Source organism: Trichomycterus rosablanca, chromosome 18 (assembly GCF_030014385.1).
Source record: "Trichomycterus rosablanca isolate fTriRos1 chromosome 18, fTriRos1.hap1, whole genome shotgun sequence".
NCBI lineage: Eukaryota > Metazoa > Chordata > Actinopteri > Siluriformes > Trichomycteridae > Trichomycterus > Trichomycterus rosablanca.
The window spans coordinates 29,217,077-29,286,065 of NC_086005.1; the positions used below are offsets into that span (position 1 = coordinate 29,217,077).

General features: G+C 41.1%; 7 protein-coding genes and 1 long non-coding RNA gene across 9 annotated transcripts; 5 read left to right on the forward strand and 3 right to left on the reverse strand.

The window, feature by feature from the left end:
* The first annotated feature begins 216 nt into the window (after positions 1-216).
* On the forward strand, positions 217-1,823 carry mrpl49 (mitochondrial ribosomal protein L49). Its single transcript, XM_063014327.1, has 4 exons — positions 217-336; positions 954-1,128; positions 1,394-1,518; positions 1,602-1,823. Exons 1-4 carry the CDS (start codon positions 226-228, stop codon positions 1,746-1,748), a joined length of 558 nt encoding a protein of 185 aa, XP_062870397.1. The 5' UTR covers positions 217-225; the 3' UTR covers positions 1,749-1,823.
* A 630-nt stretch (positions 1,824-2,453) lies between these two features.
* Positions 2,454-4,741, forward strand: znhit2 (zinc finger, HIT-type containing 2). Its single transcript, XM_063014028.1, has 2 exons — positions 2,454-2,522; positions 3,107-4,741. The coding sequence occupies exon 2, from the start codon at positions 3,110-3,112 to the stop codon at positions 4,661-4,663; it is 1,554 nt and encodes a 517-aa protein (XP_062870098.1). The 5' UTR covers positions 2,454-2,522; positions 3,107-3,109; the 3' UTR covers positions 4,664-4,741.
* Positions 4,684-11,110, reverse strand: tm7sf2 (transmembrane 7 superfamily member 2). The gene is made up of 11 exons (XM_063014029.1): positions 11,005-11,110; positions 10,427-10,488; positions 10,147-10,343; positions 9,512-9,566; positions 8,760-8,954; positions 8,373-8,476; positions 8,083-8,202; positions 7,497-7,665; positions 7,334-7,414; positions 6,601-6,723; positions 4,684-5,587 (listed from the first exon to the last, which is right to left on the reverse strand). The coding sequence occupies exons 2-11, from the start codon at positions 10,485-10,487 to the stop codon at positions 5,427-5,429; spliced, it is 1,266 nt and encodes a 421-aa protein (XP_062870099.1). The 5' UTR covers position 10,488; positions 11,005-11,110; the 3' UTR covers positions 4,684-5,426.
* Positions 11,111-16,716: 5,606 nt separating this feature from the next.
* On the reverse strand, positions 16,717-20,549 carry cnih2 (cornichon family AMPA receptor auxiliary protein 2). Its single transcript, XM_063013919.1, has 6 exons — positions 20,149-20,549; positions 18,509-18,577; positions 18,377-18,424; positions 18,116-18,228; positions 17,380-17,523; positions 16,717-17,072 (listed from the first exon to the last, which is right to left on the reverse strand). Exons 1-6 carry the CDS (start codon positions 20,227-20,229, stop codon positions 17,045-17,047), a joined length of 483 nt encoding a protein of 160 aa, XP_062869989.1. The 5' UTR covers positions 20,230-20,549; the 3' UTR covers positions 16,717-17,044.
* Positions 20,550-21,757: 1,208 nt separating this feature from the next.
* wdr74 (WD repeat domain 74) lies at positions 21,758-25,903 on the forward strand. Its single transcript, XM_063014006.1, has 10 exons — positions 21,758-21,874; positions 22,447-22,553; positions 23,048-23,175; positions 23,628-23,691; positions 24,161-24,304; positions 24,589-24,690; positions 24,781-24,934; positions 25,029-25,171; positions 25,328-25,381; positions 25,648-25,903. Exons 1-10 carry the CDS (start codon positions 21,814-21,816, stop codon positions 25,813-25,815), a joined length of 1,125 nt encoding a protein of 374 aa, XP_062870076.1. The 5' UTR covers positions 21,758-21,813; the 3' UTR covers positions 25,816-25,903.
* An 8,139-nt stretch (positions 25,904-34,042) lies between these two features.
* On the forward strand, positions 34,043-46,740 carry ehd1b (EH-domain containing 1b). Of its 2 annotated transcripts, XM_063014600.1 has the most exons (6): positions 34,425-34,461; positions 34,556-35,154; positions 40,113-40,210; positions 42,843-43,255; positions 44,168-44,329; positions 44,486-46,740. In XM_063014600.1, exons 2-6 carry the CDS (start codon positions 34,754-34,756, stop codon positions 45,002-45,004), a joined length of 1,593 nt encoding a protein of 530 aa, XP_062870670.1. In that variant the 5' UTR covers positions 34,425-34,461; positions 34,556-34,753; the 3' UTR covers positions 45,005-46,740. The 2 variants fall into 2 exon arrangements, with proteins under 2 accessions (XP_062870669.1, XP_062870670.1); XM_063014599.1 differs by having other exon boundaries at positions 34,043-35,154.
* Positions 46,741-46,898: 158 nt separating this feature from the next.
* LOC134332794 (uncharacterized) lies at positions 46,899-48,257 on the reverse strand. The gene is made up of 2 exons (XR_010015313.1): positions 48,063-48,257; positions 46,899-47,031 (listed from the first exon to the last, which is right to left on the reverse strand). It is a non-coding gene; the product is annotated as an uncharacterized LOC134332794 (long non-coding RNA).
* On the forward strand, positions 47,174-59,162 carry cxadr (CXADR Ig-like cell adhesion molecule). Its single transcript, XM_063014601.1, has 7 exons — positions 47,174-47,625; positions 54,504-54,673; positions 55,816-56,020; positions 56,233-56,388; positions 56,803-56,925; positions 57,100-57,238; positions 58,242-59,162. The coding sequence occupies exons 1-7, from the start codon at positions 47,568-47,570 to the stop codon at positions 58,534-58,536; spliced, it is 1,146 nt and encodes a 381-aa protein (XP_062870671.1). The 5' UTR covers positions 47,174-47,567; the 3' UTR covers positions 58,537-59,162.
* Positions 59,163-68,989: the final 9,827 nt, after the last annotated feature.

Here is a 68,989-nt window from a genome sequence, read left to right on the forward strand (position 1 = left end):
CTGGGGATTAAACGTTAACCAAAGTACCGATGTTATTACGAGTAAATGTTAACAGGTTACATTTAGTCAGATGTTCATGGCAAAACAAAACCTTCTTAAACTGTCCTTTAGTGAATATCTAACATTAAACATTAAAGTCCTTACAGGTCTGATTACAGTCAGGCTGTATTAAACTACATTACCCAGAGTGCATTGCCTCACCGTGCGCATGTGCAGTATAAGATAATGGCGGCTTCCATCAGAGGCAGGACAGTGACACTGAGCAGATATTTGTTAAATAAATGCAGATTAACAGAGAAAAGTAGAAACATAATCACAGTTACACCGTGTTTACAGGTGAGTTCCGATTCATCCTCATTACTATCATCAATATTATTATATTCATGTGTATTTAGCTCTGTTAGCTACATGCTACACGACTGCAGTGATATTAAACATCTTTATTCTTCACATTTATATTCAAAATCATTATTAAAACATTATAATCATTCATATTTGCATGATATTAAAATTATATTTTGCGTTATATAGTTTTTATAAGTATATATGCTGATAGGGTTTTTATAAGGTAATAAACTTCAGATTCTGATTTCTATTAATCATTAAACTGCTTCTAAACACCACCGTGTTTTATATTATTATATTTATTATTAATATACTACAGTAATGCTGTGTGTTGTTGATTTGATGTATCATATTTATATTTAATTCTATTGTTATTGTAATTAGTTCATCTATTTTTGCATTAATAAAATAAAAGAGTTTAATATCAGTGAAACGTTATTGATGATTAAATATTAAGAGTTTATTATAGTAAATGTAACAAGACTTCTCTGTGTTTATAAAGTCTCCCATCATGCTTCAGGGTTACAGGTGTATTAAGCTGCTGTGTGAGAGGAGATTTTACACCTTTATTATGAAACACGCTCAGTGTTCAGGTTTGTTTGGTTTAGGTGGAAGGCAGTGCAGCAGGTGGAGTTGGTGGAGTTGGTGCAGCAGGTGGAGTTGGTGCAGTGATTGAGAGTAAAGAAGAGTTTCAGTATGTAGAGAGACTCATTCCTCCATCATCCATCCCACCTCCACCCAAACACACCTGTACTACACCATCAGGATGGACTCCGCCCTCAGGTACACACACACACACACACACACACACACACACCTGTACTACACCATCAGGATGGACTCCGCCCTCAGGTACACACACACACACACACACCTACACCTGTACTACACCATCAGGATGGACAGTTAGTATAAATACTAACAATTTAAATGTTGTCACAGAAAATCATTGTGATTTTAATTATGTTACAGATTTGGGGGGATTTTTTCTGGGTGTTTTTCTCTGTGTGATTTACACCCCATATCTGTGTGTGATGTTTGATTGTAGTGACGCCTCCGTCCCTGCCGTACATGATCCGTCGATCCAGGATGCACAACATCCCAGTTTATTCTGACATGAAACACGGGAACCAGAAGAGCACCATCATCCGAAAAGTGGAGGGAGATATCTGGGTACAGATCACATCACACAGCATGATTCCTCCTTCTGTCCCTGATATCAGTAAATGATTATGAATGATCTGTTTGTCTTTCAGGCCCTAAATAAAGATGTAAAGAATCACCTGCAGCAGGTGACCGGGAGGGACACGCCCACACAGGTCAACGAGGTCACCATGAGCATCCGGGTTAAAGGAGAGTTTAATAAAGAGCTGAAGGACTGGATCCTCCAACACGGATTCTAATAAACACCGTCACTCATTAATGTAACAGATTCTGAATTATTCATGTTTAATATTAATAAAAACCTGAATTTAAAATCTGTGTTTTTGTTTTTATTTTTAGTTTTGAATCAGCAAAAATAACATTAAATATTTTACATATAATATCTCTGCCACATGATCAAAACATTCACTGATTTTAACAAAAAGATTTAAGGTACGATAACTGTAAATACAAAATAAATGTATGTAGTTAAATATATATTTACATACTTTTTTTTAAATGAACTTTATTGAACAACGAATATTACAAAAGAATACATCAATCACAGCCAAGTTATAACATACACAATAAAAATTAGACAATTATTAACTAAAAATTGCTCGAGGTTATAGAAGTAGAAATAAAATATAAATAAAATTAGCTAATGCAGGATTTTATAGGTAATACCATTTAATTATTTTTTAAAAGACCTTAAGGGACAGAGAAGTTTTCTATATAATATAAAAAATTCTATATAAAGGATGCCTTAAAAGTGTTGAAATTTGGTCTATTATTCATACATTTACAACAACGAATGTGATATTTGGATAATATTAAGAGAAGGTTGACAATATAAGTTTCATCTGAATTCAATATGTCACTTTTAATTATTCCAAATAGAATAAATTTAGTTTTCAATTTAAAGTTCTATATTTATTTATATACAGTAAGCTATAGGCGTTGATGTGTGACGTCATCACTCGGCGACTGGCTGTGAGTTCTGCGAAGTTAAATCAGCGTTTATTGAGTAAACAGTAAGTACAAAATAATCATTATAATCATTCAGAATTAAAGGTGATTAATGTTCCAGCCACATATTTATTTATTTTACTGTCAAACTACAGTTAATCCGATCAGAGAGAGAATGTGAGTGTTATAAACTCCGCTAAGCTAACGGCTAAAGCTAATATCGCTTCTGTGTGTAAATGATCAGAATTTTTATGTTTATAATTTAACTCACTCACCTTTTATTATTATTATTAGTATTATATTAGTATTATTATAACCTAAACTCTACTTTCCTAAGTGTTCAGCAGTAAGAATATAAGTATTTAGTATCGATAATAAAGATTTGATTTTAAGAATTAAACATTTTCTATTTAATTTATTTTACTGTTTCATATCGTACAGGCAATTCTTTTATAATAAAATGTTACAAATAATCTTCCAAAATTTAAATGTTCGAATTTCTCAACAGTGTAGAAAGTATTTTCACATCTTTCAGGGTTTGAATGAATTAAAACTTTATAAATAAACTGAAACTCTGTTTGTAATCGTATGATTTATATATTTATTAATATTTCTTGGTATTGTGTGTGTTTGTGATGTTTCTCCTCAGCTGATGATGCAGTTCGGGTTCAGACGGAACCTTCCAGCCTGTTTCCACTCGTTTCTCACCAACATCTGGACTGAAGAGCCTCTCAGTGATCCTCACACAGATGTGAAACCCGAAGAGCGTACTAAAGACGGGATTTCACTTCCTGTGAACGCCGTGTGTGATCTAACTCCGGCCGGAGACGATGAGCACCGAGGATCTTCCTCCTCCTCGCCGCGCCCGTGTGGACTGTGTGTGGTGCAGCCGGCGCGGTACACCTGTCCCAGGTGTAATGTTCCGTACTGCTCACTGAGCTGTTACCGTGGTGATGCCCATACATCCTGTTCGGAGGACTTTTACAGGGAGTGTGTAAGTCAGGAGCTGAAACTCCGGGGAGGATCAGACCAGGAGGTGCAGAGGAACATGAGGGAGATTCTACTCAGGCTGAGGAGCGACCATGGAACGGCGAGGGAACTGACAGAAGAGGAGAGACTGGGCACAGAGAAGCTAACGCTGCTGTCCAGACTGGCACAGATTCAGGAGACTGGACTGGAGGGGCATGAAGATGAAGTGGAGAAGATTCTGCACCAGCTCGGACAGATCGGTAACGAGGGTGAGGACACGGAGGAGGACGAGGAGGATTTAGCAACAAGACTGTCGGGAGTAAATATTGATGCTCTAACGGGAGACGAGCTGTGGAAGCTTCTGCCTGAAAAGGAAAAGCAGAAGTTCCAGAGGCTGCTGAAGGGGGGAGAGATCGGAGCAGTTGTGCCAGTCTGGCGTCCCTGGTGGGAGGAACACGAGCAAGATGCTTCAGCATTAATCGAGGAGATCCAGTCGAATGAGCAGGAGGAAACAAGCTCAGAAGATGCAAACGAAGACAATCAGAGAGCAACACAGGACGTTAAAAAAACATCCAGTAAAAGAAAATCAAGCCGCCCTCCCCAGATCAGTGCCGGAATCCCGCCTCTGTCCTCTCTCTGCACCACGCCCTCTCCTGCAGTGAAGTTCAGCCTGGTGAACGCCCTGTACGGGTACACCTTCTGCCTTCACCTGTTTAACGGCGACGTCTCAGAGCCGCAGCAGCAGGCCGAGTTCTCTCGGCTGCTTCTCTCAGTGTCCGAGTGTTTGGGACGCGGCCGAAACTTCCACTCGTTCTCCGAGGCTCTGTGCTCGGCCACGGCGGCCGTGACCGCCGGACGATACGATTCCGACTCCGCGCTCGGCGCCCTTCGATCTGTGGCTCACATCCTGACCGGGCGGAGTCGCTCGGACCCCGCAGGTTACGCCCTCTCGGCCCTCAGCCACCTGAGCTCCGTGTTCAGCGGGGTCCGAGCCAACACGTCGAAACAGGACGGCGAGTTCAGACGGGCGTGTTTCCTGGCGGGGAGGAAGTGCACGTTTTTACAGGCCTGGGTGACGGAGAGCGGAGAGGAGCTGAGGAGGTTAGCGAGAGAGGCGTGGAGGGAGAGTGGACGAGCGAGAGAGGAGAGAGAGAGGATGGAGAGAGAGAAGGAAGGACTGAAGGACGAGTGGAGGAAGAAACGAACAGAGAGAAAACTTATCCAGGAGATTCAATAAATAATAATAAATATAAAACATTTAAAGTTCTGAGATTTTTTATTTATATTCAATAAACACAAAAATATTTCCCCCTCATACAGTCTAGAATTATGATTGTTTTTTACACAGCACAAACTCAGTCTCTTGTTATTACAGTAATAATTATCCCTTCATTTACATTTAGATTCGATTCAACTTTATTGTTATTACAAGGCAACGAAATGCAGTAAATAATCCCTTATATAACAATTACAGATTTAACATCCACTAAAAACTGAAACTAAAAATCATTTTTAAAGTTGAATCTCGATTAAAAAATAAACACCTGAGTTCATATTGTTAAATTCATTTTCACTAACTGCTTCTTTCTGGTCATGGTCTCGGTGGGTCTGACACCTGGAAACACAAGGCAGAAGTACATGCTGAACATGCCAAACTTCACAGTGATCAGAGGTGAGGATGGTACCCAGGTCTCCGGGTCACATGTTGTGGTGCAGCACCCACATTACCAGCTGCACCTCGGTGCCATATTAAGACACGGTGATGTCACTGGTCTGATTTTCTCAGGAACGTCCTGTAGTTCAGAACCACTTCTTTTTACCCGAGAGGACATCACAATAATCTGAGTGGCACAGCAACATGGGTACTTCTCCCACCTGCAGAAGGTGGATTGGCTGCTCTAATATGACTGAATATATGAATATGAGTGTTTTCGGGTGGTGCTGGAGCCACAGCAACCCTGACCAGGATGAAGTGGCTGAGTAACGAATGTAACAGCAGGTCAGTAAACGTAGGGAACGATCCTGTACGGCACTCGGCTGCAGTACTTCTGCCAGGCTGCACCGTACTTCATCCTGCACTGGTGCTCGTCTCTCGCCTCCCGGTGCACCAGCAACACGCCGAAATACAGCACGTAAAAATAGGGCAGGATGTGAGAGAACCCTGCAGAGGAGCAGTGATATTATTATTATTATTATAGTTATTATTATTATATTATCATAATTATATTAATACTGTTACCATTATTATTTATTATTATTATCTTTATTGTTATATTTCTATATATATATATATATATATATATACATACACACTGATCAGCCATAACATTAAAACCACCTCCTTGTTTCTACACTCGCTGTCCATTTTATCAGCTCCACTTGTGTAGTTCTACAATTACTGACTGTAGTCCATCTGTTTCTCTACATGCTTTGTTACCCCCTTTCACCCTGTTCTTCAATGGTCAGGACCCCCACAGAGCAGGTATTATTTAGGTGGTGGATGATTCTCAGCACTGCAGTGACACTGACATGGTGGTGGTGTGTTAGTGTGTGTTGTGCTGGTATGAGTGGATGTTTGTAAACACCGTGTCCACTCACTGTCCACTCTATTAGACACTCCTACCTAGTCGTTCCACCTTGTAGATGTAAAGTCAGAGACGATCGCTCATCTATTGCTGCTGTTTGAGTCGCTCATCTTCTAGACCTTCATCAGTGGTCACAGGACGCTGCCCACGGGGCGCTGTTGGCTGGATATTTTTCATTGGTGGACGATTCTCAGTCCAGCAGTGACAGTGAGGTGTTTAAAAACTCCAGCAGCGCTGCTGTGTCTGATCCACTCATACCAGCACAACACACACTAACACACCACCACCATGTCAGTGTCACTGCAGTGCTGAGAATCATCCACCACCTAAATAATACCTGCTCTGTGGTGGTCCTGTGGGGGTCCTGACCATTGAAGAACAGCATGAAAGGGGGTAACAAAGCATGTAGAGAAACAGATGGACTACAGTCAGTAATTGTAGAACTACAAAGTGCTTCTATATGGTAAGTGGAGCTGATAAAATGGACAGTGAGTGTAGAAACAAGGAGGTGGTTTTAATGTTATGGCTGATCGGTGTATGTTGTGGCTGTATAGTGTATTACTGAAAGCATGAGTAAAGCCTGACTGACCGCAGGGTAGAGACCACGCTAGCGCCATCAGCAGGTCTCCCAGGTAATTGGGGTGTCTGACGAAACCCCACCATCCCGACACTAACAGTTTCTTCCCTGTTGCCGTGGGGATGGTCTCCAAATCTGCAGGTAACAGAGAGAAACAAGAACAGGTAAAATTATTTAGGTTCCTGTTTGAACCAGTCTGACCGGGCTACACAGCACCACCAGGGGGCGACGAGCGAAAATTCTAATCTTCAATTGATCCTGCCATGTTTTTGTACAGGCCGTAGCAGGACAGAACGGTTCCTCAGAGTGGGACTCCGGTGTGGAGGTGTGGAGCAGAACACGGCTCTCACTCTCCGGGCTACGACTAGTTGGTCAGACAGGAACCTGAAACAGTCAGTCAGACCTACGGAGGCTTCAGAACATAAAATGGCAGCACCAGACATCTCCAGTCTTAGAGTCTATCCAGCTGTTTTGGGATGAACTGGACTGAGTGTGGAAGGAAAACCACCTACAAGTGCAACACATTTATGGAATCTTCTGTTGGAAGAACCTGCTGAAGAACCTTGTGTTGAGTTTTATCTGTAAACAGAGCTTTAATGAGTCCAGAATTTACTAACAGAACAATGTCCTGATTTGTGTGTGTGTGTGTGTGTGTGTGTGTGTTTGTGTTCTATAGTGAGAGAGCCGGAACCCTCTGAGCAGTAGTGCATGTACACCAGCGTGAGAATCCCTCTCTGGTACTCACGTGCCACACTGTGGTGTGTCGGATCCCTCCTGAACGTGTTCTTCTGAGAGTTGGACTGTCTGAAGATGTAATATCCGGTTCCTGAACACAGATCACATGTTCCTCACACGCCTGATTCAGCACTGCTGAAGGTTCTGATGTGAGGTGCAGTGTCGCTCGTTACCGTTCAGCAGGACGATCCCGAGTGCGCCGACAGGGCTGAGGGAGTGCGGGTGAGACACCAGAAACGCCGCCTGCAGGCCGTATGTAAACGGAACCCACACCAGATCACCGAACGCCAGCATGAACCCGAATCCATCGTGCACGATGTCCATAGTGCTCAACACGGCCTCCTACCACACACATGATCAACCGGGTCAGTACCGTGTTCAGTATCGTGTTCAGTATCGTGTTCAGAGACCAAAGCACCGAGAGAACCCACCTCATTCCACATAGCAGTACAGAACCCACCTCATTCCACAGAGCAGTACAGAACCCACCTCATTCCACATAGCAGTACAGAACCCACCTCATTCCACAGAACCCACCTCATTCCACATAGCAGTACAGAACCCACCTCATTCCACAGAGCAGTACAGAACCCACCTCATTCCACATAGCAGTACAGAACCCACCTCATTCCACATAGCAGTACAGAACCCACCTCATTCCACAGAACCCACCTCATTCCACAGAGCAGTACAGAACCCACCTCATTCCACAGAGCAGTACAGAACCCACCTCATTCCACAGAGCAGTACAGAACCCACCTCATTCCACAGAGCATCAGTTACGTAGAGCAGCTGGAAGCAGTTCACCAGCAGCATGGATAATGATGGAGCTCCTCTCAACTCCACCTCCTTCATCAGCATCGATGCATTCAACACCACCTGAACACACACACACACACACACACACACACACACAAGCCATTAAACATTAAATATCATACTAACCTGTGCTTCCTGTTTTCATCTGTGTTTTGTTTACTGTCCCAACTTTTTTGGATTTGTAGTGTGTGTGTGTGTGTGTGTGTGTGTGTGTAGATGAATAAACTCACCCAGCCAATCAGTCCTGGTCTGAGCTCACAGAAATATTTCAGATCAAACGAGCCGATACGTGGATTTAACTCCCGTCCCATAAAGAAATCATAGACTGGATTACCTACACACACACACACACACACACACACACACACACACACACACACAGTATAACAATTTATTCTCAGTTTTTAAATCTGCATGTTCAGCAGCAACAGAGTTTTATTAAAGGTTAGTAATGAATGATCCTGTGGGGACTGAAGTCTCTTCTTTTGTCAATTGTTCTGCGGTTTCTCTCAGGCTTGATCTTCTCCTAAAGGTTCCATCTGCACTCGTTCTACTGAGGTTCTAACAGTGAGACTGAATGAAAGAGCAGGAGAACGTTCCTCTGATAGAAGGTGTACCTGTGTTTCCTCCCGGAGCGAGGGCATGTGCAGGAACGCTGAAGGAACGGACGTACAGGTAGAACGAGAGCAGGTACGCCAGTACGATAGCGCACACGGCTAACGGCACCATCAGCTCATACAGGAGCGCCAGGTTCAGCCCCACACACAAACCCACAGCCAGCAGCACCGCCGTCACACACAGCGCATGGAAACCTGCAACACACACACACACACACACACCAATGATATCTGTGTTTAAATATAATAATATCATTAAGATATGACTAAAATATACTATATTTCCATTTATTCATTATTTTTACTGACCACTCCAACCTGGTCAGGGTTGCAGGGAATGCACTCTCATAATATAATGTATTATATGATGTGTGTGATAATTACTAGATTATTAATATACAATAACAGTGTGTAAGATTACAGGTGAAGTTCAGGTTAGTTCTCTCAGTGGAGTTTGGACTGAACAGGGTTATAAATGATTGCTGCACTCAGATCAGCACAGAGATAAAGAGCAGAACAAACACACACCGGCCTTGTTCCAATCCACTGTTGAGCAGTTCTGTTCTGATTATGCAGTGTTTTACTGGCCTGTGTTCTCTGTACGCTGCTCGGTGCACTGATACAGAGAACATTAGAGCACTGAGGGTTCCTTCTGATCGACAGGGTTCTCCAGTTTAAACTGCTGATTATTTATACTGATCAGGACTGAGATGAAATGCAGAAGGTGGATCTGCAGAGAAGATTGACATTACCATTGATTGGATATTTCAGTCTGCTTCCATCTCTGAGAACTAACCCCTGTGATACCTGGAAAGAGAAATAAAACAGAATTAAACACACACTGATAGGGGTGCTCAGGTGGTGCAGCGGTCTAACACGCTCACCCACCACTGCTGAGATCAAATCATCGTTATCTCACATGATTATTATATATACTATATATTATTACATAGAGGGGTTTCTGTCTGAGCTCATTTTTAATGTGCTACTGGAATCTGATATCTAGACGTCTAGAGTCAGAGTTTTTCATTCAGTTGGAATGTTTACATATTAATATTATTTATGTCTGTTTGATTTTATGCTCCTGCAGCAATTTGTGTGGCTTAAAATGTTAAACCAATCAATCACACGATGAAGTGTGTGTGTGTGTGTGAGGGGGGGGCCAGTGATAGCTCAGTGGTTAAAGTACTGGACTAGTAAACAGAAGGTTGCCGGTTCAAGCCCCGCCACCACCAAGTTGCCACTGTTGGGTCCCTGAGCAAGGCCCTTAACCCTCAATTGCTCATCGTGTTCAGCTCATTGCTTTGGATAAAAGCGTCTGCTAAATGCTGTAAATGTAAATGTGTGTGTGAGTGTGTGTGAGTGTGTGTGAGTGTGTGTAAGACACCTTGCCGAGTGGGAGCAGGTAGAGCAGAACGTGGGTGATGATCCACAGGACGATGATGGGTGGAGCTCGGGGGTCAGACAGGTGAGAGGTGGAGGGCAGGTGAGGTGGCCACCGCAGCACAGCAGCATCCTCAGACAAACACACACTCAGCAGGACGAGTACCGTGAGGGGTAGAAACACGAGGATACACGCCGCACCTACACACGGGGGGTCGTTTTTACTGCACGTGTTTATTATGTGTAAAATGAAACTTTATTTAACTGATCTGATGTAATTTTACCTGCAGCTCCTCCAAACTCCCTCTCAGTGCTGTGTGAGGGTTTAGATTTATTCTGCTTCATCCTGCAGAAATCAGAGGACAGAAATCACTTCACACTTTTATCAATAAACACATCAGAGACGCAGTGACAGTTTTACTGACTGAAACATTCATTTTAATAGTATTACATTCACACTGAATATCTGAGTTATATTTTACTTACTATATTTTACCATGTTTACAGCAGACGCTTTTATCCAAAGTGACTTACAGTACCATGACTGCATATTTTATAAACAATTAAGGGTTAAGGGCCTTGCTCAAGGGCCCAACAGTGGCAACCTGGCAGTGGTGGGGCTTGAACCAGTGACCTTTTGATTACTAGTCCAGTACATTAACCACTAGGCTACAGCTGCCACCACATCAAGTCAAAAATACAAAAAATTAACACTTTATATTTCGCTGTTAAGCCCAAATATTATTAAATAAAATTAAAAATTCAGAAGCATTTATACAGAATTACTCAGGATCAGCAGCTGTATTATATAGAATATATAATAATAATAATAATATATATAATATATAGTTAATGATCTCACCTGTTTCTCCTCAGCTCTCGGTGAGAGTTTCAGTATAAAGCACTATATTATATTCTATATAATTAATGATGTATACTGTTATATATAAGTGTATATATGTAGATGTATGTATATGTATAGATGTATATGTATTAAACTCCTCAGCTCTCTCACAGAACCACTAACAGCTGCATTTTCAGAAGGAGGCGGGAACTTTAGTACGAAGCCCCACCCCAAAAAAGCGCTTTCCAAACAGCTCCGACCAATAGGAGCTCTAGGCGTGCATCACATCAGCGTGGAGCGGGGAGAGGCGAGCCAATGAGAAACAGGGTTCACACAGAGAGGTTTACGCCCCACGTGTCTCTGTCCAATTAGAAAGAGGCTGGAGGCGCCGCATGCTCATACATGTAGTGGCTGGAGGCTTGTGAACCTAGCGGCACCGTCTGGACCAATCAAATACCCCGGCTTCATCCGGGCTTTCCTCCTGTGTCCTGAGGTAAAGGTTTAGTAAAGTTTCTTTCAGCTACTTCATTTTCCACATACATTCTAAATCATGCCAGTAGGTGGTTTGGCTGCTCTGGTTACGTTTCCGTATGAGTGTGTGTGTGTATTTTCACTTGTTCCAGATGTTATAAACCCTAACCGAGCAGGATGAAGCGCTTACACAAGTGAACCAGCAGAGGGCGCCACTGCGTTACTTTTTTTTATATATACAGTATATACAGGTATATACTGTATATATATATAATAAATATAAACAACCTCATCTCTACTGTGTGTGTGTGTGTCTGTGCGGCTCTGTGTGTGTGTGTGTGTCTATCTCTGTGTGTGTCTCTTACTTGTATTTTGCACCTTATTTACTTTTTAGGCACCTTATCTGCATTGCCAATTTTACGCTGCTAATGTACAACATGTCACTACCTCATGAACCATTGTACCATCTATTCACCATCATGTACTAACACTTGTCTTTAGTCCTGTCTTCTAATTACTTGTTTAGATTAGGGATAATTAGGAATATCTTTTGTAGTTATTTATTATAGGATTTTTTGTATTATTGTTGTATTTGCACTGTTTTGTATTGTCTTGCACTTTTTGTACCGTGTTACACCGTGATCCTAGAGGAACGCTGTTTCGTTTCAATATGTACTTGTATGTAGCTGAAATGACAATAAAACCTCTCTGACTCTCTCTGACTCTCTGTGTGTGTGTGTGTGTGTGTGTGTGTGTGTGTCTATCTCTCTGTGTGTGTGTGTGTGTGTGTCTATCTGTGTGTGTGTGTTTGTGTCTATCTCTGTGTGTGTGTGTGTGTGTGTCTATCTGTGTGTGTGTGTTTGAGTGTGTGTCTGTGTGTGTGTGTGTGTGTGTCTATGTGTGTGTGTGTGTGTGTTTGAGTGTGTCTGTGTGTGAATGTGTGTTTGAGGGTGTGTGTGTGTGTGTTTGAGTGATTGAGTCAGATCCAGGCTGTGTGGGTGTGTGTCTCTCTCTGTGTGTGTGTGTGTGTGTGTGTGTGTGTGTTTGAATGTGTCTGTGTGTGAATGTGTGTTTGAGTGTGTGTGTGTGTGTGTGTTTGAGTGATTGAGTCAGATCCAGGCTGTGTGGGTGTACAGAGTTCCAGAGGACTAAATGTGTGAGGTGTTGTATGTATGAATGTGTGTGTGTGTGTGTGTGTGTACTCTTTATACCAGACTATTAGTGCCACCCACCGTCTAGTAAACCTGCAAGTCTGATCACTGACATTGATCGATTCATCTAATAATTCTGTGTGTAAATAGTGTCTGTGTGTTATTGTGTGTGTGTGTGTGTGTGTGTGTGTGTGTGTGCATGTGTGTGTGTGTGTGTGTTATTGTGTGTGTGTGTGCATGTGTGTGTGTGTTATTGTGTGTGTGTGTGTGTGTGTGAAGCTGGACCTGATCATTTGTACCCACTCACTCTGTCTCTATATTAAACACCTGATGTTCTGTATTATTACTGCAGGGAGAAGCTGAAGACTACAGAGTAAGCAGGAACCAGTGGAGATGTTCCACCTTTTAACCCAGAGAAAATCACACGCACAGACAGGAAACCAGTACCAGCATTAATCCACTTTCATTTATTCTCATTACAAACAGAGACAAACATGCAGGTATTAAGACTTTTACATTAGTATTAAACATACAGTTGTGATGGGAAATATTCACCCCTCCCCGTCTTAACAGTTATAATGGTGATGTGTATAGAACTGTTTTCTTCCCCACCTTGACAGAGGGACCACTGCTCCATGTGTACTTATGGACAGTTGTTTATATGGATGATCTTTGGACATGAAGTCTATAAATGTCTATAAATATCTGAGATCAGTACAGAGCTTCCTAGACTTTCCTATTAAAGTGCTTTAGTAGCCGGATCCATTTTGCTCATTGTAATGAACCTGGTGACCTCACCTGCAAATCCGTCTTCTGTTTTACAGAAATCACTGTCTCATCATTATTGTTTCAATTCTTACTCGGTCGATCGTGTTTCATGTGGTGTCCCGTCTCTGATGTTCTGATCTGGAGAACATCACTGGTCTGGTGAATAATTCATGTTTCATTTCCTCTGTGCTCAGAAGGATTTGAATTCTTTGGTGGAGGGCACAAGCAGCGCGGTCACATTTAGGTAATGAGTGCATGCCCTCACCATGGGGGGTGTGTTTATTATTAAACATGGTACTGAGAGGATTCAGGGTGCCGTGAACAGTCAACTACGAGCAATCACACACACACACACACACACAGCCCATACTCATGAACATTCTTCACTCACTCACACTTTCTATCCATGGTTGAGTGTGTGTGTGTGTGTGTGATGGGCTTTGTTGTATTATACCTGCCATTGTGTGCTTATACGTTCATGTGTTCACCGTGTTTAGTTCGACGCCCATGCATGCTCTGAACTTCAATCAATTGTTGGCAGTTTCCATGGCAACCTGGTTTAAAGGGACCTAGACAGAATACCAATCAGAAATACACGGTGCACCAGAGAGAGAGTCACTAGGCATGTAACGCAATTCAGTTTCCATGGAGACAGCAGAAGAGATGCCCTCATGCCAGTTTTTCTAACAACACACACACACACACACACACATTTTCATTTTTCAGTTCCAGACTGCATTTCCTGAGTCATCCTCTTATTTCTGACTCTTTCACCTTCCGTCTGTCTCATCACTTCCCTTTAATTGTTCTTTTTTTATTTCCTCTCCGAGTTCACGTTCTCTGAGTGAAATGTGGAGAACACGCTGTAGGTGGTAACCAAGTTCATGCTGATGTTCATGTTGGTAACCAAGTTCATGCTGATGTATCAGAGAACACGTGTATCAGCTGCAATGTTTCCTGACCAGTGCTGGTGTGTTGCATGTTGCAGAAGAGCAGAGAATTAAAAATAATTGAAAGAAGGTCTAAACATTCTGTAACCCTGGAATTGTTATTTACAGGTTTAATCAAGAGTTCTGGGGGTTCAAATTCCAGGCTGGGCTCACAGATACAGAAGGTGGATAGTGGTACGTGAATCCTGGCGTTATGGGGACCCACATCAGTGCACTCTCAGTGAAGGTCCCAAGCTCAGATAAATAGGAGGGTTGTGTCAGGAGGAGTATCCGCTGTAAATAACTGATCCAAATCAAATCTGCAGATGAACGATCCGCTGTGGGGACGTGTGAGGGGTGCAGCAGAAAGGAATTGTTCATTCATTCAGTTAAAGGTTTAATCAGCAGCTCTGTTGGATTTGGATTAAGTCGTCAGGTTTAATTCTGATCTGTTTAATTAAACTAAATTTATTATAGAAAAATATAAAACCGGTTAAATTTGATGTATTTACAATATTAGTTTAAATAAGCAGTGCAGGACGTCACTCTGATTGTTGTTCATGATTTTATTAGAATATTCAAAATTGTTTTCAGTCTATAATATAATCTAGTAAACTACAGCAGCGTCCACATAAATAACGAGTATAAAATACATGAATATAGAATTATTATTAAATATAATACTGCATGTTTAAATAAAACATCCCGATAAAACATGATCCTAAAATGTCTTTGATCCCTCCAGTTGTGCTTGATTGTCCAGGTTCATATTATAAGGGACACGACAAGAACAAAAACGTTCAGCTAAGTGTCACTAATGTAAAAACATTCTGTTATTTCTCCTCAACCAGCAGCAAAACAACTTTTGTACAAGATTTTGAAGCTGTAACACAAATTATTGTTAAAATATGAGCAAAATAATAATAATCATCATCATCATCATCACTGTCATCAACTCTGCATGACATCATTATTAATAACAGCATCATCAGTGTCTCTGCAAACATTATTGGGTGAGTAGGAACTGTAAGGATGAGGAGGGAATCATCATTAAAGTGTCTGTAAGTCCCCCCCACCCCCTTAATAAAACATTTAGTTATTGCCCACATGTACGCTAACACTACAGTTTATAATAGTTGATTATTTGGCAGTAGGTGGTGCATCCAGCAGTGTTGGCGTTGCTCTGGGTCCTGGGTTTAAAACTGTGGGGAGTCCAACATGTTTTGAGAATTTGTAATTTAGTCACAGCTAAAATATTAGTTTATGGCTGAAAATCTCCAGTAGAAGAACATTTCTGTCCTTATTCTGCAAACATGACTGCCCATTTTACAAGCCGACTCAACGTTTTTTGTCCAGCAGCCCATTTTGGAGAGGTGTCTGTGTTCCTTTTTGCTTGGGTACTGGACTCGTAGTGGCTCCGTTTAACAACCTGAATATTTCTCAACATCAGTAATGAAATCTTCGGATATTTTTCAGCAGGTTTAAATTGCCTGTGATCAGTCATGTTGTTAGATCGCTAAAGCGAGGTTACTGTATTGAACACAATATGTAATAAGCATTATGTGGTTTAAAACGCAGCCCTTCAGTTCACAGCAGTGCCTTTTTGCAGCCTAGATATTATAGATATTCATACCTAATATTTTAGCTGTGACATGAAACCTGATTTTGAGGATTTTGCAGAGATTGATAAATCACTCGTACTGAAATAACGGTGCAGCTTTGATCATTTACTATTTAACATAATCAAGTTCTCACTGCTCCTCCATTGAGTCTCCACATCCCGACCTGCAAGTACAGAAGAAGTTCTTACATTTAGTTCTGATGAGAAATAATGTAGTGTGAGACTGGTGACTGTTGGTGGATGATTATGTAGTGTGCACTGGGTATCGGTGTTTAGTGGGACCACAGCTTTAGACCAATGTCAGCTATTTTCTTTCACCCAATACTCAAAACTAAACAAAAGTGTAAATGAAGTTTATCTCAGACCTGCTGCATCTCCACAGTGATACGTTAACTCTTCTAAATAAGGCTGATGTTCTTCCCAAACCACAAGACTCCTGTTATCAGAATAAAACTCCAGTTTCTGCTTCTACACTCGTTCTAGAGAAGAATAAATAATAAAGTCCCACACAGACGGTGTCAACAGTTTTTTCCGGCCTGGATTTCTCATTTCATTGGTTGGTTTGTGTGTAAACATCACTGTTGCTGCTCTGTAATAAATAAATAGAAGAGTTTGTGCGGTTATTATAAGGACACTAGAAGTTTCTACCCTGAATTAAAATACAACAACTAAACAGCTGAATAAAATCCATAAACTTTAGAATAATCTACCACCACGACTCTACTGAAATACCTTTAAAGATCAATTTACACAAACTTTAGAGTTTTATAAATGAAAAGTTACATCATGGTGAAGGTATAGTGGTGGCTTGTAGATTAGAATGATGATGGACGTGTCTCCGTGTGGCTCTGAGCAGCAGAAATATTCATCAGCCCTTAAACTAATAAAACTCTGTTATGGAACATCCGTGCTGCTCGAGCTCCTCTCCCGTTCCTCCTGATCCCCTCACTCTCGTTTTGAGTCGCAGCGCTTTACTGATGGACGTCTCTCCAGCCGTTTCCATGGTTACTGAGGATCAGAAACTGTAGAAATGGCTGAGCGAGGACGAGGAGGGTGGAACATCACGCTGCTTTCTCCTTCTTTCTTGCTATGATTCTTTCTTCTCAGTTCTTCAGCGATTAGAAGCTGACCAGAGCGTACACCATACTGATAAAATACAACCGAGATAAACTGCTCACCACACACGGCTGTAAGAACCACATTTTATTGCTGTCTTGAGATTATAAGGACGTCTGCAACTGCTTTTTTTCTGTAAATTCAAAACATCTAGTTTGAGTTCCTCTGTGTTTATTGTGGATATTATTAAAACCTGCAAGCCAATAAATCTGTGTTTCAGTTATTTATTAACAGAAAAAAAGCAGCTGCAGTGAAATCCCAAACATGTTCTTAAGTAAATGTTGGACCATATATTTTAATACTTCGATGTGGTCCATTAGTGATCAGCAGGTTTTACCTGTACAGGTAGTAAAAGAAGGAGAGAAGGTAGAAGCCCAGTTTGCACCACGACTCTTTCTGGCAGTAATTGAGTATATCAGCATTCATCACACTGACCGGGTCGTACATCACCTCCGAACCATCGGCCGGCCGGTGGAAAAACCTGCGTAATAATCAGTAACAGTGACACAGGGGAGATTCTATTTTGTTTATACATTTACCCCCAATTATCTTCCAATCTAGTCATATCCAGTTACCTGATTCACTTTTAACCTTCACTGCTGCCGACCTTCCTTCACTGGACACATGTGAGGAGCTGACCACTTCTTTTTACCCACAGAGGTGGGTTCATATGTGGATTCATCACACACAAAGAGTCACACACTGATCTCTATTATCCCCCGTCTCATTGTGCAGAGGTCAGAATCGCAGCAGTTATGAGGAACCCCCCTCTGGCACTCCCACCCTCAGACGAGCCAACACTTGTCTGTATAGATGCCCGGCCTGTCGGTTGCAGAGCCGAGACGTCAACTCTGGGGTGCTAGTGTATTGTACTGCTGCGTTACCTGCACACCTGACACAGGTGAGATTCTACCTACAGGACTTTAACCAGCAGCTGTCCTTATTAAAGATATCTAAACTACAGCATGCTGGTCAAATAAGGACACTCGGCATGACCAGACAGATGACTTGTGTACCACCAGACCACTGGTGTGTGTGTGTGTGTGTGTGTTTGTGTGTGTGTGTGTGTTTACCTCCACATGTGATAGAAGAGCAGGGGGATGTTGAGGCCGAGTGTGACCCACTCACCAGCACACAGGAACATCAAACAGAACAAACCATGGATAGAATACTCCGGTACCACCAACTACACACCAGCACACACACACACACGTTTTTTTACATCATTCTTATTATTATTACATGTGTGTAGAGAAAGTATGATGTCGAAACAATCACATCTAATCAATATAATCAATACGACATGATGAATAATGAGTGTGTGTCGGACTCACCCTCCTCAGTAAATTACAGATTCTCTCTATGTTCAGGATTCTCTCTCTCTGTAACAAACACACACAATCATCAGCAACACACACTCAGTCATACAGATGTGTGTGTGTGTGAGTGTGTGTGTGTGTGTGTACCGCTCTGGTCGGGTTGCTCTGGTCGATGGGGTTTTTAAAGTCGGTACGCAGCTCATCAAACGCGATGATCTGAACACACAAACAGAATGAGGTGAGAATCACGGTGAGAGTTAAAGGTGCGTTTGGTGAAATGTGGTGATGAGAACTAAACTTTGTCCACCGACTCAAACCCCCCCCCCCCCCCCAAACCCCCCATTCATTTACATGAAGTAAATCACTTGACATCACACACACACACATACACACACACACACACACACACACAGTACAATCACACTATACATACACACTCTGTACACCCCCCCCCCCGACCTTTTACACGCTGTTAGATTCACCCCATTTTATTCTACATTACTCTCTGGTAAACAGATGCAGTTTCCATGGTGACTGAATGAGCCCCTAAACCTCACCATGGTTACTAAAGGAGCAATCTGATTGGCTGGGAGGGGGGGGGGGGGGGGGGTGAAAGGCAAATTATAGTTTAATAAGCATCCTCAGTAACATGCTGTGTGTGTGTGTGTGTGTGTGCGTGTGTGTGTGTTTATGTGTGTGCGTGTGTGTGTGTGCGTGTATGTGTGTGTGTGTGTTTATGTGTGTGTATGGTGTGTGTGTGTGTGTATGTGTGTGTGTGTGTGTTAAATTTTATGTATAGAGACCAAATTGAAAAAATCTGCATAAAAATATAAATTAAAGCAGAAAAGATTTAATGTTTTAACTTCGACTTTATTGTTTGTAGTAAATTTATACTCATTTTATACTCAATTTAGGTTTCAAATAAAGTTGGGACGAGTGCATGTTTACTGAGTTTCATCATTTTTTTATTAATTTGGGAACTGCTGAGTGTTGTAGGTTCATAATTCCTTAATAAAACACTTCAGCTACTCAACAGTCTGTTTCTGCTGTGCTTTAGTCCATCTCAGCTCAGTTTAAGCCCAGAGGAGTCGGTGGCGTTTCTGGATGTTGTTGATATTTGGCGTCTGCTGTGTGTGCTGGAGTCTGAACTTGTGTTTGTAGGTGCGGTGATGAACCGTGTTAACTGAACAGGGTTTTCTGAAGCGTTTCGTCCAGTTCTGTTCAGTACAGAGGCATGTGGGGTTTTAATGTAATGCTGTCTGAGGGGTCAAAGGTCACTGCATTCAGTATTGGTTGTTAGCCTCGCCCATTCTGCACTAAGACAATTCTGGATTCTCAGAATATTTCAATTATGTTGTGAAATGTAGGTGGTAAATCTCTAAATTCACTAAAATGACGCATCAAGAAACCTCAAACATCCACGTTCAGAAACTACTGAGTCCTTTTATAACCAATCATGACAAAATCACACATGGAAGCTTCTCAGTCTTACACTCCTCCTGTCCCAGCGTGTGTGTGTGTGTGTGTGTGTGTGTGTTGTTCTTTGTTACAGTCTCTGTAGTGTGTGTAGTTGTGTTAATGCTGCTGTGTTAAAGTACCTGCGTGTGTGTCTGTATTGTTTTACATCATCATCATCATCATCCTCACACTAACGTCTTTAATTTGGATCCACAGGTTCCACCAGCGTTTGTGTGTGTAGTAGTGAGTTGTGTGTTAGTGTTTAATAGTGTGATGTGGTACAGTGTGTGTGTGTGTATTATTGTGTTGTTGTGTGTGTTGTTGTGTACCTGCCAGATGACAAAGAAGATAAGTGCAGCACACAGGACCAGGGTGAGCATGTAGCAGAAGGCGGCGAAGGTGAAGGCCATGGCTGTTCCGGCCAGTGTGTCGATATGTCAGGTCGAGAGAGAGAGAGACAGATCCACCTGTCTCACTCCCTCTCTCACTCTGTCTCACTCTCCTGTACACCGTATCTTTACTCCACCTTCATCTCACCATACATCTCTCTATCCGCCTGTCACTGCATCTCAGTTCCTCGGTTCTCCTCAGTGTTCCTCGGTTCTCCAGGTGAGGGACAGACAGGGTGGAGCTGGAAGCTGTTGTTCCTCTGGATCATGAGTGTGAGAGTCAGTAGATGTTCACCATGGAGTGTGTGAGGGCTGTCTGGGCTCCTCCTCATGTAAAACTCCTGAAGCTGATTGGTCAATCCCACACAGTGTGTGTGTGTGTGTGTGTGTGTGTGTGTGTGTGTGTGTGTGTGTGTGTGTGTGTGAGAGTGTGTGATTAAAGTTTATGAGTGTGTGCTGTTTTCTCTCTACACCGTTATTCTGGAATAGAGGAACATTATGATAAAAAAGGTTTGTACCATAAGGTTCTCCTGCTTTGTTCTGTAAAGTGTTTAATATTGTTTAATAAAGCAGCTGCTGCCATTCAAGCCTTTTATTATTATTTATTATTATTTATTATCTTTTATTATTATTTATTATCTTTTATTATTATTTCAGTCCTGAGCGCTGGAATTATTGCAGAATAAAACGAGAAGCAATGAAACAGTTAATATAATAATAATAATAATAATAATATAATTAATATAATATAATATAATATAATATAATATAATATAATATAATATAATATAATATAACATAATATAATAATAACATAATAATAATAATAATAGTAATAATAATAAATAATAGTAATAATAATAATTATTATTAATATAATAATAATAATATAATAATAATAATAAATAATAGTAATAATAATAATAATAATAATAATGTAGGTGATTTACTGCAGGTTGGTTTGTATGTAAGTGCTTGTGTGCTGCGCCACCTGCTGGAGAAAATTCATTATTACTTCATTCATTTTACGGCTTCTGTGTTTCAGTAATAAAGGAGTTTATTAGCTGCTAGTTCATGATTAAACTGCCCTGTTTTACATTTATTAAAGTAATAAAGCACAAGTAAGCGATGTAGAAAAACCAAAGCCAGTCTGATCTAAGATGAACTTTCTTAATTGAGTGAGAATTCCAACAGGCACTATTTAAATCTCATGATTAAATAGAATTATAAAATCATCTATACTTAGATCCATAGTTACTGTTTGGTCACGTGATGCTTTTTTCATTTAAACCTGCTGGTTAGCATAACTAGTGTCTAATTTACACAAGATAACTAGAACCCTGAGCTGCGAGTCCCTGTAGTGCAGAATCCCACCATCACTCCATCAGATCTGTTCAGTCAGTCATCAGAGTTCCATTGTTTGTGATAAACAGCCTTCATTCATTCATTCATTCATTCATTCATTCACTGTAAATCAGAGCGGAACTAAAGTGAAGGCGGAACTGATGTGTAGGTGAGTGTTGTTGCCGGAGTGGATGTGATGCGGATCACAACACGTGTGGCAGTAGCAGCAGCAGTAGTGTTAGCATTAGCATTAGCATCAGCATGGCGGACAGGAGTCAGCAGTGCTCGGTTTGGGTCGGAACCGAGACCGGGATACTGAAAGGTCAGAACCGTGTATTTAATCTTATTCATTACTGTGTGTTCATCAGAACAAAGTGAGAATTTTACAGCGTTAGCTGGAGAGCTAGCAACACGTGATCACAGCAGCGATCAGATGAGTGTGATGTAGATCATCAGTGTAGATCTGATGATTTTACTGTTTTCCTCACATGTATTACAATGTTTTTATTATAAATCAGAAAACAATTTGAGGAAATAGTTACATTTTTAAAATTTTATAATTTCTTCATGTTTATTGCTACTGAAACTTGTGGGTTTGAGCTCTTCAGTTCTGTACAGAAGATCAGATCTTCAGCATTGTGGTGGAACATCAGAACTACACGAATGTGGTTCTTCTAAGCTAAGAAGAACTTTTAGAGCAGAGTGGCTGAATTGAGGCTCTAATGAAGCAGAACATCGTACAAGAAAACTGAACCATTTTTTTCCTCATCACCATCAGATCAAAAGTGAGCAGATCATCGAAAATAACCAAATCCAGGTGAACTAATGTAGTGTGTGTGTGTGTGTGTGTGTGTGTGTGTGTGTGTGTGTGTGTGTGTGTGTGTGTGTGTGCAGGTGTGAGTGTAAGCAGGAAACAGGTGTATAATTTCTGTCAGATGAGCTGTTTGAGTAGAGATGAGGAGATCTGCACCCTCACCTGGGGGGATCAACATGAATCTGAGGTAGGAGACAGAAGCTGAGCTTCATTCTGAAGGTGCTGAAATGCTTCATCAGAACAGTTAGATGCTCTTGTAGTCCATTAAACAAGGGGATGAGTTTAAAATAATTAGTATTATAATTATACAATAGTATAATAACATTAATATAATGTAGTAATCAGTATTCATATACAGCAATACTATAACACCCATGTAATAATGTTATAATAACACACTGATGATGTTTTGATCTGTTAAGCTCTGTTTAGTTTTATTATAAACATCAAAACATTAACATTTGTTACTGAATTATTATTTTGATGATCATTATTATTGCTACTGTGGTTTTCAAACTCACCCCCTTGTGTAAAAATCTCCTACTATTCTGATGAGCCATAAAAGTTCCGGGACTTTTGACAGTCACTTCAGGCAGCTTTTAGGTGTCTGTTGGACAGGTTTTGGTTGATAGTGAGTGTGTGTATACAGGTTGCGATAACTGTGTGTGTGTGTGTGTGTAGGTGCTGGTCGGTAGTGTTAATGGCAGAGTAAAAACGTTCAGCACAGAGAAAGGAATTTTCACAGAGAGTCGAGAATGTGCAGATCCAACAACACACGGCAGATTCACCGGTATTGCGGTCATGGACAGGTACGTTTGTGTGTCCACTGTTCTTACGCTGTGTGTAACATCAATTTAGTTTAGCAGCTTGTCTTGAGTATTTAAATGCATTTGCAACTTCACAGAGAATTAAAGTTCAGCAGAATGAGCAGTGTAAACTTCATCCTGACTTTTAATGTAGTGATCCATCCATCTGCTGCAGAATTCTGTTAGTGTAGCAGTTTCAGGCCATTTACTCACATCATGCTTTAATGATCAAGTTAAACGTTAGTACCTGATGGTCAGGGACCAGGATCACAGCTTATCACTTTATTTATTTATTCTTGTTTTTATCTTAGTAACTTAAGGAGGCCGCATGTGTTAGATTAGCTGTGTTTATTTACGGGGGTATTGAATGGATTTAAAGACATGAATCATTTGTTTAATATGAATAATGGGTTTTTATGGAACTTTGTTTATTTTACTTTAATATTTTTATTTAGATCATTAATAACTTGTGTGGAGTCGGGGGTGCTGAAGGTTTGGTCTGAAGCTGCTACTGATGCTGTAAGTTTGTTTGCTTTGCTCGAATTCTGTTCTCCAGATCCAGAGTTTTCATAAATCAATAATAAAATTATTTATTATTTTTAATTAGAATTGAATTATGTTATAAGCTTAATGTGCAGTGAGGATTCAAGTCTCACAGTTTTTCACTGCTCACCAAAACTGTTTATAACAAGATCAATGTTTAACAATTCATTTGATCTAATATGGTTGTATTAATTTATTATTATTGAATATAAACTGGCAGCTGCAACTGGAAATGAAACAGATGCAAGATTTTCTCTTTACTTTATTATAAAATGGTGCTTTATATGATAAATCTGTTAAAACAATTGTAGACTTCAAACTTCGAGTATTATATGAAAACACATACAATAAAAACAGTCCAATTTAATACCGACACGAGTCTGTAGCACTTTATATAAAGCACCGAGGGCTTAACAGGATTGTGTGTGTGTGTGTGTGTGTGTAGGTGGAGGTGACCGTAGGAAGTGGTGTGTGCAGAATGAGGCAGAACATGACAGAGCGCCACCGGGTGGCTACAGGAGGGAAAGAGAATCCACTGAAAGTTTGGGATCTGCAGAGACCCGACACACCCGTGTTTACTGCCAAAAACGTGAGTCAGGTTTCACCCCCGTCATGTATCTCACCATACTAACCCTAACCACACTCAGTCGCTCCGGTCCATCTGTGTCTGATTTTTGATGTGTAGATGAAGTGAAGCTGCTGATTTATAAATAAATATAGTTTTGTAACTTTAGTTATTAATGTTTGGTGAACAGGAAGTGATGTGAAAATCAAATCTTACTGCAAGAAATTATAATTTTTCTCTCTTTGTGTGCGTGTGTGTGCATGCGTGCGTGTGTGTGTGTGTGTGCGTGCGTGTGTGTGTGTGTGTAGGTAGCTCATGATTGGTTGGATCTGAGGGTACCGGTGTGGGTGAGAGACATGGCATTCCTCACCCAGTCCAACAAGATCGTCACCTGTACAGGTCATCACCAGGTCAGCAGCTGTGTGTGTGTGTGTATATACAGTATATCTGTGTGTGTGTGTGTGTGTGTGTGTATGAACCTTTCTCTGGTGCTGTGTTAGGTACGAGTGTACGACCCTGCAGCTCAGAGGAGGCCGGTGATGGAGGTTCAGTTTGGGGAGGTTCCTCTGACGGTTCTGTCGGTTCCGGCGGATGAGAGCAGCGTGGTGGTGGGAAACACTCACGGCCAGCTTGCCGTCCTCGACCTCCGAAAAGGTGAGAACCTGGATGGATGATCAAGGTTTGTTAGAAAAGCAAATGCACACATACTCAGTGAGTGTGGGATTAACATGTTCTCTCCTGTGTGTAGGTTTGGTTCGAGGGTGTATGAAGGGTGTAGCGGGCAGTGTGAGGGGGCTGCAGTGCCACCCGACGTTACCCCTCGTTGCCTCTTGTGGCCTTGACCGCTTCCTCAGAATACACAACCTACAGGATCGAACCCTGCTGCACAAGGTACACACACGCGCACACACACACACACACACACACACACACACACACAGTCTTTCTCCCGCTCATTAGTGTAGTTAATTTTAAATGAGGTAACCTGTGTGTGTGTGTGTGTGTGTGTGTGTGTGTGTGTGTGTGTGTGTGTATGTGTGTATACAGGTGTATATGAAGTCCAGGCTGAACTGTGTGTTGCTCTCCAGTAAAGACCCACAGGTAAGTGATAAGGTGGAGTGAGTGAGGGGGGGGGGGGAGGTTTGGGAGGAGGATGCTGTACACATCATTATTACTGATTTATTGATGTGCACTTTGATCTGTGATTGATGTTCAGGATTCAGTTTTACATTCTGAGGCTGTAAAATTTTACTTCTGTTCTACAGTATTGGGACGACCATTAATCACTGTGATATACTGTGTGTGTGTGTGTGTGTATGTGTGTGTGTGTGTGTGTGTGTGTGTGTGTGTGTGTGTGTGCTCTACAGTGTTGTGTATCGGATGTGGATGGGCTGGTTGAGGAGCTAAAGGCAGAGGATGAGGATGAAGTTTGGGGAGCCATGGAAACGGTGACTGAGAAGAGTGGGAAGAGAAGAACTGAAGACAAGACGGAGAGAAACACGGAGGAGAAAAAGAAGAAAAAGAAGAATTGCTGATGTTGCTGTGTGTGTGTGTGTGTGTGCACACGCTGTACGTGTGTATAAATGATTTTTATTGCTCATTAAACTCTCTTCTTCGTCTCCATGTGGATTTGTTCACCTTCATTTTGGTTAAATCCTCTTGAGAACCTTGAGATTCACCTGAACCATCAGAGACGTTTATCAGATCAGATCAGACGTTACAGTTCAGCAGCTAAATAAAAAACACTCGACACTCCGGAGGAAACGAAATCTCGTTTAATTCTCTCACAGTTTACAGTCATATATAATAACATCTTTATTATAAATAATAATCTCATTATATTTAATAATATGTATATATTACACTGAACTGATTTTATATTAATGTGCTCCTGGTGCTTTACTTACCTCATTTATTCAAAACGTCTTTCCTGATGTTTCACCCTTTTTGGTGTTGATTGAATTTTTATGTGGTGGATAAAAAACTCCAGTAAAGTGATTAGAATAAAATGATTTGGTAATAAATCAGACGTCACTAATAATTTTTACTTAACAGGTCGAGATGGTTTACAAGCTTATGGTTGGTTTACAAATAATTAAGAGGTTTAATCTGTTAAGTTTGATTTAAACTGGATCTGATCTGTTTTTTTCTGTGTTCAGATCTGATTCTGTTTCAATTCTAACCTGAGATCCAAAACCTCGGTTCCAATCTAGTTTCTCCTCCTTTCTGAAAACGTGCAGTAGGTGGATTGGTTGCTTAACGTTATACCTTGGTGAGAGTTAGGTTGATAATTGAAGGGTTTATTCCGTGTGTGTGTGTTAAGCATTACCCTGTGCATATAAACTCCACCCTGCCGCTCCCTCTGATAAGATAACCGGCGCTCACACTCAGAATGAATTAAAATGTTTATATTTATTAAAAATTGTTTTCACATTTTAACGTCTTAAATCTGATCAATTAAATTGAATCAGATTTTATTTGCTGTTTGATAATAATGATCTGTGAGGTGACGAAGGAATTTTTATTAGACTGAAATTATCTGATTCATCCTGATCTTACAGTCCAGAGTCTCAGTGTGTGTGTGTGTGTGTGTGTGTGTGTTTTAAACATTAACGAGCCGTGTATAATGATTAACACACTGCAGCTCTACATTACATGAACCTGCAGTTCACGCTCACTCACACACCCAGCGCTCGACTCAACACTCCTGCTGCTGCTCATCCACAAGCTGAGAACCAGGCCTTCAGTTACAGGTGAGTTCATCACTGTGTGTGTGTGTGGTATAATTGTAATAATTCACTTTAGTTTTAAACTAATGTGATTTAAATATAAAAGATGGAGAACATACAAAAAACTCCTCAGTGTTGTGTTACAAAAGCAGGTATTTATCATCATTTACAAACGTTTGATCATGTAATGTTGGTACTATTGATTGTAGTGAAATTGTCTGTTGAAATGAAACCACCCCCGTACTCCTCAGTATTTGTCTTCACCAAATTCCCCCTTGAGCACATAATTCACTTTAGGATTGTGGGGACATTTGATTGGTCATCTTGTATTAAAGTGTATTTAAAAAAGCTAAAGAAGGTTTGCTGTGGAGTACGGAGGTTAAGATTAGGGTTGAGGTTGGGGTTGAGGTTGAGGTTGGGGTTGATGTTGAGGTTGGGGTTGGGGTTGAGGTGGGTGTGCAGTTACATCATGGAATTATTTTGCTACATGAATATTTAATTTGACATCACAGAAAGTTTTAATATAAAGAAATGAAACAATTTTAACCCCAACTAAATGTGACTGTTAGTCCTAAACCACACCCTGTCCACTACTTAGTGCACTATTCAGGAAGTGTCCGGTTCTCATGTCTGAACTGTAAAAACTGGTGCTAATAAAATCCCACAATGCATTGCAGTGTATGAGAGATGGACTGCATCAATAATTGCATATGAAGGTGTTGAATCCTGTATGAGAACAAACACCTACTGGATAGTTTTTCGGATCTGGAATCAAACACGGAATTCAAAATAAACTTCAGTAAAACAATAAACACGTCAGCGTCCATTAATCAGAGCAAAATATCACAGAAATATGATGAAAGCATTGAGACGGTGTAGAAACGCAGTACTGAACAACACCTGAGATTCTTTGTGGATGGAAGTGTGTTTCCTGATACTCATTCAGAAAAGAAATTGGAAATACACACACACACACACACACACACACCGAGTGAACTTTGCTTTATTACTTTATTGTCTTGTTTTTTTTGGAGATATAAATTTTTTTTACAACCATACAAAGTCGAACTGATACAGAGATACGTGGCTCCGTCTCAAACCACATGCCAGGGTTCATGATCCTGGTACATTGTGTACTAAACCCTGTGCTATAATAGTGAACAACACACCTGCACTGATCTAACACACACACTAAGATCGAGCTTAGATCTTATTTTATCTTTCAATCATTTGTGTTTAATGCAGAATAAAGATCAGCTTGAAAAAGATCAGGCTAGGCAGACACGCCCTTCTCTTCAGTGTGTGTGTGTGTGTGTGTGTGTGTGTGTGTGTGTGTACAGGTGTAATAAAGGTGTGTTATCAGGAACTGAGAGCACTTTGGCCTCTCGATTAGATGCTGTAGAATCATAAAGAGCATCATAAAGGGGGTAACAGGGTCAAAGTCACACCCTACACACACCCTACACACACAGACACACACACACACACACAAACACACACACACTATTACACCATGCTATGCAGGAAATTGTTGTTATAGTAATAATGATATAATAATAGTGATAGTAATTGATGTTCAATTTCATCTTAAACTTGTTTAATGGGATTGAGGTCGAGGTTCTGTTGGGCCACTGGCAGTTTTTTCCCACAACAAACTCAAAACCAGTTAATACAGAAACTAAAATTCCCCTTCCACAACCTGTTACCACAAAGTTAGAAGCATATAATTTATTTCATATTATTGATTGTATACACCTGTTAGCGATGGGTGGCATAAACATTTAAATAAAAATAATAAATAGGAGAACCGTGTCGTCTATCATTTACATTTACAGCATTTAGTCGACACTTTGATCCAAAGTAACTTACAGTTGGGACTGAATACAACACAAGTATTTAAGGGTTAAGAACCTTGCTCAGGGGTTCAGAAGAGGCAGCTTGATAGTGTTAGGGCTTGAACCAACGTCCCTCTGATCACTAGTGCAGTTGCTGGTATTTTCACTGACTCATGAAGGCTCGTGATCAGACGTCCTCATGTTTCATGTTTGTGATGCAACCTGAGGTTCAATCTCCAAAAGTACAATTAATATTTACACTGCAGCAATCAACCTCATAATCTCAGGTGTGTGTGTGTGTGTGTGTGTGTGTTACAGGTCTGTGGGGCTCTTCCTCCTGCTGTCCCATGGTGGCGCTGTGTTGTAACTGTTGGTGCTGGCTGTGTGTAACAGCAACTCCATGTGGAAGCTGTTATGAGTTCCAGTGGAGCGGCTGTTGCCTACAGACTCTCACCCATCATCTACCTCACTCACAACCTCTCACCCATCATCTACCTCACCCACAACCTCACCCAAACATCTACCTTACCCATCATCTACCTCACCCACAACCTCTCACCCATCATCTACCTCACCCACAACCTCACCCAAACATCTACCTTACCCATCATCTACCTCACCCACAACCTCACCCAAACATCTACCTTACCCATCATCTACCTCACCCACAACCTCACCCAAACATCTACCTTACCCATCATCTACCTTACCCACAACCTCTCACCCATTATCTACCTCACCCACAACTTCTCACCCATCATCTACCTTACCCACAACCTCACCCCATCATCTACCTCATCCACAACCTCTCACCCACCATCTACCTCACAAACAAGCAGCAAGATTTTGGAATGTATCTGTGGAAATTTGTGCTTATTCAGTCAGTTGAGGTTAGATGTGTGACTGGACAGTTGGATGATGACCTATGAATTGACAGCCAGTGTTTCAGTCGGACTGCCTGTCAGTTCTGTAGGCCACCACCCCATTCGTCTAATTTACTGTCAGCATCATTTAATCTAGTTTATTAAGATTATTTAACTCAGATTTAGATCAGCACTAATAGAATTGTGTTTGTAGTAACTTTAGTTTGTGTGTGTAATAAATATCCCAGTGATGTTTTAAAAAATAAAGTATTAAATATATAGTTTGGATTAAAGTATTAACTGAAATGCACATGAATATATTTGTAACGTTTATTTGCATTTCTGTAGCAGATATTCTGTAGTAGAGCAGCTTCAGGGTTCAAATAGATTTTTAATTACTGCTTTATTATACTGCTCAGCATTAATCCATCACAGGACCCAAAGAGTTTATATATTATAGCAAGTTTTTCTTTTCCTGGAAAATGCAAATATAATATAATATATAAAATAATACTATAACAGACATACACCCTCCTGATAAATGGAATAAGATTAACTGTGGGAACGTCAGACAGGAAGCTGGAGCTTTATTTACAGATACAACATTTCACACTACAGTATAAAAGCATACAAACAGTAAATAAAACCCCAACATGGGCTCTGTGTCCTGTACTAACAGATCTTAATCTAAGACTAGATCTGACAGGCTGGTTTATGGATGAATGAGAAACTTCATCTCACAAAAACACAATCATCGTTCATAAGCAGCAGCAGCAGCGTACAGACGGATTCGTTTATAAAATCTGTAAAAAAGTTCTGAATTGTTTTGTGTTCTGCACCGACCTGATGATGAAAAATAAACCTGAGTGGACGTGTTCACAATCTAACAGTTTATAAACCAGTCAGCTATAATAAAGTGTTTTAGATCTGTGTTTATTGATCTTTGGGAATCTGATCGGTACTGGCGAGGTGTGATGCTGTCTTGATGAATTAAAAATAGAATTACAAAACAGATAGAGCAGAACCAGGTTTAAATATCAGTCGTGTTTAGTGTATATTTAATTCATTTGAAGCAGTTTAATGTAAAATCATGTTCAGGTGATTGAATATGAATTACCGTTCAGTATAAATGAAGAATGCTAATGATTGCAGTGAATGGTAAAGGTGAAGGTAAAATGGCCACGACCTTGAAACACACTTTACTGCTATGCTAACCAGCAGTGCTAACATACTCGGGTAGTTTAGAACTGGGTCTCTCTGCCCCCACCTACACTTAAATGATCCTAAACCACCTTCTATCACAACAAAAGTATTACTTTTTAACTAATGTATTCATGTTTACTTAAATCTATTCTTAATAAAGTTACAGCAATCAGATTTTTTTGTTCATTTCTTTTGATGCTCTATTTTAAAATAATTTTTTATAATTGGGATGAAATAACTTTGATAAATGACCAAAACCATATCAGTAGTAAAAAAATCAGCTGAGAAGGTCCTGGGTTTGATTCCCAGGTGGAGCAGTCCGGGTCTTTTCTGTGTGGAGTTTGACATGTTCTCCCCATGTCTGATTGGCTTTCCTCCCATATTACAAAGACGTGTAGGTGAGGTGAATTAGAGATACAAAACTGGGCGTGTTTGATATTGATGTTGGACTGATGAATTATGGGTAAACTGTAACTAACTATCTGTCCTGTCATGAATGGAACCAGAGTGGAAAACAAATATCTTCAGATCTTATAAACTAAACCAAACATTTGATGTGTTTCTTGTTTGTACTGTTTGTTATGAAGCATGTATGCTGTGGTTATTGTGAGTTTTACAGAGATAAATGTCTCATCTTTTACTGAACATCTCTCTATCTGACCTTCGTCCCCTGAGTCTCTGTAAATCATTAGATCTTCTACATATCTGCTATAGGACAGGGACGGAGAGAGAACATGTGATTCTACTGTGTGACATAGCATGTATTAGCATTAAACACTACAGCCTACCCCCAATACCCCTAATACCCCTAATACCACCAGAACCACCACCACTAACCCTCCACCCTCTAGCTGGACTTATCATGTATACTTTTTTTTTTTTTTACTTTCATTTAATTTTTATCATCTGCTGTATCCTGCTCAGGGTCACAGTGGGGTCTGATTTCCACAGGAAACACCGAGTTCCAGGCAGGAATAGCCTTCAGCAGAGCCTCAGAGATAGCCAGTCATGTCTGTGTAGGTACACAGCTGGTCAACAGCACCACTGAGACAATAGAAACTATTTGAATTATTAGTTAATTGGTTTAAAAAGAGTCATTAAGCAGAGAAAATGCTAAAGTGTTTCTTCTAAGTTATTTTATATTCACGGTGAATTGCACTAAATTTCGTGTATGAGGGATTGTTAGATGTTGAATCACTGGGATTTACTGGGAATTACTGGGACATTGATGAGCACATGAGTGGGAGTCATGGAAGTCATGTCATTTCCAGTAAAGGGACCTCAATATTCAAACTGGTTTTGAGTGTAAAAAAACCTCAATAAATATTAAAACTGATGATGAAGTTAAAAGATAAAAGTGTGGTCACTGTGATCTGATCATTACAGATGTTACAGTGATACATGCAGCTGCTGTGTGACAGATTAACATTCGTTTTACTCTTTTTACTTGTTGCTGGACAGTTTGATTATTTGTTGTTATTGTATTGAGATTATTGTTGTTTTGTGCTTTAATGTTTTATGTGATTTTGTTTGTAAGAATGCACACTCCTCACGAGGCTTTACCATTGTAAATAAGAAGCTGTTCTTAATGACTTGCCTGGTTAAATAAAATAAAATAAAAAAATCACAGATTACTCAGGACTGACTTGAACGTTTGTTTCAGCTCAAGTTACTCAGTTTTCCCTGAATAAATCCCTGCAGTCACAGCAAACACTTTCACTTTAGTAAACGCCTCTGTGTTTAATACTGAGGGGATTTACAGAAGATCATTTACAGGAATTTCAATTTCACTTTCAGTTTCACCGTCTGAATAAAACTTTCCTCTTTAAACACAGCTCAGTAATAGTGTGTGTGTGTGTGTGTGTGTGTGTGTGTGAGAGAGAGAGAGAGGTCATTGTATTTTAAAGGATAAATAAATGGATGAAGTGAGGTATTAATGAGTGAACTGAGAGCTGAATGTATGGGCATAGCCTAGTGGTTAAGGTACTGAACTAGCTGCTGGGCCCTTAACCCTCAGTTGCTCAGACTGTAACTGTAGGACTGCTTTGGATAAATGTAAATGTATACGTTCATGTATGGGTGGATGAATGAGTGATTGTAAGGGTGGGTGGATGGGTTGATGGGTGGATGAATGAGTGAATGTAAGGGTGGGTGGATGGGTTGGTGGGTTGATGGGTGGATGAATGAGTGAATGTATGGATGGATGTATGGATGATGGGTGAGTGAATGTATGGATGGGTATGTGGATGAATGAGTGAATGTATGTATGGATGGATGGATGATGGGTGAGTGAATGTATGGATGGGTATGTGGATGAATGAGTGAATGTATGGATGGGTATGTGGATGAATGAGTGAATGTATGGATGGATGTATGGATGATGGGTGAGTGAATGTATGGATGGGTATGTGGATGAATGAGTGAATGTATGGATGGATGTATGGATGATGGGTGAGTGAATGTATGGATGGATGTATGGATGATGGGTGAGTGAATGTATGGATGTATGTATGGATGATGGATGGATGTATGGATGATGGGTGGATGGATGAATGAGTGAATGTATGGATGTATGTATGGATGATGGGTGAGTGAATGTATGGATGGGTATGTGGATGATGGGTGAGTGAATGTATGGATGATGGGTGAGTGAATGTATGGATGGATGTATGGATGATGGATGGATGGATGAATGAGTGAATGTATGGATGGATGTATGGATGATGGATGGATGTATGGATGATGGGTGGATGGATGAATGAGTGAATGTATGTATGGATGTATGGATGGATGGATGTATGGATGATGGGTGAGTGAATGTATGGATGATGGGTGAGTGAATGTATGGATGGGTATGTGGATGATGGGTGAGTGAATGTATGGATGATGGGTGAGTGAATGTATGGATGGATGTATGGATGATGGATGGATGGATGAATGAGTGAATGTATGGATGATGGATGGATGTATGGATGATGGGTGAGTGAATGTATGGATGGATGTATGGATGATGGGTGAGTGAATGTATGGATGGATGTATGGATGATGGGTGAGTGAATGTATGGATGGATGTATGGATGATGGGTGAGTGAATGTATGGATGATGGATGGATGTATGGATGATGGGTGAGTGAATGTATGGATGGATGTATGAATGATGGGTGAGTGAATGTATGGATGGATGTATGGATGATGGGTGAGTGAATGTATGGATGGATGTATGGATGATGGGTGAGTGAATGTATGGATGGATGTATGGATGATGGGTGAGTGAATGTATGGATGGGTATGTGGATGAATGAGTGAATGTATGGATGGGTATGTGGATGAATGAGTGAATGTATGGATGGATGTATGGATGATGGGTGAGTGAATGTATGGATGAATGAGTGAATGATCTCAGTAACATTTCTGGTACTTTCACAGCGGTCACGCCCTGGTGGCTCCGCCCACTAGTCACGTGTGCAGTTGTATTAATAACAGCTCGGGCGCGCGCACGCAGTAGCTGTGTTATGATGGGGCAGCGCGCGCGCCTGGTCTGAGGGATCAGTGTGAGGAGAAGTTTTATAGATTTCTGTAACCAATTATTCATTATTGTCGATTACAAAAGTTATAAAGGAATTAAAATCTAACAGTGTGTGACAGTGAGGAAGAGTTAGCGGAGGATCAGCGCTGTCAGAGCGGAGAAGTTGATATCTGTGTAGTTAGCGCGGTGCTAACGGCTGAGAGGAAATCCTGTCAGAGCTCAGCCTGAGGGAAACACATTAATGATCTAATATCAGCTTCTGTCACATCATTATAACTGAACAGTGTTTATAAGCTCAGATCTGTAACCGCAGCAGAATGTTCAGCTGGGTGAGTAAGGAGGGGAAGAAGAGGGATCCGGAGCTGTTCGAGACGGTGGCGGATGGACTGAAGCGGCTGTACCGGACTAAGCTGCTCCCGCTGGAGGAGATGTACCGCTTCCATGATTTCCACTCACCCGCCCTGGAGGACGCGGATTTCAGCAACAAGCCCATGGTGCTGCTGGTGGGTCAGTACTCCACCGGCAAAACCACCTTCATCCGACACCTGATGGAGCAGGACTTCCCCGGCATGCGCATCGGACCCGAGCCCACCACCGACTCGTTCATCGCGGTCATGCACGGCGAGCAGGAGGGGGTGATACCGGGGAATGCCCTGGTGGTGGATCCCAAAAAGCCCTTCCGCAAGCTCAACTCCTTCGGAAACGCATTCCTCAACAGGTACCACCACTGTTCACTCATTCATGTACACATTTACATTTACATTTAGCAGACGCCTTTATCCAAAGCGACTTACATTATAGTTACAGTCTGAGCAATTGAGGGTTAAGGGCCTTGCTCAAGGGCCCAGCAGCAGCAACCTGGCAGTGGTGGGGCTTGAACCGGCGACCTTCTGGTTACTAGTCCAGTACCTTAACCACTAGGCTTGCCCTTAGCCTACATTTATTCATTTACTCACTCATTTACTCACTCATTTATTCACTTCTTCCTTTATTCACTCATTCATTTACACATTTCTGTAAAACCCATGTAGCAAATAATCGAAAGCACTGCGCTGGTAAACGCCTTACTTACCATGTATATGATTCATTTATTCACTTATTCATTTAGCCTAGTGGTTAAGGTACTAGACTAGTAACCAGAAGGTTGCTGGTTCAAGCCCCACCACTGCCAGGTTGCCGCTGTTGGGCCCTTGAGCAAGGCCCTTAACCCTCAATTGCTCAGACTGTATACTGTAATGTAAGTCGCTTTGGATAAAGGCGTCTGCTAAATGCAGAAAATGTAAATGTATTCACTTATTCATGTATTCACTCACTAACTTATACACTTATACATTTAAACTCTTAACTCATCAAATACACTTTATTCAACACTTACACATCTGTTTCTACATGTGTACTACATTCACTCATTTATCCACTCATTCATCTGCTCATGTACTTATTCAGTTCATAAAATACACTTCGCTTAACGTAGACACACACCTTTTCCAATAGCTGTCACCTCCACTATATGATCATATTAAAATCTAACATAACCCCCACCAGTGCAATAAGTGAGTGATTTTGCCCCCACTGTGTCAGGTGTAGGTCACACAGAGGACGAACCGAGTCACCTTGTGTTATTAGAGGCATGAGTTTAAATCCTGTTACTGCATCCAGCACCCTGCAGGCCACGCCTGGATCTCCTACATTATTCAGCACTTTACTTTCCATTTCATTGTAGCCTACAGCTGTTTCATGATCAGGAGAATCACGTCCCACCAGATCAGCAGGGTTTGTAGTAGGGATGGTCTACTCTGAATACTCTGATATTACCAGCCAGTGATCTTCTGGTCTCCTGGGTGGAGTACAGAGTTAGTAAGGAGTTTCTTCTGGAGTAGATGGTGGAACTACAGTTACTCAGCCGTGTGTGTGTGTGTGTGTTGTGTTGTGTTGTGTAAGCAGTAATGAAACAGGGCGCTTTAGTGCACTTTTATGATCTCCAATTTCACTTTGTGCTGACAGATTCCTGTTAGATGAGTTTGGACTGGTCCTTTATGCTCCACTTCACTTTATCATGGCTCAGTAGCTGTGCTGGGCATAAGGGTGGGTCTAGATGCTCTTCATTCATTAAAGTCAGCACTGTATTCTGATAAGGTTTGCAGTAAGTCAGGAGCCAATTCCAGAGACCTTGAGCAAGCAGGAATTTAGCCTGTACAGAGTTACAGTAGTGTTAAAAAAAATAGCAGTCCAACACCATTAACCTGATAAATCACTGTTTTTAGTAGAAGTGATATTTCTACATAGCAAAAAATTTACTTGAAAGTGTAGTAGAGTAATGACAACAAAACAAACCCAACAATTAGAACATGCATCCCACTCATTCTGAGTAATCGAAGCATTGATTGAAAGGGGGTTGTTCAAAATAATAGCAGTGAGGTGTTTAATTGGTGAAGTCTTTCATTCATTCTGCAGAAGAACGGGTGTCAATTTTGGCCCTTATTTAATGTAGGGGGGGGGGGGGGGGGGAATGTTGCACAGGTTGGTCATAGCGCATTTCCTTCTGAAATACTGGGTAAAATGGGTTGTTCCAGACATTGTTCTGATGAACAGCGTACTTTTATTAAAAAGTTGATTTTAGAGGGAAAAAACATACAGAGAAGTTCAGCAAATTATCGGCTGCTCATCTAAAATGATCTCAAATACCTTGAAGTGAAAACCAAAACTTGAAAGACGCAGAAGGAAGCGTGGAACTACTGTTCAAATGGATCGAAGAATAGCCAAAATGGCAAATACTCAGCCAATGATCACCTCCAGAAAGATCAAGGAACATGTGAAGTTACCAGTGAGTACAGAAGATGATGAAGTGAAGCCAATTTACCAGCAAGAACTCCTTGCAAAGTCCCGTTGTTGAGAAAAAGACGTCCTGAATGGGTTCAAATCTGCCAAGGAACACATTGACTGGTCCAAAGAGAAATGGCTCAACATTTTGTGGACTGGTAAAAGCAAAATTGTTCTTTTTGGGTCTAGTGGCCGTAGACAGTACGTCAGACGACCCTCGAGCACTGAATTCAAGCCACAGTTCACTGTGAAGACAGTAAAGCACGGTGGTACAAAATGATGATATGGGGATGTTTATTTATACCATGGTGTTACACCTATTTATCACATACGAGGGATCATGGATCAGTTTAAATATATCAGAATACTTGAGGAGATCATGTTGCTCTATGTTGAAGAAGAAATGTCCTTAAAATGGGTGTTTCAACATGACAATGACCCAAAACATCTTAGTTACAGACAAACAAGATTGAGGTAATAGAGTGGCCAGCACAACCCCCTGACTTTAATCTCATAGAGAACTTGTGTTCTGATATCTGAAACACGTTTTTTTGAGGCAAAACCCAAAATTGCAGAAGAACTGTGGAATGTCGTCTAATCATCCTGGACTGGAATTCCTGTTCAGAGGTGCCAGAAGTTGGTCGACTCCATGCAACACAGATCTCGGAAACAATTGTTATGCCACTAAATATTAGTTATTATTAGTTAAATATTAGTTAAACATTTTTTTCAGTTTACAGATACATTTTTTGAGTTTTTAAAGAAAAATGCTGCACTGCTATTATTTTGAACAGCCTAATATTCATTTTTCTTAACTTTCTGTAAAGGATGAACACAAACTGGCTAAATTTTGTTAATGTTTTGATGTAGAATTGAAAGTGGAGTATTTTCAGTGCATTTGCATTTATGGAAATAAAAGTTATAATGATTTTGTGCTTTATTAACTTTTTTAAAACCACTGCTATTTTTTTGAACACTACTGTATATCAGGGGTGTGGGTGTATTTTTAAAAACATGTGTTAGTTTTCATTTTGTGGTGATGTAGATTTGATATAGCGATACTGGTTGTGGTAAATTTCGTAACACACAGTATACAGAAGGTTGTGAGATGTTTATCAGAACAGTATGAGGTTTGTACCAGTTTATTGAACCAGGGGTGGGTAGTAAACAATAAGTACAATTAAAATATTTTTGGTGGAATATTTAGTACATTGGATGGCATTTGGAACTCGGCTGTTTCTGCAGCCTGATTTATAAAAGACAAAAATATTTAATAACAAAAAATGACATGTGAATCCCTGTAGCTTTCTGGACTGATCAGTCGGACCTTTACAGTGCAGCTTCAGTCATCACTGTACTCTCACTAATGTGGGATAAAGACTTTATGTGTTTGTAGCTATGTAGCTGTACTGGTTTTGGTTGTGTAGGGTTTATGTGGTTATAGGTTTAGGGTTTATGTGGTTATAGGTTTATGTGGTTATAGGTTTAGGGCTGAGGTGGTTGTGGGTTGTGTAGCCTTTAGGTGTTAGGGAGACTAAGCTGTTCCTCTTGTACTGAAAGGGAAATGAACCAAGTGAATGTGTGATTTAAAGTTCATCTACGGAGTGGTTGCATTCCAACTGGGTCAGCTAAGAAACACCTCAGGAACGACTGACAAGCAAACACAGGAAATAAATGTGTGTGAGTGTGTGAGTGTGTGAGTGTGTGAGTGTGTGTGAGTGTGTGAGTGTGTGAGTGTGTGAGTGTGTGTGAGAGAGAGAATTTAGGACTGTTTGCTTCAGTAAAAAGAGCAAAGGTACAAAGAGGATGGTGAATGAGAGACAGGATCCCAGTTTTTTTTTCTTTATCATTTCTATAGTTCTATAATTTAATATCTACAGCAACATGAAACTAATGTAACATAAAATGAGACGTGTACAGAGGCACCTTTTATATTTTATGTTTTTATTTCTTTCCAACATGTTGATTTCAGTTAATAAACAGCAATCGAGCAGTAGAATATGTAGATTTTGTAGACATGTGCAACGTTTTACTATTTAAAAAATAAACAACGCATTAAATTTGACTAGCGGTGTGAAAACTTTTGCATAGTACTTTAAAGTTGTTTTACTCTGATCATTTACACGTAAAAGATTTAAAGTAAGCCACTGACTACACCACTGAATTATGCACTGTTAACAGTACACACGCTGTGAAAGAGAAGCTGATTAGTGTCTGGTGATTTTGTGAGTTATTTACTTTTGTTTTCATTTTCTGCTGTATTACAGTGATGTTAGTAATTTAGTGTCACATTATTTATTTTATCTTTTAATATCTTCCAATCCACTGTGTTCAGTACCAGCCTGTATAATCCAACACTGACTGTACATCAGTCTACTGTCACCCTTCACTTTTCCCTTGGTGATGTCACACAATCATCTGATGTTTTCATTTTGCATTTACATTTTTCCCTGCTGACGTCTTTTAAATGGGGGAATTTGGGTGGAACGCCAGGTTGTCGGATCTTGAGGGAAAACAGAGGACTGTTGGAATGTGGAAAATGATCAGTCTGATTCAAAACAGCAAGAGGGAGAATTCCTGCCCTCCATTATTTACTTTTAATTGTTTTTAAGTCTCCTTCAGTGCTTTTCACAGATCTGATTTATACCCTAGGGGGTGGGGGTGCTGGGGTAGTGGTGAAGCTGAGATTTTGCTAAGGCTGAATGGATGTGAGATGTTGTTGTAATTATCAGATGCTGCTGTTACTAAGGGCGCATTATTGATGGGATTACCATGAACTCCTCCTCACGTCTAATGCTTGTGTCCAAATGCCGGTGTACAGTGAGTGTGTAAAGCAGCTTTGTGATGTGTTTGCAGGTTTGTTTGTGCTCAGCTGCCCAATCCGGTGCTGCAGAGTATCAGTATCATCGACACACCAGGAATCCTATCTGGAGAAAAGCAGAGGATCAGCAGGGGTGAGTACGTCAGCACGGCCCCAGTCCAAACACCACAGTTTAGGAACAGCTGAAGCTCTAAAGAAGTGCTACAAGATTCTAGATTCTTTATTGTCACTACACAGAGTACAGTGAAGTTAAGCAGCCTTACCGGTGCAATCACATGTATTAATACAATAGATGAACCCTAGGGTTTGTGTTTAGCTGTTAAGTTCTCTTAACTAAACACTAATAGTCCTCTGGTACAAAGACTGTATCTCAATGCAGTACAATACCACAGACAGTAATTCAGTCCAATCAAGACAGTAGGTTACTGTGCAGTACAGTGCAGACTGGTGGGCAGGCATGTGGATTAAATAATATTCACTCATATAAACAGTAGAGACTCAACAGTACTAACACACAGTGCTGATCATAAAACAGTTTATACAAGTTTAAGGTTAATCCAGCATTGAGACCAACATTCCTGGTTCTGTTTTTTTCCTATGGGATCAGTGTTACAGCGCTTCTCGTGTCCTTTTGTTCTAGCAGATTTATATTTAGCCGTCCTGTGTGTGAGAGAAGTGTATGTGTAGATCTTGATGGAATAAGGAAGTGTGCTCTGTCCTGTAGGAGGAGTGTGGACCTGGATGAGAGTGTTTAGAAACACACATGATGATAAATGTTTACCAACAATGTTACATAACTGCTGGTGACACAGCTGCAGTGATCCAGAAAGACAAAACCACCTAAAAATAAACAAAAAAATTAATTTAAATAAAACATTAAGAAACTTCTGGTACTAACTACTCCAGGTTTCATTATGAAAGTACAATAGGCGGTGCGGGTCACGTCTCAATAAAGAGGCGCCAGAATACTGCAGCTTGAAGCGGAAAAGGATGATTGAGCAGAAAAAGATGAGACCCAGTTACAGCTGCTCAGTCCACCAATGTGTGACAACCTGTGTTCTCCAAAAAAAGAATAGTGAGGGGACATTTTAAAATTCTGCAGTGGCTATAAGAGGAGCAGAGCAGCTACTCCACCACCTAATGCTGCCCACGTTCAGGTGTGATGGCAAAATGCAACCCGGTTGAGTTCCCTGCAAAGAAAACATCACATTTTAAAATGAAAACAAACATTGTAAATTCTTAAGCCACTAAACAATCGCATGCAGCTCATCACTCGTGTAGCTAACGTTTCTGTAATGATATAAATCCAACATGAAAATGAGTGAAAGAACGAGCTGGAATTAATGAGAATAAGTAACTCCATTATTAAAACAATATTCACACACACACACACACACACACACACACACACACACACACTCTCTCTCTCTCTTATCACGTGAACATGAATATATGGGAAGTGGTTTGAAGGTCAGGGCTCTGACTTCCTTACACTGTTCTCTCTGACCCTGTGTGGAACTTTCTACTCACTACAGCCTCAATCATCAGAAGTTCTTAACAGGATACTAACATATGGAATAAAAAGTCTGTGTGTTTAGTGTTTTACTAGCTGAGTTAATGACTTACAGAGATATGTTGACTGTAATACCCCACTAAAGTCTGACCTTTGACCCCACTCTTTCCTTTAGCAGATTATTAGTGTGTGTGGACTCCATCAGTAAAAGTGATTTAATAAAACTGCTGCTTTGATGTAAACAGCTAAAAGAGTAAAATGAGGTGGAATGAGCTTCTGTTGATGCTGGATCAGTAATGAGGAATCAGGAGCATATCAATATTCTAGAACTTTCCATAGTTTAAAATGGCACAGCTGCAGAAATCATAGACGTTCCAGCTCTTGGTGCGTCCCGCACAGGTGTATGTAAACGTTCAACCTGAACAGTGTGTTTGATTGGTGGAAGAGTTCAGCAGGTTGCTCAGTAGATGTACTGGAGTCAGTAAATGATCATGGCAGGGTTATATGGAGCTGATCTTCACCTGATGGTTGAAACCTTTGTGCTGCTGTAGTTAAACATTTACACTGAGCATGCTCGCTAAATCCTGCACTTTAACTATCTGATAAAACCAGCAGGATTTGGGACACATCCCGTGGCCTCTTGTAGAGGATGTTGGTGTGCTTGAGTTAGCAGAGTAGCAAAGTTTACATTATTTAATGAAATTACCTAATTATTTTACATTATGAGCTAAACTAATAATCTGATGAATAATTCCTTTAAAAATACAGAATATGTAAATGATCTAATGGTTAGCATAGGGGACTCTCATTTCACTAACATACTGCTCTTAGTAAGAAACATTTTTGAACCTGAACAGAGCTTAAAATAATGCCCATAAATTAGTTTTCAAAAGAAACTTTCAGTAAGAATCGTTTTTTATACTGTGCACCACTGATTTAATAGCAAGAGTTTGTTTAAATGAAGGATCCTTAAAGATAAACTGCTTCCCTGAACAACAAACAGAGGTGGATATTATACCAGATTCAGCACGGTTATAGCAGGGTTATAGCAGGGTTATAGCAGGGTTATAGCAGGGTTATAGCAGGGTTACAGCCCTCCTTCCTACATCCTGTCAAAATGCACAACTCATAGTTATCATTAAGGAAAAGCCACTGAGTGCTTTTTATCAAGTGTGTGAAGTATGTGTTGTTTTGTTCCATGTGTGTGTGTGTGTGTGTGTGTGTGTGTGTGTGTGTGTGTGTGTGTGTGTAGGTTATGACTTTGCAGCGGTGCTGGAGTGGTTTGCTGAGCGTGTAGATCGGATCATCCTGCTCTTTGATGCCCATAAGCTGGATATTTCGGATGAGTTCTCCGAGGTGATCCGTGGTCTGAAGAACTATGAGGACAAGATGCGTGTGGTGCTGAACAAGTCTGATCAGATCAGCACTCAGCAGCTCATGCGGGTGTACGGCGCGCTCATGTGGGCTCTCGGGAAGATCGTGAACACCCCTGAGGTTCTGCGGGTCTATATCGGATCGTTCTGGACGCAGCCTCTGCTGGTGGCAGACAACCGGAAGCTGTTTGAGGCTGAGCAACATGACCTGTTCAGAGACATCCAGAGCTTACCACGAAACGCCACACTGCGCAAACTTAACGACCTCATCAAGCGGGCACGCCTTGCAAAGGTATATTACACCCTATAGCCTATAGGCTACACCTTATAATCTACACTGCACCCTGTCACACTGATACACCAACACTGCACAGCTCTGATCATGTAAATATGATTCAAATCCATGATTATGTTCTACAGTGCTGCACACGTCCAAGTGATTCATTCAGAAGTCTAAAATTAAAGCTCCAGGATGTACCTGAATCATTCAAGCTAAACATGTTAGTACAGCACGTGATCCCGGGTTATAACCTTCTAATGAGCAGCACAGAGCGACAGTGACAGTAAAAGCTTTATAAGCTTTAAAAGAATAAGAAACAGAAATTAATTAAAGCAAAATGACTAACAGAAATATGTACCTTAAGTTCAGTCAGACATAAAATAAAGTCTGCGTTTTAGGACTACCGTCCAGTGTGGGTGTAGGTACTGCAAAGCTTCATTATATCGTGATGGATGGGCCTGTGACACTCTCCTCCACCAGCAGGGGGTGCACACCACACTCATCAGTAGTTCCAGATGTACTGCAGTCTCAGGGGCTCTCACACTGCAGCTGAACTCAACACTGTATAAACCGGCTATAAGTTCAGCTCAGCACTGAGTCTGTGCTTTGTAAATGACTAGTGGTAAGAGAAGGTAAGGGAAGGTGAGTGATGGTAAGGGAAGAGAAGAGAAGGTAAGGTGAGGGAAGGTTGACGGCTGAGGATGTGTTCGCTTTATTTATTTATTTTAGCTCTCTAAAAAGAAAAGTGAAACTTTAAATGGATCAATACTCAATAAAACATAATAAAACACTGTGTGTGATTCCACTGTTTGAAGTGTAGTGTACACTGGGGTTTAAGGTGGGAGGTGCAGTGGGGGGTGCACTAACTCTCTCAGCATTCCTGTGTGTGTGTGTGTGTGTGTGTGTGTGTGTGTGTGTGTGCAGGTACAAGCGTACATCATCAGCACCCTGAAGAAGGAGATGCCTATGTTTGGAAAGGAGAATAAGAAAAAGGAGCTTATTGCTAATCTGGGAGATATTTACACCAAGATTGAGAAGGAGTACGGGATCTCTCCAGGAGACTTTCCAAAACTCTCCAAGATGCAGGTACAGGTGTTGTGGGGTAACAGTGGTGGTATTGCTGGCAGGGATGGGACTGTGTCAGCAGGGATGTATGATTGTGCTGAGATGATGAGGTATTGCTTTGGTTAGTAGTGTTTTGGTATTGATTTGTATTATTGTTTTCTCCTCGTGTACCTACAGGATCTGCTGCAGTCTCAGGACTTCAGTAAGTTCCAGGCTCTTAAGCCAAAGCTGTTGGAGACCGTGGATGATCTGCTCGCAAACGATATTGCACGTCTGATGACGTTGGTGCGTCAGGAGGAATTGGCCACGCCAAGTCCTGCGGTGCAGGGTGGGGTCTTCGAGGGCTCGTCGGGCAGGCCTTTCAGCGACGGATACGGAGAGGGAGTGTCTGAGGGCATCGACGAGCTGGAGTGGGTGGTACAGAAGGACAAGCCCACCTACGATGAGATCTTCTTCATGCTCTCACCTGTCAACGGCAAAGTGTCGGGTGCCACTGCTAAGCGTGAGATGGTCAAGTCCAAACTGCCCAACAATGTGCTTGGAAAGATCTGGAAACTTGCTGACGTTGATAATGACGGTTTTCTTGATGATGAAGAGTTTGCTTTGGCCAATCACCTCATTAAAATCAAGCTTGAGGGGCACGAGCTCCCAGCTGAGCTGCCCAATCACTTAGTGCCTCCATCCAAACGCCTTTAATTAGTCCAAACTCCTGTAGAGAATAACCACTAACCCTTAATCACGAAGGCCTTACCCCTGATCACCTGATCAAAGCAAATCTAGAGGGGCATGAGCTGCTCGATCACCTGAACCTCCATCCACATGTTCTCATTAAAATCAAGCACTACACAAGTAAAATCTATTACCTAGGATCTGAGCCTTTAAATCAGGGGTCCTCACATTCCTTCAGTGTGTAACAGGATCCAGGACCAGTTCTGAATTTACTGGCCAGAATTAAGGACCCTAATCACCTTGTCATAGCAAAGCTTGGAGAGCTCGAGCTCCTAACCAATAATCCAATCACTTTGTGGCCTCGTCCAAATGATCAGCTCAAACACAAATCTAACAGTATCTAACCACTAAATCATAATCCCTTCATCAGAATCAGTAAGTAGTCCAAACCATGAGGATCTAAAGCCCCAACTCTTAGACCTTACCACTAGTGTTAGGGTTATGTAAGGGTTAAAGAGCCCGGTCACTTGCTGTCTGACCACATGTGCCAAATAAATTCAGCCATAAGATCAAAACCTTAATGCCTAAATCCTTAATTACTCGATCACTGTGAATTACCTTTAACCTTCATCCACATAAATAACACTAAACTTAAACCTAAACCACCTGCTACCTCCGTCCAAAATCTACTCACTAAAGATCAAACCATCAGCTTTCACTCCTGGTGCCTCACCGTAATGCTTTAACTCATTATTTCACTTTGTAAACATGTACCTGCAACCTGCATGTGAACAGTGTTTTTACCTGTAAGCACCTTTTTATTTTTAACTAATTTAATTTAGCATTTAAGCTCCACCCACATTCATTCACCTGTCCTAATCCACCAGTCACTGTAGTGCTGTGCTGTGGAAATGAGCTGCATCTGTTCACTGTTCAGAGTGTAAATCACATTTAACCCTAAATCATACATTCTAATGTAGACTAAAGCTCTGACCCCCCTCACGGCTGAGCTCATTATTGTGAAGTGATCAGAGTGAATTACAACACAACACTACAGGCTCCATATTACACACACTGTATTATTACAGGAGGAGCTCCTCACTCCTTTACATTTTCATTTTCTCCAAATATTCATTATTCTAATCATAAGTAATATAAAGAATTATAATTAATATTAGTCTTTAGTGTATCTAATGTAATAAACAAGTTTATTATATGTATTAATCATTTCAGTCTTAACTCTTTTTGGTTTAAACATGTTAAACTGTTTGTTTTCCCAGTTCTCTATATATTCAGGTTAATAATTTCTGATTTATTTTATAACAGATTTGACATTAAACAGTTTAAACAATCAAACACAAACACATCTCCAGCTACACAAGATAAATGCATTGTTGTGTTTACTAATGTGCCAGAACATCATTTATAATTGCAGTGTTAATGGTGGACAATACAGCCCCAGCTCTCTGTTATGTTGGATTAAACTTTATATTGCAGTGATGATGTACGCTGTATGATTAAAGAAAGAGAATAATAATAATAATACTAATACTAATAATACTGCATTACAACCTGCACTCCAAACTAAACACAGCGTTATTCTCACCTCATCCTAACATTTACTCAAATCTCAGTGTGTGTGTGTGTGTGTGTGTGTGTGTACTCAGTGCATTGTTTAATGTTTTATTATTTACACATGTTTATAACATTTAGTAAATTTACCCTGTTTTATTTAACTTTCAAATAAAGTTTGGTCTGTGAAACCTGTAACATCATTCATTCATTCATGCAGTGCTGAAACATGATAAATCTTTTCTGTTCTGAATAAATAAATCTGAAGTTAATAAGTACAAACAAATAATTCAGATACTGATAGAATTTTTTTCTATTTTGCCAGAGAATTACTGACAGTGCCCGTCACTCAGATTCTTCAGATAAGTTTTATTTCTAAATTCTCTCCTGTGTTAGAGGATTGTGGGACTCTCGGGTGGTGCAGCGGTGGGTGAACCCTCCTGGGTCAGGAGTGGAAGGTCTGCAGCAGTAAAGGCCGGTAACTGAGGGAAAATGCATAAACAGATAAAAGATCATTTTTCCTGTAATAATAATTTAGAAATCACTTCATAATTTATCTTTTTAAAATCAAAAGGACCAGGAGGAAAATGTAAAACCTCGTCCTTTTTGGGTTGAATAATGTAAATATTAGAATAGTTCTGTTAATATTCACTAAGTGATCAGTAATGTAATAGATATAAGTAGAATTTATGTAGAATTGTGTAATGCTCTATACAGCCTGAAGGGGGCGGAACAGTCCTGTTGTTTTGCTTCGCCCAGGAAGTGACGTCGCCACATTCCATCCTCGAGCCTGAATGCACCTGCTGGGTGAGCGAGCGCAGCGCGAGGACAGAGCGCGAGCACAAGAGCGCGAGCTCAGAGCGGCGCGAGGAACTCTGAGAGGATTTTACAAAGTTCATTTATTTATTTTATCCTCATGTTTCATTATAAAGTTTGTTAATAATAATATATTAACTTTAATAATCGGAGTGTGGAATTTAATTATTTTTGTTGTGTGATCGGGAGATTAAAAACCGACATGAATCCACCGAGCAGCTCAGCGATGACGTCACTGATAGTGATTTTACTCCTGTCAGGTACATAAACTTTACATCTTTATTATTTTATCTTTATTTATTGTTTTATCTTTTAAAGTTTTAATTTAGCATTTAACACCGTGAGTTTAACTCAGTGGAGTTCAGCTACTAACTTTGTAGTATAAATGAGTTTAACAGTGTACCATTGTGTGTGTAAGTGGTAAGTGTCGTGGTGTTTAATATTATTTAATAGTGTGTAGTAGTGTTTAATAATATATCGTGTGTGTGTGTGTGTGTGTGTGTGTGTGTGTGTGTGTGTGTGTGTGTGTAAGTTCTTGATGTTCTGTAAATAATAAACTTGAGCAAAGGAGGAACACACACACACACACACACACACTATAATAACGTTAGTAGTTTATTAGTGTGTATTAATTTGTAAGGATATAAAATGATTTATATTTAATCTGACTCATGTGAGAGGTGTGTGGCACACCCACCCGCTCCTATGAAACTGGGTTCGATCCTTCCCTCTGTATTTATCACCATGTCTGCGTGGGTTCCTCAGATCGTCGTGGTTTCACCCACCTGAGTGATCCGGCCTGGTTTTATTTGAGCTTTTAACAGACTTTGTAGTGTTAGGTCTGTTTTTTGGAGGGAGGCTTTTGACCTACAGCAACCTTGATCATGATGAAGTGGTTATGAAATATATATGAACACATGATTAATGTGATGTGAGTTCAGAGTGAAACTGCTTTTACTGAAACTCGTCCTTCAGTATCAGAAACACTGAAACTAGTTTAAATAAACACTACTATCAGCTGTGGGTAAACACCACCGCACACACACACACACACACACACACACACACACACACACACACACCTCATATAACTCATCAACATTTCTATACACTGGATCTAAAACCCAAAGCAGAAAATGTACATGTAACATACAACATGGATAAAATGCAAATAAAAAATCCAGGGTTTCTGACATTTCCTTTGACTTTTATTTGATTGCAGATAGTTTAAACCCAAAATATTTTATGTTACGTTTGAAAATCAAAGATGAACAGAGGATCTCCAGTTTGAGAAAAATATTGATAATAAAAAACAATTAAAAATGATGTTCCTAAAGGAAAGATTGGAAGGGATGAGCATATTTCCCCCTCTACAGTGCATAATATTATTAAGCAATGTAAGGAATCTGATCTGAGGTTGTTTTATTTTATATTCTACAGTATTTTGGCTCCTGTTGGAATAAAATGTTTGAGAATCACTTATAGAACCACTATTATTGATACAGATCTACGAGCTTCATTATTAAACGACTGAATTTCTTGTTTCCTTCATCAGTTACTGAGAGCGAAAAAGAGCTTCATTTGTTTCAGTTCATTAGAGGTTCCCTGTTTCTACCCTCAGTCCTGTCATAGTGCATGTGGGGGGTAAATATTCATTCTTAATTACGCACCTGTAGCTTCTTTTAAAGTGAAGTGTGTGTGTGTGTGTGAGTGTGAGTGTGTGTTTGTGTGTGAGTGTGTGTGTGTGTTTGTGTGAGTGTGTGTGTGGGGCGGGGGTGTGTGTGTGTGTTTGTGTGAGTGTGTGTGTTTGTGTGAATGTGTGTTTGTGTGAGTGTGTGTGTGTTTGTGTGAGTGAGTGTTTGTGTGAGTGTGTGTGTGTTTGTGTGAGTGTGTGTGTGTTTGTGTGAGTGAGTGTGTGTGTTTGTGTGTGTGTTTGTGTGAGTGTGTGTGTGTGTTTGTGTGAGTGAGTGTGTGTTTGTGTGAGCGTGTGTGTGGGGCGGGGGTGTGTGTGTTTGTGTGAGTGTGTGTGTGTGTTTGTTTGTGTGTGTGTTTGTGTGTGAGTGTGTTTGTGTGAGTATGTGTGTGTGTTTGTTTGTGTGTGAGTGTGTGTGTGTTTGTGTTTGTGAGTGAGTGTGTGTGTTTGTGTGTGAGTGTGTATGTGAGTATGTGTGTGTGTGTTTGTGTGTGTGTTTGTGTGTATGTGTGTGTGTGTTTGTGTGTGTGTGTTTGTTTGTGTGTGAGTGTGTGTGTGTTTGTGTGTATGTGTGTGTGTATGTGTGTGTGTGTTTGTTTGTGTGTGAGTGTGTGTGTGTTTGTGTGAGTGAGTGTGTGTGTTTGTGTGTGAGTGTGTTTGTGTGAGTATGTGTGTGTTTGTGTGTGTATGTGTTTGTGTGTGTGTATGTGTGTGTGTGTTTGTTTGTGTGTGAGTGTGTGTGTGTTTGTGAGTGAGTGTGTGTGTTTGTGTGTGAGTGTGTTTGTGTGTGTATGTGTGTGTGTGTTTGTGTGTGAGTGTGTTTGTGTGTGTATGTGTGTGTGTGTGTGTTTGTGTGTGTTTGTGTGTGTTTGTGTGTGTGTTTGTGTGAGTGAGTGTGTGTGTATGTGTGTGTGTGTTTGTGTGTGTTTGTGTGTGTGTGTTTGTGTGTGTGTTTGTGTGAGTGAGTGTGTGTGTATGAGTGTGTGTGTTTGTGTGTGTTTGTGTGTGTGTGTTTGTGTGTGTTTGTGTTGTTTGTGTGTGTGTTTGTGTGAGTGAGTGTGTGTGTATGTGTGTGAGTGTGTTTGTGTGTGTTTGTTTGTGTGTGAGTGTGTGTGTGTTTGTGTGAGTGAGTGTGTGTGTGTATGTGTGTGTGTATGTGTGTGTGTGTGAGTGTGTTTGTGTGTGTATGTGTGTGTTTGTGTGTGTATGTGTGTGTGTGTTTGTGTGAGTGTGTGTGTGTTTGTGTGAGTGAGTGTGTGTGTTTGTGTGTGAGTGTGTGTGTGTGTGTGTGTGTGTGTGTGTGTGTGTGTGTGTGTTTGTTTGTGTGTGTGTGTGTTTGTGTGTGTGTGTTGCTTTCATTCCGTGTTGTTGTTACCTGATACCCTGCCTGGAGACTGTTGCTAGGAGACCACATAGGTTCAGGAAATGTGACTGAGGTGGTGTGTTTTTGTTCTGTGTGTGTGAGTGTGTGTGTGTGTGTGTGTGTGTGTGTGTGTGTGTGTGTGTGTGTGTGAGTGTGTTTGTGTGTGTGTGTGTGTGTGTGTGAGTGTGAGTGTGTGTGTGTGTGTGAGTGTGTGTGTGTGTGTGTGTGTGAGTGTGTGTGTGTGTGTGTGTGTGTGTGTGTGTGAGTGTGTGTGTGTGTGTGTGTGTGTGTGTGAGTTTGTGCAGCATTACAGATATTAAAATCACTTTGTCAGATCTCTGTTACTCAGTAACACAGTTTGATAGATTTTTTCTGCTTTATTCCCTGATTAAAACATTTTCCATAGAGACGGTGTTTAATAAGAACTTTAATGTGCTGTCAGACTCCATGTTTGGATGAGCCGGAGGATTCGTGTTACAGCATTCAACTCTAAATGTGTTTCTATAAACATTCAAAATCTTTTCTACTTTTAGCGAAAAGATTCAAGAGAATGAAACACATCACACATTCTTCTTGTTACTGCCTTTTACTAAATCAGATACAGAATACAGTCGACCCTTGACTTATGAATGTAATTAGTTCTGAAGCGCTGTTCTTAAGTCAGAATGTTCGTTAGTTAAACCTGTTTTTCCCCATAAGAAATAATGTAAACAGAATTAATCCGTGCCAGACCTCCCAAACCCCCCCTTACCCCTAACCTCCCCTTACCCCTAACCCCCCCTTACCCCTAACCTCCCCTTACCCCTAACCTCCCCTTACCCCTAACCCCCCCTTACCCCTAACCTCCCCTTACCCCTAACCCCCCCTTACCCCTAACCTCCCCTTACCCCTAACCCCCCCTTACCCCTAACCTCCCCTTACCCCTAACCCCCCCTTACCCCTAACCTCCCCTTACCCCTAACCCCCCCTTACCCCTAACCTCCCCTTACCCCTAACCTCCCCTTACCCCTAACACCCCCTTACCCCTAACCTCCCCTTACCCCTAACACCCCCTTACCTCTAACCTCCCCTTACCCCTAACCCCCCCTTACCCCTAACCTCCCCTTACCCCTAACCCCCCCTTACCCCTAACCTCCCCTTACCCCTAACCCCCCCTTACCCCTAACCTCCCCTTACCCCTAACCCCCCCTTACCCCTAACCTCCCCTTACCCCTAACCCCCCCTTACCCCTAACCTCCCCTTACCCCTAACCTCTCTAATGTCTTAAATGCTCTTAAATACACGTATATTTCCCTTAAACTTAAATTATGGAATAGATAATACTGTAATAAACAATAATAAACAACAATACACAGTAGTACTGTACATAAACACACACCACATTACAGTACAGTACGTGTGCTGCACCATACACCATAATACATTTCCTTCTTTTATATAAACTCTATCTACCAGAAACAACAATAACTCTCATATTTCTCTATTATTTCCTTCTTTATTTCAGTAATGTTGTATTTTGTAGGTGTAACTGCACTAAAGAAAGAATACTTTACTGATCTGATTTCCTTCTTCTCTCTCACTCACTGCCCCCTCTGTCTGATACACAGTGACACCTACTGGCAGGAGTAATTATACAACAACTAATAGTGATAGATTGTTTTATTTTCTTAGCATTGTGCTTCCTCTGCACATTCTTTGGGGACATTTTAATATAGAATTTTACAAAATATAAATAAAACACCATCTGCTGTCCAAATGTTTGCTCACTATATATATATATATATATTTTAGATTCGTAACTCAAGGCTCTGCTGTATATGATAAATATTTAATATTGGTACATTGTGTGTGTGTGCGCATATATGTGTCTGTATGCACGAGTCTGTGTGTGTGTGTGTGTGTGTGTGTGTGTGTGTGTGTGTGTGTGCGCACTAGTCTGTGTGTGTGTGTGTGCGCGTGCGCTAGTGCACTAGTGTGCGTGTGCGCGTGTGTGTGTGTGTGCACTAGTCTGTGTGTGTGCGTGCGTGTGTGTGCGTGTGTGTGCGTGCGTGTGTGTGCATGTGTGTGTGTATGCACTAGTCTGTGTGTGTTTGTATGCACGAGCGAGTGTGTGTGTGTGTGTGTGTGTGTGTGTGTGTGTGTGTGTGTGTGTGTGTGTGTATGCACTAGTCTGTGTGTGTTTGTATGCACGAGCGAGTGTCTGTGTGTGTGTGTGTGTGTGTGTGTGTGTGTGTGTGTGTGTGTGTGTGTGTGTGTGTGTATGCACTAGTCTGTGTGTGTTTGTATGCACGAGCGAGTGTCTGTGTGTCTGTGTGTGTGTGTGTGTGTGTGTGTGTGTGTTATTGATGTTAGTGTTTATGACAGCTTTATTCTTGGAGTTGCTGAAGCTGCAGGTATGTACCTAGCTCATACCTGCTAGCAAGGACAGAAAATAAACTAATGGGAGGAGACGTGATGTTGATGCACAGTTTTACCGTCTATGATTTTATATTGTAAAATAAAGTGTATTGAGGAAATGAAGCTTCACATCACAGAACAGTTGCTTCATAACAGCGGAGGAGCTGATTACAGCAGCGTAGACGCTCTGATTTCATCCCGTTGGTATTATTAAGTGTGTGTGTGGGTGTGGGTGTGGGTGTGGGTGTGGGTGTGGAGACTGGTGGAATGAGGGAGTGAACAATAAACAGAACAGTAGGGGTTGATGGGATGAGGTGGAGAATGTGTGTCCGTGGTGTCTGTTTCTGGGTCAGAGGTCATGGGAAGGAGATTAGAGAGGGTTGTGGGTTTAGGGGTGGGACAGGGATCGGGCGGGGGGGGGGGGATTTTGAGGGACTATAGAAGGGTGAGAGAGGTGTAGAGATTTGGTTCTGCCCTGTCTGTGGGTCTGTCTCACTTCCTTCAAAAGCACAGCCAATCAGAATGGGCCATTTCAAACCTTTTACTGTTCAACAGACCATAAACCAACTTCCTGTTAAACACATACGACGGGAATGTGGACGTGTTTACTGCTTCTTACCAAACTTTACACCATCAGAAACCAATGCAAACATCCATAAATTCTAAAGTCTTTTTATTTCTTTGTTGTTTGTCTTTTATTAAATTGATTAGAAAACTGTTTGTCCTGATGATCAGTGTTTATCTGCTGCTCAGCACTGTACAGAACAGTTACATTCTAAAGTCTGATTATTATAATAAAAACATAAAATACTCAACTGTTTTTTTCTAAATGATTTTTTTGTGCTGCATTGTGAGCAGTAACAGTAACTGTAGGGCAGTAACTGTAGGGCAGTAACTGGGAATTCATTTCAACACGTTAAAACACATACAAAATTTGGTTTATGCAAGACATCATTGTTCATGAGTTGATTTTGACGATCGGAGTCATTAGGGACGAGTTACAAGTCTGACGTTACCTGATGATAAACTGATAATCATCGATACACTCATCACATTATTATGAATTCTCACTGTGTGTGTGTGGGTGTGTGTGGGTGTGTGTAGGTTAAACTAGTTTTTCAGGTTGCTGTAGTTTCAGTGTTGTATTGTTGTGATACTTGTGAACATATTAAACTGAAACTCTGCCAGACTGCAGTACATTAGTTGAACAATGGAGGATTTAAGATGTGCTTTAAATAAGTAAAGTGAAATAATTCCAAACACCAACAATCAAAAATGTTTAGAAACTGAAACTCTGGCTCCGTTACACATTAGGTGTTCATGTGTGGAAACTCAGCGAGTAAAGCTGCATGTGTAAAAGATTTAGGAGCATTAGCAGTTTAAACTAATGCATCAAAACTTGATTTTAAGGGTTTTTACATATAAAGTAAAGCAGTGGGTCCAGAACCACCCAGAAACACTGACCATGCGACATGAATCCAACCTGAACAGAGCTCTAGGGTTCTGATTGAAGTACAGTTATTTATGTGTGTTCTGTAGTAGTGTTTACTTTCTGTCCTGAACACAGCTTCTCATTGAGTTCAACTGTGGAACACCTTAAGTGATGGATCATCCTAAATGGTGTAGGGTCCTAAAGAGTGCACTTACACTGCTAATGTACTGTAACTGTGTGTGTGCGTATACAGGATCAGTGTACGGACTACAGATTTCCTCCTCAGGACAATCGTCAGTGGAGAAAGCGAGTGGTGAGAGTGTGACGTTGGAGTGTGGGTTCACTTTAGCACCAGAGGATGCCGGACCACTCGACATTGAGTGGACGCTACAGCCTTCTGACAACCAGAGGGAGGAGAAAGTGGTGAGAGAGAGTGTGTGTGTGTGTGTGTGTGTGTGTGTGTGTATTTGATAAAACAGAGAATCCTTCCATAACTGTAATGTGTTAGCATTAGCAGTTAGCCTCTCCCTGAGTAAAAGTTAATATGAGGGTTCTGTACTGAAGAGTAATTTGGTTTTTAATATTTCAAATCGTTTTCATGTTTATTATTTGGTTTTATTTTCAGTGATTGTTTAAGCATTAATGAACCTGGACGGCTGTAAAGTCTTTTTAGCTTCTGTAGAATAAATTAAAAATACTTTGTGACCAAATGTGTGGTAGAGATAATCCAGTCTTTAGTTTAGTGTGCTAATGTGCTAGTGTTTAGTGTAATGTGCTAGTGTTTATGGTTTAAAGTGGTCTAAAGCACAGCACTCTAGGCAGTATAATACACAGTTCACTGTGTGTGAGGCACATTTCAGTGTCTGGCATTCTGACAGCTAAGAAACTTTTGTGTGTCCAAGTTTGTGGTAAGAATTTGGGGAAGGACCTTCTGTTGTAGCAGAAAGTGAGCTCCTTTGAAAAGGTTTGGTGTGAAAGAACTGAAGCAGGATTAATCATTACTAATGAGGAGTGTTGATCAGGACTGAAGCAGCTGCAGGTCCTGGTGTTTGGTTAGGACTGTTCTCAGAAACAACACACACCTGTAACGCTGTTCTACCACAGTGCTGATCACATGACTCGCATGGACTTTGCATTACAAATACAGGGCACTCCCACACACACACACACACACAGTGTACTCATTTAGCATGTATGTGTGTGGGGAGTAAGAAGGTCCTGTGTTCGATTCCCAGGTGGAGCGGTCCGGGTCCTTTTTTGTGTGGAGTTTGGCATGTTCTTCCTGTGTAGGTGTGGCTTTCCTCCCACAGTACAAGACGTGTAAGTGAGGTGAATTGGAGATACAAAACTGGGCGTGACATTGATGTGGGTGCTGGTGTGATGAGGGAGGAAGGTGTTGTGAGAGGACTCAGCTGATACTGAGACAATGTCTGAGCTTTAATCACTGACGGGAAGGAGGAGGTTCAAGATGTACCAAACAATTTACATCTGGTTAACAAATGGGGGGGGGGGGGGGGGGGGGCAGTTATAAAGACCATTGTATTCATCAGTGTGTTCTCATGTAGATAATCCTGTACTCTGGGGATCGAGCATACGAGGATTATTATCCCCCAATGAAGGGCCGGGTGCACTTTAACTCCCCTGACCCAAAAAACGGAGACGCCTCCATCACACTTATTGGCCTAAAGGCATCTGACACCGGCACGTACCAGTGTAAAGTAAAGAAGGTTCCAGGACTGGGCAGCAAGAAGATCCTGCTCACTGTCATGGGTAACTACTGAACACACACACACACACACACACACACACACACACACACACACACACACATGGCACATGATGCGATGTGACTTGTTAGTATGTATCTGGTTGCTTGGTAAGGTATGAATGTAAAGCTGTACCACAGTATAAGATCTAATTGTGATCTACGTGTGTGTGTGTGTGTGTGTGTGTGTGTGTGTGTGTGTGTGTGTGTGTACCAGTGAGGCCATCAAAGCCCCGCTGTACAATTGAAGGGACTCAATACGTTGGGAACGAGGTGACACTGAGGTGTAAATCCACTGATGGAACCAGTCCACTTCAGTACAGCTGGGAAAAAACTACTGGAAACAAACTGCTCCCAGCTAATGCTGCACTAGGTAACAAACTTTTACTTACACACACACACACACACACACACACCGATCACATGAAAAGCATATGCCTAATATTGTGCAGGTCCTCCAAGTGCTACCTAAACAGCTCTGACCTGCTTGGCATTCCAGCTGTGGTGCCCTGTGTGTAATGCCACCTTTCTATTATAATTAGCATGAACGTCTCCAGTAGCTCCCCTTACTCTTCCCATATTTCATGATCTCAACACAACTTGAAGAACTGACTGATTACTTCCTAATTTATCCCAGCCTTTGACGGGTGACGATGTAATAAAGCAATCATACACACACTCACACAGTTCGGTGTAGTTAATGTGCTGGTTATAAGTGTGTGTGTGTGTGTGTGTGTGTGTGTGTGTGTGTGTGTGTGTGTGTGTGTGTGTGTGTGTGTGTGTTCAGATCCGGCTGCTGGTACGGTAAAGATAAAAAATGCAACAGCTGTGGTATCAGGATCTTACCGCTGCACTGCTACCAATCGAGTTGGAGCCGAGCAGTGCATGTTAGAGCTCAGCATCACCCAGCGTGAGTCGCACCTACACACTAAAACATCTGTTAGCTCTCGTCTGGACCTGATCAATCTTTTCTTCACCTGATCACTTACATCTGCTGATCTGCACCATGCTGTGTGTTTATAGGAATAATAATCCTGTCAGACTGATAATGATGATCTCTAACTCTAACCCTTCCTCTCCACAGCCCCGAACACGGCCGGCGTGATTGCAGGATCAATAATTGGGGTTTTGCTGTTCCTGCTCCTCCTGGCACTACTCCTGTTCTGCTGCTTCCGTAACCGCCAACGAAAAAAGTATGAGAAAGAGATCAGCTATGAAATCAGGTACTGACAAATACACACCGAGCTAGCAGCAGCACAGTGTATCAGTCCTGCAGACACATATTCACACAGAATGTGACACAAAACATCCAGTAAGCAGCAGTTTTGTGTGTGAGAATGCCGAGTTGATGAGAGAGGTTAGGGATCTCAGAAGTGTGTTAGGCATGAGGTTTCTCTCCTGTCAGCCAAGAACAGGAATCTGAGGCTAAAGCGGAGAAACACACCACATGAACCCATGAACCCGACCTGCCAGCAGTATTACTTCTGTCCATGTAATGTATTTGTTATCGGCCAATCACATTAGTGTACACAAACTGCAGCTCTGCTCTCTATCAGCATTTTCTCTGTTCAAAGTAAAGTGCTGTGCTAATCACTCAGCACCCCACCCCCTTCACCCCAAACCTGCATCTATTGTACCCCACTGGGCCCCTTATGGTCTCTGTGTCTCATTGTATCTGGAATAAAGCAGATTAACCCAGTGCAGCCCCCACACCCTCTTACCAGACCCAACCCCCCAGCATCCCTCAGTTATGAGTGTTGAGTGTTAAGCATTTTGTGTTTAAATTCAACACCAATACCTGTAAGTACTGAAAACCACACTGAGTTTATTATAATCAAACACTGTGACAGAGAATGAGCTAAACTCAAACAGATAACCAGTGAACATTAGCTGGTTATCTAAAACTCTTGGTCTCGGTGTCACTCAGTGCTGTGGAACTGTGGAATTACATTATTATGCACAATGAATTAACATTCGTACACTGAATGTACAATTGTGATCTGGAAACGGCTGCAGATATTTATTCTGCTGTGTCTTAAATAACAGTCACTTAATAGTTCTGACTGACACAGTGCAATCAATTTTGGGTTAAGGGACTTGCTCAGGAACCCAAAAAGTGTTTATACATATATTAAAAAATAGAAATGTAAGAAATAAAAAAATTACAAAAAGAAATACTCCGTATTGTTTTAACTGTAACACACAACTGTTCTGTTGTCCCAACAGAGAGGACGTTCCTGCTCCAAAGAGCCGAGTCTCTACAGCTCGTAGTTTTACCAGTGTTGGAAGCCAGCGCTCGTCTCTTGGATCCATGTCGCCCTCAAACTTGAACGAGTACAAGAACCATTACAATAAGATTGCCTCAGAGGAGTATGACCCTCCACCCAGCCACGCCCCTGTTCCCTTGCCAGGCCATACTCCAGTCCCCCCAGCCAGCAGGATGGCCGGGCCCAATCTCAGCCGCATGGGGGCAGTGCCAGTCATGACTTCAGCCCAAAACAGGGACGGATCCATCGTGTAGCGTGTAAAGGCAATCGGGAGGTGATGGGGTCTAGTGGAGTGATGAGAACGGTGGATAGAAACCTTTCAACTGAGCCTCTCTGAACTCTTGTGCTTTTATTCAGAACTTTAGCAATTAAAAATAATGAAAATGATTCGGTGTAAAAGTGATCAGCATAATTCTGCTCTGTACATAAACAAACTTTTTTTCAATGAATTCTGGGTAGTGAGATGGGGGCATTTGGGTTAGGAGGGCCAGCTAATCAGCCTAAATGACCCGGAACACCACGGTATTTAGTAGCTGAATGATTGTAGAAAAATGTGTCTGAACACGTAGTGCAGCAGTGATGTTTGCTCAGAGGTTCAGGTACTGGACTGTTGAGTGGAAGTGTTAGGGTGTAAACACTGCACACTGTCACTGTTACACCCTGAAGATAGACTCCCAGATGGAGGATTAGATTCGGCTCTGAGCGAGCCTGGCACCGAGACCTTTTTGTCTTGGAGATGAAGGATTTGTGTTTGTTGAGGAAATGAAGTTCGTATTTTATGTATTAATGCACATAATAATTCCTTTCCTTCATGGTGTCGACCTGACTAATGTGTGTCGTCTATGTTAAATAACATTATTAAATGCTGATATTAACTGTTTCTGTTTTATCCACTTAATATTTTTTTGGGGGTGGGTGGGTGGTTCTGTACAATATTTTCTTTTTTTGTGTTTTAAATAAAATTTTTAATAAAAAACAGAAAGCTTAATATTTTCCTGTTAGTTGCTGTTTTGTTTTTATTGCTGGTATTATTGCTTAGTTAACCAATTACCAGTTTCAGCTTTTAACCACGAATCCGAGAGAATATATTAACCTACTATAATGGTTTCTTTAATTACAAGGTGGATAAAGACAGTTAAATATGAATACAAAAAAGTGGATTTTATGCCTAATGGAACAACACACGTATAAATTTGGTCTCAATGTAAAGAAGAGAAGATCAGGTAAGCAGCAGTTATTATTTTATACTGCTGTGTGGTTGGATCACGGTGCTGCTGTTTACCGTGCGCTCTCGATTAGAACTACGATGTTTTGTGTTTTAGGGTAACATAAACAAAATAAACAGAAATACTAAAAAGTCTAAAAGACATTTTAAGCTTTAAAATGGTATTTTATTTACCCGCAGGGGGTATGTTAGCGATGTAAAACTTACAGACATTAATTATTGTATCGTGATGATTTTATAAACCTAGCAATTGTTTTAATTCTCGTTTTGAAAGAGATTCAGGATGACGAGTTATGGGCATTTTAAGCGTAATTTATTCAATAACAGCACATTTACATATCACATTACTATTCCGCCATTTCTACTAACATTTCCCTACGTCCCACCCACTACATACATATTGCATAATTCAACCAATAGCAAATTAGCATATTCATTAACCAATCACAGCATCCCTTTAATGTGCAATCAACTCTAAATCAATCATACAACATATTCAGTGCAATCATGCATGAATATTACAGCAATGTGTCTGTGTGCAACACAAACTTGACAGAAGTGGTGTCCATATACTTGCGTGGGTGGGTGGGTGTGTGTTTGGAAGGCTGATTGGTTGCAGAGCTGATGTTTCCACAGTAATGTTATCTATTTGTTTAAAGAGTGCTGATTTATCTCTGTGGCCAAAATCTTTTAAAAGCATTCAGTAATCACACACACACACACACACACACACACACACACACACACACACACACACACACACACACACACACACACACACACACACACACACACACACACACACACACACACACACACACACACACACACACACACACACACACACACACACAGGCTGAATGTATGCTTTGATGTGATTGTGAATTTATTTTTGTTTTAATATTGTCCTCTTAAATCTTGTGTGTGTGTGTGTGTGTGTGTGTGTGTGTGTGTGTGTGTGTGTGTGTGTGTGTGTGTGTGTGATGCGTGATGCATGTTTTCAGATTGTGCTGCTTGTTCCAGAAATATGTGGATATTTTCAATGAAGTAAGCAAAAGCTCACTGTACTCGCTATAAATAACAATTCACAGTTGACAGTGATCAAGGTCACAGTGATGCTGCTCATGCTGAATCTTCGGCTGCGGTGTTTGGACGTGTTTAGGACTGTTGTGTGTTTTAGCAGATTTGACAGGACGTTGAATTCACATTTACTCATTAATACCACTATTGTAATTAAACGTGGGTTCATTCAGATGTTTTGACTGATGTTTAGTTTGGATTGTAGCTGTTTGTTGGTGTTTGTTGTGGAGTGTTTGATGGTTCAGGCTGAAGTATTTAGAACAAACAGTGACCTGCTGAACCGGCTCGGTGAGAAATATTCATAATCACTGTGATCTTTCAGCTGAAACCAGTTTGTTCTTTCTGCTGGTCCAGGTTCACATTACAGAAGATTTGCTGCCACCTGCTGATATAAACCAAATAAAAATAAACGACTCATGAAGTGGCTTCAATTGTGTTATTTTCAGACACTTGCCCTCACCAATATTTGTATGTCTGAGAATTGCCCTCTGTAGGTTATTCATATGCAGTTCATACTCAGAAAAGGAGAGAAGTTTGGTGGTTTCTCTATGGAGGTAAATATGTAGCAAAAGTTTTGCACCTGTGAAAACGAAATCTGTAAAAATGTGTACCTGTAAAAAATAAATCTGTACCTGTAAAAAATAAATTTGTAACTGTAAAAATAAAATCTGTAACTGTAATAAAGATTTGTACCTGTAAAAAAATAAATGTGTACTTTTATTTTCGATGTGAGAATAAAAACATTGCAGCACAGTTTCAAATCTGCCCGCCACGAGTTTTGCCACAAATATCTCAGTCAGCTGCTGCAAAACTGATTTGTACCTGTAGCTGCAGGGGCGGGGCTTAGGGGCGCAGGGGGCGGGACTACTGGGGAGATAGACGTAATTACCGACCAATCAAAAGAGCTTGTTTTTAGAGCAGCAAGAAGCGTGTCAATCACAAAGTTTCAGTGTAGTTGGATCAGAACATCATAACTCACGTTATAACGTCCTTATTAGTGTTGCTGTGGGTATTATGTTGGATGTTTGCTGCGTGTTGTCTGCTAGTTCATGTGTTAATGCGTTTAACCCTGCTAGTTTTATAGTGGACATATTGGACACTCGAAGTACATTTTCACCAGCTGTAGAAAAAGGCAATGAAACAAGTTTACTTTGAAATACCATGATTATTAGCTCAGGGGGGTATTCCAGAAAGTGGGTTTAACAAACTTCAAACTTCAACCTGAACTGCGAGTTGACTTATCTCACCATGTCATAGCCAGAGTTTTCGGATCCACAAAAGCGGATCAGGGTTCGATTACTCAAGTCTGAGTAGATTGAACCCAGCAGAAGCGCGTTGACGGTTAACTATAAACAGGCATTCTCAATGGAGTTGCGATAAATAGATTGACCATGGATGTGAATGAAAGAAAAAGTAGTCCGTCATATTTGACACCAATAGAAGTGTTATTTTTAATGTTTGCGTGTGCAGATCCTGAAAATGTTTTAGACGTGAAAGTAAATACAGCAGCGTCCGTAAAAAAAAGGACCTCGCAAATGGCAAAAAAAGTTAATGAGTTTAAATGAATAAAAAAAACGTAACCATAATGAAACATTTAGCAGAAGGATAGGGTAAAATTGTTTAATATGTCAGTTGTAATATTTGTCTCGATTTTAAACGTTTTTTTTTTTTCTCTTTTTTTTCCATTTACTCAATGTAGGTGTAATCCAAGTGTAATCAGATGCACATGGCAGCAGATAAAAATGAAACACAAAAACTGTCTATGTTCAAGGCATATTTATTAGATGTAAATCATTAGTCTGTAGTGCATAAACTGTGTAATATTAAGAAGTGCATTGGTGCAGTCTGAACCCTTTTTATTGGCATCTCTCCAGTGATTGGTGGAGTGGTTTTGAGCCTCCTGCAATTGTTAGTGATGTAAATGTTCCTATAGATCCTAATAAATATAAATAATGTTCTTTAATACAAAAAAAAAAAAAAAAATCTCCGTTGCCTCAGAGTGGGATGATACTGGGAGGCCTACAGAGGTACAGGATATGTTGAACATAGAGCATTTGATCTACCATGATAATGTGTGTGACTGTCCTCTAACAGAATGTGATGGGTAGTTCCGAATGAAATGAGGGACCATCCACCTCCAAAGCTCAACTTAGAACAGTAAAAATGTCTTACCAAATATGTGAAATATTTCGAAGACATTAAGCTATGTTTGATCATAACATGCTATTTTTGTCTCTTTCTTTGAAGTTGTGTGTAAATAAAATGTATTATACAAGGTCCATGTGGAGAAACAAAGTGCAAAGTGTGATCCTCAGGTGGAGCATCTAAAACAGACAAGGCTATAAATTCAGTTGCTTGAATTTAAGATTGGTGTCGGTGCTAAGGGTGTATAAATATAAATGTTGTCACTAAAGAATAAGGACAAGCAAACGAAGTTGTTGCATTGTTTTATTTTCAGTGATCATGGACAGAGCCTGACTATTTGTCTTCGATATTTGTAATGTGGGGAGCATCACATTTCATCTTAATGAAAGCATCTGCATAAGATGGAGAACAGTAGGTTGCAGAACATGTATGAAATGTTCGACTGTTTTATTTGACATTTGTAAATTTTTGAAGATAATGGTCACTACCTGTATGTGGAGGGATATTCTGTCTGCTGTTGAAATAATAAAAGAGAAGATTTGAATAAAATCCACATCTGGATTTCACTCCAGATTTCACTGATTAATGTGGCTGTAAAAATACTACTAGCAATAAAATGATATACAGTACATTTAAAGCACAAATGATTTTAGCTTACTAAACTGTGTGTGTGTGTGTGTGTGTGTGTGTGTGTGTGTGTGTGTGTGTGTGTGTGTGTGTGTGTGTGTGTGTTAAGGTATTTTCTATGAATCCATAACATTGCATCCATAATGTTGTAACTAATGTTGTAACAAGCCTTTTATGAATATTGTGATTATTGTGAGTAATAATGTTGCAGCTGCCCCTTGTGGTAACCGTCCCCACTGTCCCCGAGCTGACTGAGTGATAAAAACGGAAAGGTTTGCGAATAAATCCATCGGGAAATGATGAATCTAAGTTTAATGACTCGTTCCCAACTAAGATGTGTTCGAATACTTAGCGCGTCTGTATCCGCTGGATCCTGGAGTAAAGGACCCCCCGGGTTTACATGAGAGAAGTGTGAGTAACCCCGGGTTAGGTTTAAGAGTAACCCCGGGTTAGGTTTAAGTTCACCTGCCAGCGAGCAGGTTAGCTTCAGAGCGTAAGTTGCTATAGTAACTGACACAGGTTGTGTTTAATCTCGGTTTCTGGAACGGAAAAGCTGGAGTTTTCCTTAATTCTGAGTGAACTTCCCCGGTTTAATCACTTAACCTGCTTTCTGGAATAACCCCCCACCCCAAGATGTTATTTTGAATACACAAGCAGAAATTGCTGATGCTTTTTATCAGCTTCTATGTTTTATTATTATTATTTGTTGATCTATTTGTCAGTTTCGTGTAATGAATGATTTGCTTGATTGTATTGTGTGAGTGGGTTGAGTGTGCATCGTAAATAAGAAGGTAGTTTTTGTAATGATGACTATAATATAGTGAAATAAAAGGATTCGGTTGGGGCGCACAGATAGCTGAGCGGGTTTTTCCACAGTTAGTGCAGTGGCGCTGTGAGATGTGAACCTACCGGGTTCGAATCTCGGCTCTGCTGTCTACTGCTCGACTGTGCGCCCCCTGGCAGGGGGGTTGCCCCCTGCCGGCGATCACTTTACAACAATATATGTAAATCCATGAAAGATTTGAAGAAAACCCCTAAAATAAATACATAAATGATTTGTCAGCAATAATAGTAGATAATGTATTTCTATGTGTGTACTATATTTGATAATAACATGTACGAAGTGAATGGATAAACATGTAATATGTGTGAGGGTTTTCTGAATGAGTGCTGTGAATGGTTGTTGACTTATTATAATATGTGATGAAGATTTCGATTATTGTATGCAAACAGAAACATACTAGTTAATAAAATGTAAATGTGAATTAGAGCTGCGTGTGCGTGCAGAGATGCATATGAATATCAGTGAATTTTAAGGGCAATGGCGCACTCAGGTGTCCATTTTGTGTAATGACATGACTAATTTTGTTTGAATGAGTGTTTTTTCTGTTGTACTAGTTTGTTTTGTTGAACCCGTCCAGCCTATTTTTGTGCATTTTTCGCCTGAAAGACATGCCTAGTTTCTAAGGCTTCTCATTCATAAAGTTTAAAAGATAACCCAAAAATTCTACTTCAGTGTTCTAGAAAACCTTTTAAAGTATCCTAAAAACACAGCCAAATGCCATGATTATATTTTACCATGCTTAAAATTATAATAAAAAAACCCAAAAATGTAGGTGCTTTTGAATTTTTTTTTTGAAAATCCAAAGTTTCAGTGAGTATAAGCAGGACTGCAGGTGTGTATATCACCTAAACAACACTATAGAGTTGTGCTCAAGGGTATTTTCTAACATCATCTCATTTTAGGCCTCTACACTTGTAAGCCTGGAAAAGTTCAATCTACTTAAAAAAATTTGAGAAAACCGGTTGCCTTAAAAAAGTGAAGTAATGTATAATGAAAACTTGAGTTAGCATAACTTAAAACATGAAGTTATTACACCTAAAAGGCAAGTCGATGAAACTTTCTTTTTTTAGTTATACCAACTGCTTTTCCCAATAATTGTACTCATTATCTTGAGCTCAATGGAAAAAAACCATTGATTTGTTCTTTGTTTTCATGTTAAGCACATATTAAATATGAATTACAAATGTTTATAGAAAAACAGACACATTTATAAAATAATTTTTCTTTATTTAACTTCATAAGTATGTACTTAAAGTACAGAAAACATGTTTAAAACTGTAGAAACGGGTTAGGGTTAGGGTTAGGGTTAGGGTTAGGGTTAGGGTTAGGGTTAGGGTTAGGGTTAGGGTTAGGGTTAGGGTTAGGGTTAGGGTTAGGGTTAGGGTTAGGGTTAGGGTTAGGGTTAGGGTTAGGGTTAGGGTTAGGGTTAGGGTTAGGGTTAGGGTTAGGGTTAGGGTTAGGGTTAGGGTTAGGGTTAGGGTTAGGGTTAGGGTTAGGGTTAGGGTTAGGGTTAGGGTTAGGGTTAGGGTTAGGGTTAGGGTTAGGGTTAGGGTTAGGGTTAGGGTTAGGGTTAGGGTTAGGGTTAGGGTTAGGGTTAGGGTTAGGGTTAGGGTTAGGGTTAGGGTTAGGGTTAGGGTTAGGGTTAGGGTTAGGGTTAGGGTTAGGGTTAGGGTTAGGGTTAGGGTTAGGGTTAGGGTTAGGGTTAGGGTTAGGGTTAGGGTTAGGGTTAGGGTTAGGGTTAGGGTTAGGGTTAGGGTTAGGGTTAGGGTTAGGGTTAGGGTTAGGGTTAGGGTTAGGGTTAGGGTTAGGGTTAGGGTTAGGGTTAGGGTTAGGGTTAGGGTTAGGGTTAGGGTTAGGGTTAGGGTTAGGGTTAGGGTTAGGGTTAGGGTTAGGGTTAGGGTTAGGGTTAGGGTTAGGGTTAGGGTTAGGGTTAGGGTTAGGGTTAGGGTTAGGGTTAGGGTTAGGGTTAGGGTTAGGGTTAGGGTTAGGGTTAGGGTTAGGGTTAGGGTTAGGGTTAGGGTTAGGGTTAGGGTTAGGGTTAGGGTTAGGGTTAGGGTTAGGGTTAGGGTTAGGGTTAGGGTTAGGGTTAGGGTTAGGGTTAGGGTTAGGGTTAGGGTTAGGGTTAGGGTTAGGGTTAGGGTTAGGGTTAGGGTTAGGGTTAGGGTTAGGGTTAGGGTTAGGGTTAGGGTTAGGGTTAGGGTTAGGGTTAGGGTTAGGGTTAGGGTTAGGGTTAGGGTTAGGGTTAGGGTTAGGGTTAGGGTTAGGGTTAGGGTTAGGGTTAGGGTTAGGGTTAGGGTTAGGGTTAGGGTTAGGGTTAGGGTTAGGGTTAGGGTTAGGGTTAGGGTTAGGGTTAGGGTTAGGGTTAGGGTTAGGGTTAGGGTTAGGGTTAGGGTTAGGGTTAGGGTTAGGGTTAGGGTTAGGGTTAGGGTTAGGGTTAGGGTTAGGGTTAGGGTTAGGGTTAGGGTTAGGGTTAGGGTTAGGGTTAGGGTTAGGGTTAGGGTTAGGGTTAGGGTTAGGGTTAGGGTTAGGGTTAGGGTTAGGGTTAGGGTTAGGGTTAGGGTTAGGGTTAGGGTTAGGGTTAGGGTTAGGGTTAGGGTTAGGGTTAGGGTTAGGGTTAGGGTTAGGGTTAGGGTTAGGGTTAGGGTTAGGGTTAGGGTTAGGGTTAGGGTTAGGGTTAGGGTTAGGGTTAGGGTTAGGGTTAGGGTTAGGGTTAGGGTTAGGGTTAGGGTTAGGGTTAGGGTTAGGGTTAGGGTTAGGGTTAGGGTTAGGGTTAGGGTTAGGGTTAGGGTTAGGGTTAGGGTTAGGGTTAGGGTTAGGGTTAGGGTTAGGGTTAGGGTTAGGGTTAGGGTTAGGGTTAGGGTTAGGGTTAGGGTTAGGGTTAGGGTTAGGGTTAGGGTTAGGGTTAGGGTTAGGGTTAGGGTTAGGGTTAGGGTTAGGGTTAGGGTTAGGGTTAGGGTTAGGGTTAGGGTTAGGGTTAGGGTTAGGGTTAGGGTTAGGGTTAGGGTTAGGGTTAGGGTTAGGGTTAGGGTTAGGGTTAGGGTTAGGGTTAGGGTTAGGGTTAGGGTTAGGGTTAGGGTTAGGGTTAGGGTTAGGGTTAGGGTTAGGGTTAGGGTTAGGGTTAGGGTTAGGGTTAGGGTTAGGGTTAGGGTTAGGGTTAGGGTTAGGGTTAGGGTTAGGGTTAGGGTTAGGGTTAGGGTTAGGGTTAGGGTTAGGGTTAGGGTTAGGGTTAGGGTTAGGGTTAGGGTTAGGGTTAGGGTTAGGGTTAGGGTTAGGGTTAGGGTTAGGGTTAGGGTTAGGGTTAGGGTTAGGGTTAGGGTTAGGGTTAGGGTTAGGGTTAGGGTTAGGGTTAGGGTTAGGGTTAGGGTTAGGGTTAGGGTTAGGGTTAGGGTTAGGGTTAGGGTTAGGGTTAGGGTTAGGGTTAGGGTTAGGGTTAGGGTTAGGGTTAGGGTTAGGGTTAGGGTTAGGGTTAGGGTTAGGGTTAGGGTTAGGGTTAGGGTTAGGGTTAGGGTTAGGGTTAGGGTTAGGGTTAGGGTTAGGGTTAGGGTTAGGGTTAGGGTTAGGGTTAGGGTTAGGGTTAGGGTTAGGGTTAGGGTTAGGGTTAGGGTTAGGGTTAGGGTTAGGGTTAGGGTTAGGGTTAGGGTTAGGGTTAGGGTTAGGGTTAGGGTTAGGGTTAGGGTTAGGGTTAGGGTTAGGGTTAGGGTTAGGGTTAGGGTTAGGGTTAGGGTTAGGGTTAGGGTTAGGGTTAGGGTTAGGGTTAGGGTTAGGGTTAGGGTTAGGGTTAGGGTTAGGGTTAGGGTTAGGGTTAGGGTTAGGGTTAGGGTTAGGGTTAGGGTTAGGGTTAGGGTTAGGGTTAGGGTTAGGGTTAGGGTTAGGGTTAGGGTTAGGGTTAGGGTTAGGGTTAGGGTTAGGGTTAGGGTTAGGGTTAGGGTTAGGGTTAGGGTTAGGGTTAGGGTTAGGGTTAGGGTTAGGGTTAGGGTTAGGGTTAGGGTTAGGGTTAGGGTTAGGGTTAGGGTTAGGGTTAGGGTTAGGGTTAGGGTTAGGGTTAGGGTTAGGGTTAGGGTTAGGGTTAGGGTTAGGGTTAGGGTTAGGGTTAGGGTTAGGGTTAGGGTTAGGGTTAGGGTTAGGGTTAGGGTTAGGGTTAGGGTTAGGGTTAGGGTTAGGGTTAGGGTTAGGGTTAGGGTTAGGGTTAGGGTTAGGGTTAGGGTTAGGGTTAGGGTTAGGGTTAGGGTTAGGGTTAGGGTTAGGGTTAGGGTTAGGGTTAGGGTTAGGGTTAGGGTTAGGGTTAGGGTTAGGGTTAGGGTTAGGGTTAGGGTTAGGGTTAGGGTTAGGGTTAGGGTTAGGGTTAGGGTTAGGGTTAGGGTTAGGGTTAGGGTTAGGGTTAGGGTTAGGGTTAGGGTTAGGGTTAGGGTTAGGGTTAGGGTTAGGGTTAGGGTTAGGGTTAGGGTTAGGGTTAGGGTTAGGGTTAGGGTTAGGGTTAGGGTTAGGGTTAGGGTTAGGGTTAGGGTTAGGGTTAGGGTTAGGGTTAGGGTTAGGGTTAGGGTTAGGGTTAGGGTTAGGGTTAGGGTTAGGGTTAGGGTTAGGGTTAGGGTTAGGGTTAGGGTTAGGGTTAGGGTTAGGGTTAGGGTTAGGGTTAGGGTTAGGGTTAGGGTTAGGGTTAGGGTTAGGGTTAGGGTTAGGGTTAGGGTTAGGGTTAGGGTTAGGGTTAGGGTTAGGGTTAGGGTTAGGGTTAGGGTTAGGGTTAGGGTTAGGGTTAGGGTTAGGGTTAGGGTTAGGGTTAGGGTTAGGG

Excerpts from the sequence above, each read along its gene's own strand:
- znhit2 (XM_063014028.1), top strand. The coding sequence starts at position 3,110 with ATGATGCAGTTCGGGTTCAGACGGAACCTTCCAGCCTGTTTCCACTCG.
- ehd1b (XM_063014599.1), top strand. The coding sequence starts at position 34,754 with ATGTTCAGCTGGGTGAGTAAGGAGGGGAAGAAGAGGGATCCGGAGCTG. Across the intron at positions 35,155-40,112 it reads GGAAACGCATTCCTCAACAG|GTTTGTTTGTGCTCAGCTGC; the intron begins GTACCACCACTG and ends ATGTGTTTGCAG. Across the intron at positions 43,256-44,167 it reads AGCGGGCACGCCTTGCAAAG|GTACAAGCGTACATCATCAG; the intron begins GTATATTACACC and ends GTGTGTGTGCAG.
- wdr74 (XM_063014006.1), top strand. The coding sequence starts at position 21,814 with ATGGCGGACAGGAGTCAGCAGTGCTCGGTTTGGGTCGGAACCGAGACC. Across the intron at positions 24,305-24,588 it reads CCGTGTTTACTGCCAAAAAC|GTAGCTCATGATTGGTTGGA; the intron begins GTGAGTCAGGTT and ends GTGTGTGTGTAG. Across the intron at positions 25,172-25,327 it reads ATCGAACCCTGCTGCACAAG|GTGTATATGAAGTCCAGGCT; the intron begins GTACACACACGC and ends GTGTGTATACAG.
- cxadr (XM_063014601.1), top strand. The coding sequence starts at position 47,568 with ATGAATCCACCGAGCAGCTCAGCGATGACGTCACTGATAGTGATTTTA. Across the intron at positions 56,021-56,232 it reads GATCCTGCTCACTGTCATGG|TGAGGCCATCAAAGCCCCGC; the intron begins GTAACTACTGAA and ends TGTGTGTACCAG. Across the intron at positions 56,389-56,802 it reads CCCAGCTAATGCTGCACTAG|ATCCGGCTGCTGGTACGGTA; the intron begins GTAACAAACTTT and ends GTGTGTGTTCAG.
- tm7sf2 (XM_063014029.1), bottom strand. The coding sequence starts at position 10,487 with ATGAAGCAGAATAAATCTAAACCCTCACACAGCACTGAGAGGGAGTTT. Across the intron at positions 10,344-10,426 it reads GGAGTTTGGAGGAGCTGCAG|GTGCGGCGTGTATCCTCGTG; the intron begins GTAAAATTACAT and ends CCCCGTGTGTAG. Across the intron at positions 7,415-7,496 it reads CGGGATCGTCCTGCTGAACG|GAACCGGATATTACATCTTC; the intron begins GTAACGAGCGAC and ends ATCTGTGTTCAG.
- mrpl49 (XM_063014327.1), top strand. The coding sequence starts at position 226 with ATGGCGGCTTCCATCAGAGGCAGGACAGTGACACTGAGCAGATATTTG. Across the intron at positions 1,129-1,393 it reads AGGATGGACTCCGCCCTCAG|TGACGCCTCCGTCCCTGCCG; the intron begins GTACACACACAC and ends GTTTGATTGTAG. Across the intron at positions 1,519-1,601 it reads AAGTGGAGGGAGATATCTGG|GCCCTAAATAAAGATGTAAA; the intron begins GTACAGATCACA and ends TTTGTCTTTCAG.
- cnih2 (XM_063013919.1), bottom strand. The coding sequence starts at position 20,229 with ATGGCCTTCACCTTCGCCGCCTTCTGCTACATGCTCACCCTGGTCCTG. Across the intron at positions 18,578-20,148 it reads TCTTCTTTGTCATCTGGCAG|ATCATCGCGTTTGATGAGCT; the intron begins GTACACAACAAC and ends TTGTGTGTTCAG. Across the intron at positions 18,229-18,376 it reads TCTGTAATTTACTGAGGAGG|TTGGTGGTACCGGAGTATTC; the intron begins GTGAGTCCGACA and ends GCTGGTGTGTAG.